A 68,069-nucleotide genomic window follows, 5' to 3' on the forward strand; every position below is an offset into this window, starting at 1 on the left:
GTCCGTGGGCTTCCATGCAGAACGGGCCTGGGCCGCGAATTTATTAGGCCCACAGATTTAGAGGCATTTCCGTAGTCTTTGGTCACGCAGTACTTTTTGGCGTCCCAGTATTCGAGGTGCGCCTTCACGAGGCTCCTTTAATCTAAGGGTTGCAGACGGCATTGGAAATCGAGCCGGAGACATTTTGTCTGTAGCGTTCCTTGGGACGCTGCGTGAATTAAATGCCATCGCCTCATCTTTTAAATAAATAGGAGAGAAAGTTGCTTTACCTTCGCACGAATTCTTCAGTCTCCTCTCTTAGTACATCATGTTTGAGGCGAGGATTGGGGCAAAGGAGTTCTCTCCGCCACGAAAGCTCTGTGTCTTCCTGAGACTCCAGATAGTGAGGTACGGGCCAAGGAGGCGTAGACCCAAGAGAAAATTTCAGTTCGAGAGAGGGGAAAGGATGTTTCTCCCTCTTTTAGTCAAAATCCGAAGCAGGTTCTGGTCATGCCAGATTTTTGGTATGCCCGAAGAAGGAATTTCCGCCATCAGCGCCGTCTGCCTTGTAGCAGGCAAATTTCTGCGGGGGCTTCCCAACTTCCGGCTCCCTACATCTTTTCTGTAGATGGTGCTAGCCTGAGGTCAGGTTCTTTGGCTGCCTGAGTTATGGGCATGTAGAAGCGTCGAGGAATAGTTTCCTTAGACGACATCTTGGAACAGTAGCCAACCTCTCCTCTGAGATATCTCCTCGGCATCATCTTCACTCTTTTGTACTTTTCTTTTGCTTACGCAGTTAACTCTAATGTAAGCTGGTTTCAGCTTTTATTGTACATTGTACTGTTCTTTTGTCTTAATAAAAGATGTGTTTATTTCTTTATACATACCTTTTTTTTACAATAACCACTTTGGGTCTGAATATTAAGTCTAAGCCTGCCTTTAACAATATGCTGGGCGGAAGAACACGAGATAGCTGCTGAGCACTGCGTGATGCACGCTAGACGAATATCCGAGAGTGCAGCCGAGCAGCGATGGACTTGGATCGTGCCCTTGGGGTAACATACTGTGCCGTATCGTATCAGCCCCTTTGGCACTGGGGATCTGAGGGTAGACCGGGGAACCCGTGCAATTAAAGGATTGACCCAACTGTTAACGAAAAGTTCTCTTCGGATGGATTTTGAGGTTTATATGCCATAGTAGTTTCTTTTTTTTTTTTTTTTAGTTGGTTTCCCCATAGGCTTGAGTCCGTGGACCATGCAAGGCCTTGGTTCTGTCCAAAACTTTTTGATCTTTTTATGTACTTGGTTTCCCCATAGGCTTGAGTCCGTGGACCATGCAAGGCCTTGGTTCTGTCCAAAACTTTTGATCTTTTTATGTACTTGGTTTCCCCATAGGCTTGAGTCCGTGGACCATGCAAGGCCTTGGTTCTGTCCAAAACTTTTGATCTTTTTATGTACTTGGTTTCCCCATAGGCTTGAGTCCGAGGACCATGCAAGGCCTTGGTTCTGTCCAAAACTTTTGATCTTTTTATGTACTTGGTTTCCCCATAGGCTTGAGTCCGAGGACCATGCAAGGCCTTGGTTCTGTCCAAAACTTTTGATCTTTTTTTTTACTTGGTTTCCCCATAGGCTTGAGTCCGAGGACCATGCAAGGCCTTGGTTCTGTCCAAAATGAGATTTTTTTTTTTTTTTTTTTTTTGTACTTGGTTTCCCCATAGGCTTGAGTCCGAGGACCATGCAAGGCCTTGGTTCTGTCCAAAACTTATGAGATTTTCTTTTTTGTACTTGGTTTCCCCATAGGCTTGAGTCCGAGGACCATGCAAGGCCTTGGTTCTGTCCAAAACTTATGATCTTTTCTTATGTACTTGGTTTCCCCATAGGCTTGAGTCCGAGGACCATGCAAGGCCTTGGTTCTGTCCAAAACTTATGATTTTCTTTTTTGTACTTGGTTTCCCCATAGGCTTGAGTCCGAGGACCATGCAAGGCCTTGGTTCTGTCCAAAACTTATGAAGATTTTCTTTTGTACTTGGTTTCCCCATAGGCTTGAGTCCGTGGACCATGCAAGGCCTTGGTTCTGTCCAAAACTTATGATCTTTTTATGTACTTGGTTTCCCCATAGGCTTGAGTCCGAGGACCATGCAAGGCCTTGGTTCTGTCCAAAACTTATGATCTTTTTTATGTACTTGGTTTCCCCATAGGCTTGAGTCCGAGGACCATGCAAGGCCTTGGTTCTGTCCAAAACTTATGATCTTTTTATGTACTTGGTTTCCCCATAGGCTTGAGTCCGTGGACCATGCAAGGCCTTGGTTCTGTCCAAAACTTATGAAGATTTCTTTTTATGTACTTGGTTTCCCCATAGGCTTGAGTCCGAGGACCATGCAAGGCCTTGGTTCTGTCCAAAACTTATGAGATTTTTTTTTTTTTTTTTTTTTTTTTTTTTTTTTTTTATGTACTTGGTTTCCCCATAGGCTTGAGTCCGAGGACCATGCAAGGCCTTGGTTCTGTCCAAAACTTATGAGATTTCTTTTTTGTACTTGGTTTCCCCATAGGCTTGAGTCCGAGGACCATGCAAGGCCTTGGTTCTGTCCAAAACTTAAGATCTTTTTATGTACTTGGTTTCCCCATAGGCTTGAGTCCGAGGACCATGCAAGGCCTTGGTTCTGTCCAAAACTTATGAGATTTTTCTTTTTTGTACTTGTTTCCCCATGGCTTGAGCCGAGGACCATGCAAGGCCTTGGTTCTGTCCAAAACTTATGATTTTCTTTTTGTACTTGGTTTCCCCATAGGCTTGAGTCCGTGGACTATGCAAGGCCTTGGTTCTGTCCAAAACTTATGATCTTTTTATGTACTTGGTTTCCCCATAGGCTTGAGTCCGAGGACCATGCAAGGCCTTGGTTCTGTCCAAAACTTATGATCTTTTTTATGTACTTGGTTTCCCCATAGGCTTGAGTCCGTGGACCATGCAAGGCCTTGGTTCTGTCCAAAACTTATGATCTTTTTATTTGTTTTATTTTTCAACCACCAGCCCCTACACCAAGGCGGGGACAGTTGGCTTGAGGCTGGAAGCCCCTAGAGACGCCCGCGCCCTTAGCACTGTGCGGCGTAGCCCCTAGCAGAAGCTTACGTCGGAGCAACAACTATATGTCGCCGGAGACGGAGGAGATCCCAGAAATTTCTGCTTGGCGCGTGAGTTGATTCCACCGCCACCTGCGCCAGCGCGCAAGCTTTCCCACAGACGGCGCCAATTGTAAGGACACGATTCTCTGGCGGCCCAATAAGGATGTTGGACTCGCGCATGAAAGATCCCTCACAATATGATTTGTAGGGAGTGGGCTTAAAAAGCTAGCCGCTGGTCACGGGGCGGTGCCCGATCCTGGTTTTAGAGGAATTCATGTAGAAAAAAGGAGTTGGGTTTGAACATTTAAGCCCTAAGACGTCGCACCCTATAGGATGGGACTCCTCGGAATTTATCCGAGGACCATTGAGGCCTTACCCCGGTTATCCAACGACGGACTTTCTTCAGTGAAGTCCGGTGTTGTTGAGATATTCTCCCCCACGTGATCTTTCTTTTTCGGAGGTGGGATGGGCTCCCCTCTTGATTTACTTTCTTCCTTCTTTTATACTCGTCTGCGTTAATTGTCCTTCGTCCACGTGTAGGGTCGATCTTTGCAAGACTGATATTTGTCCCATCAGTCTAATCCCAGAATTGTTGGGGATGGTTGATAAGGCTGTAGAGTACGGCTCTGTCATGTGCTGGGTCTTATCTGAAAGAGTAGTAAGGATAACTTCCCCAATATATTTTGGATCTCTTCACAAATTCGTTCCTATACCAGTTTTACCCCTTTATTCCGGTGGGATTCAGGATCTGCCGAGGACTGAACTGTCCTCGGCTGCCTCCCAAAATTGTTCTGCGTGCTCTGTATTGTAGAGTTTGGGCCACAGTTCTCCTCGGCTCGGGCCTTTGGACTCTCTAAGGGCAAATGGGCCTGGTCCATGAATTATTGGGCCCCACAGCTAACTTTTCATTTCTTTTTAAACAAATTGTTTGTAACTGATTAACTTCTGGTAACAGCAGTACTTTTATGCACCGTGTTGAAGGGTAAATCCTATACTAAGTGGCCTCCTCTATGTGTGAGTTTGTGTGTGTATAAATGAGAGAGAGAGAGAGAGAGAGAGTAATAAATGATCAATGGCTTTGGATAAAAGTGAATGTACAGTCTCTTTCTTATTGTACATTAAAAGTGTGTTCTTGTTTTAGGTGGTAACATTGTGCGAGAGGCTTGCAGGGCAAGATGCAAATGTTACTGTTGTCCCAGTCTGTGTTGAGATTGACTCGCCAGGTGACTCGGTTTTTTGGGTGGACAAATGATTTTGCTGACAGATTGACATTTGAAGAGGTAATAAATTATTCATTCCTGTTTATTCCCATAAAAATAATAATATGCTTCCTGTGTTATTTAAGAACCGAATAAATGAGGAAATAAATGGAAGAGAACGGCATAGCTGAAGAAGGGATGGCATATAATATGCTAAGAAGTTATATATGTTCTCAACCGCTATACAGCGCTTGATCATAGACACATTGCAAAATCTTGATTAGAAAGAGCATTTCTTTTGTTAATGGCTCAAGCATACATAATTGAGACGACTAATGTCCTTATTGGGTGCATTTGTATTTTGTAGGTGCTCACAAGTGACATTGTTTTCTCTGTTCCAATGAATGAGACATAAACTTCTTGGTGTGGATGTGAAAGATGTAGTTACCCTAGAGAAATATTTGCAAGATTATTTCACAAACATATTGAAGAAATTGAAAGATCTCAAAGCACAGTCAAAGCAAACTGACATCTACTTCTGAATGAAGTCCATTCTGAAGGTATCAACAAGTTTGATACCTGATAACAGTCATCAAATAGGAATGCTATTCATTTGGATCCCTTTACATCGCCCTTTTTTGTTTCCTGTCTTCCAATCAGTAATAATTTAAACCAATAACAACCTTACATTTAAAAGTTAAAAAGTAGGTCACTTATTCTGATATGTTTGGATACCGCTTATTTTGCTGAAAATTAAAAACTGAAAACTGAAAACACTATATCAAAATAATTTTTAAATATGTGAATAGTATTGTGAGACTCAATTTTAAAAATTTTTTTCTTGAATAAAGTATTTGTAGGTCCCATAAACAGTGCATGGAACCCACTGACCAGTGTATAATCACGTGAAACACTCTTCTCAAAAAAAAAAAAAAGAAAAAAAAGAAAAAAAAGAAGAAAGAAGGCCAAAATGCAGATGCTGGCAGCTGTATCCAAACGGGTACTCCATACTCAATGAAATAATCATTAGCTTTTCTCATAGAAAATTAGAAATAGCTCCTAGACTTTATGCATCCTCATTTTCATGATGTAACCCTGGAAAAAATTTTGCATGGGCCGGCCTTCAAAGTTTTTGTTTTCAAATGTTTGAAGTTTGCAGTAGGCTTCCAAATGAAGTTATGTGAGTGTGATGGATGTCGGACAAAGTTAAAGTCAAAGTAACGCGTGATCTAACAGGACACAGCTAGACAACCCTAACTTTATTTATTTATTTGCTGAATAGCCAACCTTAACTTAATACCTAATGAAATCTCCACTTGCTGTAAGTTGAACAACAAAAAAAAACCCTCTTTTTAACAAGTAATAATTATTAGAAACTAATGAAATATTCTTCTCAAAAAAAAAATAAATAAAAAGAAAAGAAAAGAAAGAAACTAATGAAATATAGTTGACTTGATACTTGAAAGTTCAAACTAATAAAAACAAATTATTTAGCACAAAATACGATATATCCGTAAAGTCATATGAAAAAAATATATTTTATTGCTTTCATTGGTTTGGAATAGCATAAATTTTCTATTTTTTTCTCTTATTCATGAGTTCTATATTACATAAAAAAAATGTATTTTAGTATGTATAATATTTATAAATTTTTTATCAATCCAAATCTTTAATATAATTGTGTTAATTAGTTAGAGCGCTAGCATTGACTGTGCTAAAAATAATGATAATTTGATGCACCAAGAACTTACTTTTGCTACTTTGGCATAATATTTGACAATACACTATACATTTTTAGTAGCTAGCTAGTTGCAGTGGAGAGAGACAATAGAGGAAAGAGAGAGATATAGGGCTGTAAACAAGTTGAGCTTTATCGAGTAGTACATGTTCAAGTTTGGCTCGCCAGTAAAAGTTAAAAGCTCAAGCTTGGCTAGAGCCTGTGACAAGCCTAAAATAATGTTTGAGCTTGAGCTTGTAGAAAAGCCAAAAAGTTTAAGCTTAAGCTTGGGCTTGGGCTTGGGTTGACTTGATTAGTTAGTCAAGCCAAGCTCGAGCTTAATAACAAGCACAAACTTGAGCTCAGGTCAAGTTTTTGAGCTTTAAATCTAAGGAAATTACATTATAAAATGTTTAAATTTCCAAAATCAAGTAAAAAAAAATAGTATACTCATTTTATCATGCTTTTAGTCACACTTATGATTAATCAATATTCAAATTTAAAATTTACATAATTAAATCCATTCATTCATCCTTCCTTGTCTACAATTTCAACAATATTTTAAAATACAATTTTTATATTCACGTTAAATGGTGAAGAACTAGAAAAATACTCATTTGTAACTGTAGGGCGTAAATGATTTATGGGCCAAGCCGAGGAGGATTATGGCCCAAGTTCAACAAAATAGCCTTTGGGTACCGCCGAGGGTAGTTCAGTCCTCGGCAGACCCAAAGTTCCCCCTCGTAAAGAAGGGTAAAAATGGTATAAAACTGAAACTCGGAAAAAAGATCTAAAATATCCGGGGAAAGCTGCTGTTATTATCATTTAATGTTCTGAACCCGATAGGGCCGCATTCTTTGGCTTTTACAACCACCCCCAATGACTTTGGGGGATAGACTGATGGGACAAGTATCAGCCTTGGAAAGATTGACCCTACACGTGGATGAAGGATAAATGGATACAGGCGAGTATAAAAGGAAAACTAAGTAATCTTGGGAAGGGGCTGGGAAAAATGGCCAAGAAACGAGAGCCTCCCATCCCACCTCCATGAGAAGTACTCTAGGGGTGACGATCATTTAACCTTGTATGAACCCCCTGAAAAACCCACCGCCTATCGATCAAGGCCTAGCCTTTCAAACCCACGCTCTACAAATGATATTGTTAGGGCCGTTTTACGTGCGAACCCGACACTGTTACGGTCCGCCACGAATCGTGACCCTACAATTGGCGCCGTCTGTGGGGAAGGCTTGCGTGTTGGCGCAGGTGGTAGGTTGAAACACTTCCTCTGTTATTTCTAACCGTTGGTTATAGAGTTCAAGTATAAAATCTCACTAGGGGCTACGTTTCTTGACGAGGGGCTTAGCTGAAGAGCTAACTCCCCTAAAAGCTAAAGCTCCTCGTACAGAACAAACTAGGCGCTTGGTAACGTTAACCGTATAGATAAACTCAAGGGGCTTGGCTGAAGAGCTAGCTCCCCTAGAGCTAAAGGCAAGCCAAGGCCCCATACAAAGAGAAAACTAGGTTTTGGACAGAACCAAGGCATTGCATAGTCCTCGGACTCAAGCCTGTGGGAAAACCAACTACCTGGATGTGGAAAACTAGGTTTTGGACAGAACCAAGGCATTGCATAGTCCTCGGACTCAAGCCTGTGGGAAAACCAACTACCTGGATGTGGAAAACTAGGTTTTGGACAGAACCAAGGCATTGCATAGTCCTCGGACTCAAGCCTGTGGGAAAACCAACTACCTGGATGTGGAAAACTAGGTTTTGGACAGAACCAAGGCATTGCATAGTCCTCGGACTCAAGCCTGTGGGAAAACCAACTACCTGGATGTGGAAAACTAGGTTTTGGACAGAACCAAGGCATTGCATAGTCCTCGGACTCAAGCCTGTGGGAAAACCAACTACCTGGATGTGGAAAACTAGGTTTTGGACAGAACCAAGGCATTGCATAGTCCTCGGACTCAAGCCTATGGGAAAACCAACTACCTGGATGTGGAAAACTAGGTTTTGGACAGAACCAAGGCATTGCATAGTCCTCGACTCAAGCCTGTGGGAAAACCAACTACCTGGATGTGGAAAACTAGGTTTTGGACAGAACCAAGGCATTGCATAGTCCTCGGACTCAAGCCTGTGGGAAAACCAACTACCCGGATGTGGAAAACTAGGTTTTGGACAGAACCAAGGCATTGCATAGTCCTCGGACTCAAGCCTGTGGGAAAACCAACTACCTGGATGTGGAAAACTAGGTTTTGGACAGAACCAAGGCATTGCATAGTCCTCGGACTCAAGCCTGTGGGAAAACCAACTACCCGGATGTGGAAAACTAGGTTTTGGACAGAACCAAGGCATTGCATAGTCCTCGGACTCAAGCCTGTGGGAAAACCAACTACCCGGATGTGGAAAACTAGGTTTTGGACAGAACCAAGGCATTGCATAGTCCTCGGACTCAAGCCTGTGGGAAAACCAACTACCTGGATGTGGAAAACTAGGTTTTGGACAGAACCAAGGCATTGCATAGTCCTCGGACTCAAGCCTGTGGGAAAACCAACTACCGGATGTGGAAAACTAGGATGTGGAAAACTAGGGACAGAACCAAGGCATTGCATAGTCCTCGGACTCAAGCCTATGGGAAAACCAACTACCTGGATGTGGAACCAACTATGGCACGTAAACCTCAAAATCCATCCGAGGAGGACTCCTAGTTCACAAATGGGTTAATACCTTGAATGCATAGATTCCACAATCTGCCCTCGGGTCCCTAGTGTCAAAGGGGTTGATCCGGTACGACGCAATTCATTACCCAAAAACACAATCAAAGTCCCTCGCTACTTAGCTACCCTTTCAGACGAATTATTTAGAGATTATCGTTCTCGGACATTGGTCTAGCATGCATCGCGTAGTACTCAGCGCTTATCCCGGTTAGTTCCAAGAATTTAATTTATTGAAAGTTATCATTGTTATACTTGATAATATTTGTGAGTTTGAATTAGTAGGAACCTGTATTAAAGCATTTTTTCTGCTCGGAATATCCTTAAGAGCAAGCTTGCATTTAATATTCATGCATAAAGTAGTTGTTACGGAGAAGAAAGATATGTATAGAGAAATGGACTCCTGTTCTATTAAGACAAAGGAACAGTACAGTGTACAATGAAAAGCTGAAACAAGTTTACACTAAAGCTGACTACATAAGTAAAGGGAAATACAAGCGAGTGGAGAGAAAGCCGTGGGGACAGCTCAGAGGAGAGGTTGGCTACTGCGCCAAGTTGTTGTCTAAGGAAACTATTCCTCGACACTTCTGCATGCCCATAACTCAGGCAGCCAAAGAACCTGACCTCAGGCTAACACCATCTACAGAAAAGGCGCAGGGAGCCGGAAGTTGGGAAGCCCCCGCAAGAATTTGCCGGTTACAAGGTAGACAGTGCTGATGGTGGAAATTCCTTCTTCGGACATACCAAAAATCTGGCATGACCAGAACCTGCTTCGGATTTTGACTGAAAGGGGGGGAGACACCCTCCCCCCTCCGTAGAAGTGTAAATTTCTCTTAAGTTTATGCTTTCTTGGCCCGTGCATCACTCCTTCGAGTCTCGGGAAGACACGGCGCCTCCGCGGTGGAGAAAGTTCTTTTTCCCTAACCCTCGCCTCAAACATGATTTCCTAAAGGAGGAAGCTGAAGGATTTGTGCGTAGGAAAAGTAACTTTCTCTCCTATTTTATATCAAAAGATAAAATAGTAGCATTTAATTCACGTAGCGTCCCAAGGAACGCTACAGACAAAATGTCTCTGGCTCGATTTCCAACGTCGTCTGCAACCCTGAAGTTAGAGGAGTCTCGAGAAGGTGCACCTCGAATATTGGGACGCCCAAAAAGTATCGCGTGGCCTGAGAATACGGAAATACCCCCTAATTTTGGGCCCAGTCAACTCACGGCCCAGGCCCGATTCAGCACAAGGGCCCGGGGACAGAACCTAGGTCTTGAATGGTCCTCGGACTCAAGCCTATGGGAAACCAAGTACAAAAGATGAAAATTACAAGTGTTGGACAGAACCTAGGTCTTGCATGGTCCTCGGACTCAAGCCTATGGGGAAACCAAATACTTGGGTAAGTAAAGGTTTGAATTTCGTAAGATGGGCTACTTGATAAAAACGTCAAGTCACTTCGTCTACGGCTTAAACACCATAGAAGGTTAAGGCCAATAAAGGGGTAAGGAAGGTGGTGGGACGCCTCAGCATTTAGTCGTATAAGAGGGCTATTCATTTGGCAGGGGATATGTCCTCGGACGGTTATTTCTCACACGGCATCAAGCCTTCGGTTCTCTCCTCGGCTAGTTCCGGGTAAGTACTATTTTTTACGGGTTGGCCTTATTGTGCCAAGCACTTCTATTAAAGCTATGACGACATCATTTTATTATCAAATATTTTGGTCTTAGTCGTCATTGATTTAGATGCTATATTATTGTGCCGAGCAGCGCTTGCAAATTTATGAAAACATAGAGACATAACATGCGAAATAAGGTAGACAACAATTTTTATTAATATAAAAAATCATTACAACATACAAAAAGGGGCTCAAACGAGCCTATACAAAATGTAAACTGCCTAAGCAACCATTACATCTGTAGTACAGAAAAGTAAACTGTCAAGCGTCTTTTAAACTCGTCTTCAAAGTTTCTCCAATCTCTGCCTCATTGCTGCTCATACTAAGAGAGGGACTCACTTTAAAAAAGAAAATGAATGAAGAAGAAGGAAATAGTAAGGAAGAAATCAATGACGAAGATGAAGGGGATGAATAAAGAAAATGGAGGACATGAGTAAAGAAGGAGGAGAAGAGGAGAGAGAGATGAAGAGACAAAGAGAGGAACAAAAGATAGAAAAGAAACAGCACCAGGGCGGAACTGGTGCTGGGAAGACAATAAGAAGAGGGAGGGGGAGGGCACCAAGGAGCAAAAGAGGGAGAAGCAGAAGCACTTAGCCCCTGCCTCAGCCCTGACTCCTAACACGCCGGTGCCATATTAGGTACGCTCGTGAGGAGCCGGATGGTAACGATCTTGGGTGTTCTCGACTCAGTCACATCGAAAGTTTGACGTGACGAGTCCCTGCTTCGGATTTTGACTGAAAGAAGGATGAGGTTGGTTTTGAGTCTTCGCCATCCTTATCCCGATCGAGCCATGATAAGTTTTATCGGAACGTGGCGTTTTTGGGAGGGGTGGGGCTTTTGCATCCCTTGTTGTTATGGTAAAGTATTTTACGATTAAATGTATAAACCAGCGAGTAAACCAAATCCTAAGGGAGGCTAAGTATTCCAGAGTCGCAGGGGGATGAAAAGGGATTTTTGGTAAAAACAATAACCTCCTCCTGTCCTACTTATACAGAGGGCGGAGCGAGGGGCATTTAATAGGTTCAAATCTCCAAAGGAATCAGCAAACCCAAACACGCCGGTTCCACTTCTCCACCCCATCAAAATAAACCGTCGAATTAAAGTAGTCTCGTAAATAGTGATTATTCAAAGCGCGTTTTGGATACCCCAAGCGATAAGAACGCCTCAAGCGCGAAATTAAAAACTATCTCGTAGACCGGTGAATCTCTTGGGCATATGAGGAACCGCCAGCATGTTTAATAGGCCGAATGGATTGGGCCACAGGAAGAAATTTGGCGTCACCAAAACCCCCCTGTCCAGCCCAGAGGTTGGACAGCCGGGTTTTGAGGGGCTAATGTAGGGCGTAAATGATTTATGGGCCAAGCCGAGGAGGATTATGGCCCAAGTTCAACAAAATAGCCTTTGGGTACCGCCGAGGGTAGTTCAGTCCTCGGCAGACCCAAAGTTCCCCCTCGTAAAGAAGGGTAAAAATGGTATAAAACTGAAACTCGGAAAAAAGATCTAAAATATCCGGGGAAAGCTGCTGTTATTATCATTTAATGTTCTGAACCCGACAGGGCCGCATTCTTTGGCTTTTACAACCACCCCCAATGACTTTGGGGGATAGACTGATGGGACAAGTATCAGCCTTGGAAAGATTGACCCTACACGTGGATGAAGGATAAATGGATACAGGCGAGTATAAAAGGAAAACTAAGTAATCTTGGGAAGGGGCTGGGAAAAATGGCCAAGAAACGAGAGCCTCCCATCCCACCTCCATGAGAAGTACTCTAGGGGTGACGATCATTTAACCTTGTATGAACCCCCTGAAAAACCCACCGCCTATCGATCAAGGCCTAGCCTTTCAAACCCACGCTCTACAAATGATATTGTTAGGGCCGTTTTACGTGCGAACCCGACACTGTTACGGTCCGCCACGAATCGTGACCCTACAGTAACTATTATGAATAGGAAATACTAACATGTTTTATAACTTTATATTAGATTATTGATGGGAAAAGGTCATACATGGCCCACTTAAATTTTATATATATATATATATATATATATATATAAATGTAAACTAAAGTCTAAACAGGACTTGATTAGTTTAGAGGGAAGGAAAAAATTAAGAATATGAGTAGTGCTCCCATATTGGCCATGTCATTATTGATATATATGTAATGAATTTATTTAGCAAACACATATAAACTTAAATTGTTCTATACTTGAATTGTTTTGTATTAAGCCTTATAACTCACGAGCTTGATCATAAACAATTTTTTTTTCTTGGGCTTGTCTTGTTTATTAAACAAGCCTAAAACTAATGCTCAAGCTTGGCTTATTTATAAACAAACAAATATGAACAAGCTTTTTATCAAGCCAAGTTAGAGTTGTTCATAAACGGCTTGATTCATTTGCAGCCCTAGGAGACAGAGACATGACATGCAAGAGGAGAGAGAAGAGGAAAAAAAAGTAGCATTGTTACTAATGTAGCACATGCTAAAACAATTGAACATATTAACACCGGATATATATAAAAACATGTAGTCATTTATGAGAAAGAAACTCGATGTTTTTTTTTTTAATTTTTTAATTTTAAATATTGGAAATCATTTATGATTGACTCCATGTTAAATGTTATAACTGATGAAGCCGAAAATAGTATCACCAGTGAGTCACACGTTCCTCGTACGATCAAACGGCACCTGCACAACGAAAAGGAAGAACCTAGCAGAGAGTACCTGTGTGGTACCGGCCAAACACCCTCCGAAGGTCAAGTTAGAACTATTCTCACTGCTCTAGAGTGCTAGAGAGGGTAAATTATGCGTACCTCAGTTTGTGAGGATGCTTGGGCTTTTATACTAGTAGAAGGTTGACCTCTTTACCTTGGAGTAGAAGTCCTTTCCTTATAGGAGTCCTTTTGAGCGTATTTTACGGGATCTTTTCCTTATGGGGATCCTTTAAATATTATCTAGCGTGGGAAGCAAGTAAACTCGTGCCCGGTCCGTCAGCCTCAATTTTCCTCCGTCACCTTTGCTATACCATCAGAATTTGAGCCGTCAACCACGGAGTCAGCTGATCCTATGACCTTCAGCATAAGCACTGTCTACTACGCCTAAAGAAAAAGTATTAATCCGTCGGCTTTTATGTCCGTGTGGCTTAAGCTCTCCTTTTATCCTCATCAGTTGCCCCCTACTCTACATGTTCGACGAGTAAGACCGTCAGCATGTGGAGTTAGAAGATGATTAGAGAAAAATCAAATATGAACGACTCCTCGATCTTCGAGCTATTAAATGCAAGGTCACGTGGCATTCAGTCGTTGGCCTCGTTTCTGGGCGCGGGCGTCGCCTCGTCTTCCGTGCGTTTTCTCTCCTGTATAAATACCACGCCCCTTGACTCATTTCATTATTTCAACCTCGCTGGTTTTTTAAGAGAGAATCCGTCACCCTTACCTCCAATTTGATCCGTCAGCTGTTATCAACATCGTCACTTTCAAGGTCGTTCCATCCATTCAAGATCTGCTTCACCTGTAAGTTCTTCTTTCCTTCCCTTCGCTTTTTTCTCCCTTTTTTATTTTTGTTCTGAAAAAACAAAGTCAGTCTAGGAACTTAGAGCATATCCGTCACTTGTAGGTAGTCAGATGTCGAGTGACGCGTCGAATGATCAGTCGTCAGTCCGCGATGGAGTGGGCTACGACGAATTCTTTGGCTCAGGTCAAGAGTCCGACGGCTTTTCTGAATCGTCAGGAAAGGAAACGTCAGCCCAGTCCCTTAGTATTGATGTAGACGGCCAAGTTGAGGAAGTTAGGGATAAAATGTTAAGTGAGGTTGAGGTCGAGAGGAGAGACGAGGAAATTTGTGTTGACGGGAACGGGGATGAAGGCGACGAGGAGTCGGATAGTGACGGGAGTAGGGACGAGGGTAACGAGGTTAGTAGTGACGGAAATGAGGATGAAGGTGACGACGAGTCCTGTGATGGAACTTCAGGGAGTTCTGGAGGTAACCGTCCCTTCATCCTCTCGGAGGAGTGGGCCGTCAATAAATTCCTTCCAAAGATGAGCAACAGAGTTTTTAACGAGTTGCGTACCCGTTTCCAAATCCCAGACCACATTCCTATCCGTCTCCCTCGAAAAAATGAGAAGTGTTATACAGGGAGGACTGCTGATGTGGGGATGTACGATGCCATGTTTGCTGCTGGCCTTAGATTACCACTGACGGCTTTACACCGTCAGCTAGCGGATTTCTTGGGATTGTCCGTCAGCCAAATTGCTCCGAATGCCTGGAAGGATTTTTATTGGTGCTGAGATCCTTTGGGGTCGCTTGAGTGGGGGGAACCGTCAGCTTTCGCTAGACGAGTTCTTTTATTGCTACAGACCCCAGCATAAAGTATCTGCCAAGGGGACCTACCATTTTGCTCCACGTGAGAAGAGCTTAAGATTAGTGTTTGATATGCCAGACTCCAATAGAAATTGGAAGAATAGATTTTTCTTTGTTAAAGGGACGGATTGGGTGTGCCGTCCAGGTGAGTGGGATACACTGCCTGGCGGTTATTTTGATAACACTTGGGCCTATATTAGGGAGTCAGGTTGCCCCCTTGTCCTTCTTCTTACCGTCTCTTTTCATTTATCAGGGAGTTTTCTTGAGTCCGTCTCCTTTAACACCGTCTATTCCCTTTTATTTCAGCTAGCGCTCGCCCGGAGATATCTGACGAACAAAGGGAATTTATCCGTCGGATACTTGGCATACCGCTTGAGCAACGGAAGTGTAGGGACTTAATCACCCTAGACACTCTCCATTTGTATTGTGGGGGTCCAGAGCCGACGGTTGAAGCTCGGAAGTTGGAAGAATTTTCTCGTAAACGTAAGTCGAAGCCTTACATGACCCGTCGGTTTATTTCTTTCGTCGGCTATTACTGATCCGTCAATTTATTTTGTGTAGAGATGGAAGCTGCGAAGCAAAGGGTGAGGGCCGCTGCAGCCCGTAAGAAGGAGGAGGAGAAAGCTAAGGGAAAAGAAGGAGCGTCAACCCCTCATTCCTCTTTGAAGAGTTCAGTTAAGAGGAAGGCTGACGGAAAGGACGATCCCCCTTCTAAGAAGGTAGCTGTCAGTGCTGGGGATGTGCCTTCCACGAAGTCGCCTCCCAAGTCTGGTCACGGTGCTGGGAAAGGAGTGATGACCTCTTCCGGTCCCGTCATTGAGGGACCCCGTTGCTTGCTGACCCACAAGGATTATGCTGTTGAGGGGGTAGAATCCCTCATAAAACAGACGGATCTAGACCCTTGTGCTCAGCTAGGGACGGAAGACCTGGGGGCGTCAGCTTTCTTTGACATAGCACGGGTATGCTTTTTACTTTGATTAATTCAATGTTTGCCTTGCTTTATGGCTGACGGTTTTACTTCCTTCAGGCCTTGGTTCGTGTAAAAGCACTTCAAGACCGGTGCGTGGCCAAAGAAGGCGTCGTTTCTCGGGTTAGGAGGCATAACGCCAATCTGATGGATCAGCAAGCGCAATATAAGGAGGCCGTCCGTCTCTTAAACTCAGAGCTGAAGGATGTAAAGGAGAAGTTGGGGGAGGCTGAGGGTCAGCAGAAGAAGCTTGAGGAGGAGGTTTCATCCTTACGTGCACAAGTAGAGACGGCTGGGACTGACGCGGTCCAAAAATTCAAGACAACCCAGTCATTTATTGATTCCTGCGCTGATTATTACGGCACAGGTTTCGACGATTGTCTGAAGCAGGTAGCGTCAGCTTATCCAGAGTTGGATCTATCCGGAATTACCATGGATGCCTCCGTGCCGATGACTCCTGCTCGTGAAACTGTTGCTGACAAAGATGACGGACCCCTTAGTTTGGACTCTTTGCTTAATGATGCCGGAGTTATTTTGGCTCAGCCAGCCGTCACTATCCCTGCCGAGTCTTCAGATGCGGCGCAAATTGCCAAGGATAAAGCTGACAGGGTCTCCAAGGATGTTCCTGCCACTTAACCCTGGCTTTTCTATTGTAATTTTTGAACAATGTTTTTAAATGCCCTTCCGTTTATTGGGCTTTTTACTTGTAACTCTATCTTCCCCTTTTTATGGCACTTGGAATCCGTTGCTTCGAACACGTATGTTGATTCTAATTTCTTATGGTCCCATTTATTTGACGAGATTGTTACCTTTCGATTTTTTAGCCCCCTTTTTTTGTCATTTGAACGGGCTTTGTTGGTTTGAGAACCACGTTTGTAAGTAGGGTTTTACTTTTTCGTTAGACCGTCATCTATTGGACCGTCTGTATTATAGGTTCGTTAGTTCTAGGACTTGGTCCATACGATGATATTTTCATCTATTTGATCGTCAGCTTTTTAGCCTCCGTTAGTCCCTTAGCCTTGATGTCTTTGACATCCTTTTTGGCCCGTCAGCTTTTTAAGCCTTTGGTGTATCTAATCACCTTCATTAGTCCTTTGTTTTTTAGGACCTCGTCCATATGATGATTGTTTCGTCTTTTGGATCGTCGGCTTTTTAGATTTCCCGGACCGTCGGCCTTAGCCTTGATGTCCTTGACATCCTTTTTGGTCCGTCAGCTTTTTAAGCCCTGGTGTATTTAACACCTTCACTAGTCCTTTGTTTTTTAGGACCTTGTCTATACGATGATTGTTTCATCCTTGGGACCGTCAGCTTTTTAGATTTCCCGGACCGGCTGCCTTAGCCATGATGTCCTTGACATCTTTTTGGTCCGTCAGTTTTTTAAGCCCTGGTGTATTTAACACCCTCACTAGTCCTTTGTTTTTTAGGACCTTGTTCATACGATGATTGTTTCATCCTTGGGACCGTCGACTTTTTAGATTTCCTGGACCGTCGGCCTTAGCCTTGATGTCCTTGACATCTTTTTGGTCCGTATGTTAGTAGACCGTGGAAGCAAAATACACTTTAGTAATTTCCAAAAAACTCCTCTTATTGCCATGCACTCAAATAAAAGTAATAAAAACCAAGCCCCTTGGGCTAAAAAAGAAGAATTGTTGCAAAAGATTAAAGTAAATGATAGTTCTGAGGAGTGAGACTAAAGTCTTGCTGGAATGTAAAATAAAAAATTGAACTTCGTGCTGTCGCTCCTACTGGTAGTATCTTCGTAGGTGCTCGGTGTTCCACGGGTGCGGCAGTTTCTTTCCTTCCAATGTCTCTAGATGGTATGTGCCTTTCCTTTGCCACGACGTAACTCTGTAGGGTCCTTCCCAGTTGGGGCCGAGTTTCCCTTGGGCAGGGTCCCTAGCGGCGCCCATGACCTTTCTAAGAACAAGGTCTCCAACCTGGAAGTCCCTGTGTCGAACCTGAGAGTTGTAGTGTTTAGCCATACGGTCCTGGTACCGAGCGAGCCTTTGTTCTGCTGTTGCCCTGATTTCGTCTATTAGGTCCAACTGTAGCTGCATAGCCTCGTCATTTTTGTTTTCATCGTGGTTGTGCACCCTGTAGCTTGTGAGCCCAACTTCTGCTGGAATGACCGCTTCGCCTCCATACGTTAGTCGGAATGGTGTTTCTCCTGTGGGTGTCCTTGCTGTCGTCCTGTAAGCCCATAATATGCTTGGCAATTCATCGGGCCATATACCCTTTGCCCCCTTGAGCTGAGTCTTGATAATCTTGAGCAAGGATCGGTTCGTTACTTCAACTTGGCCATTAGCTTGAGGGTGGGCGGGGGAGGAATAGTGGTTCTTTATTCCTAGTTGCGAGCAGAAATCTCGAAAGGGGTCGTTGTCGAATTGCCATCCGTTGTCTGAGACGAAGACTCTAGGAATTCCAAATCTGCATATGATGCATCTCCAAACAAAGCTTCGTACGTTTTTCTCCGTGATTGTGGCCAAAGCTTCAGCTTCTACCCATTTTGTGAAATAGTCGATGCCTACCACCAGGAACTTTAGCTGTCGTGCTGCTGTAGGGAAGGGTCCCATAATATCTAAGCCCCATTGTGCGAACGGCCATGGGGCCGTCATTGGGGTCAGCTCTTCGGTTGGTTGCCTAATAATGTTGCTGAACCTTTGGCACTTGTCGCAGGCCCTGACGTAGGCTTCGGCGTCCTTCTGCATGGTGGGCCAATAGTACCCTGCCCGCACAAGCTTGTGTATCAACGATCTGGACCCTGAGTGATTTCCGCAGATTCCTTCATGTACCTCTCTCATGACGTAGTCAGCTTCTTCCATATCCAAGCATCTTAAATATGGTCGGGAGAAACCTCTTTTGTAAAGGACGTCTTTTATCAGGACGAACCTTGCTGCCTGGACCTTGAGTCTCCTTGCGGCTTCTTTCTCGTCTGGTAAGACCCCGTTTTTCAAGTATGAAATTAACGGCGTCGCCCAGCTTCTGTCGGAGCATATTTCCTGCATGTTGCTGAGGTTTATTAGCGGAGAAAGCTGTATGAAGGAGAGTACATTACCAGGGATGACCATTTGTTCTGCTGAGGCGGCTTTCGCGAGGCGGTCGGCTCGCTCGTTTTCTTCTCTAGGAATTTGGACAACTTTAGCTTCTAGGTCATCCACTCTCGCCTTTACTTCACCAAGGTACTTCTTCATCTTTTCGCCCTTGCACTCATAGTCTCCATTTATTTGGTTAGTGATGACCTGTGAATCGCAGTAGATGACTACCCTCGCGGCTCCTGCCGCTTTGGCGAGGTCGAGCCCTGCTATCAGAGCCTCATACTCTGATTCATTGTTAGTGGCAGGGAAATCAAGACGGACCATACATTCAATGGTGTCTCCTTCGGGCGATAATAGCACAATGCCGGCCCCTGCGGCTTGTCTGTTAGATGACCCGTCCGTATATATGCTCCATTGAGGGGACTCTGCTGCCCCCTTGTCTTCATCATGAGTGAACTCAGCTATAAAGTCGGCGACGACCTGTCCTTTGATGGCAGTCCGTGGGCGGTATTGAATATCAAATTCGCTCAGTTCTATGGCCCATAATGCCAATCGTCCCGCGGCCTCGGGACTGCTCATTGCTCGCCTTAAAGGCTTGTCAGTCAGGACGTTCACCGTATGGGCCTGGAAGTACGGCTTGAGTTTGCGGGCTGCCGTAACCAATGCAAAGGCAAGTTTTTCCATGGGCGGGTATCTTTCTTCGGCCCCATGAAGCGCTCGGCTTGCGTAGTACACGGGCTTTTGCACTTTCTCTTCTTCTCTGATCAAGGCTGCGCTAACCGCCGCGGGGGAGACGGCTAGATAGAGAAAAAGCTCCTCTCCTGGCTGCGACGGGCTTAGTAATGGTGGGGAGGAAAGGTAAGCCTTCAGTTCTTCGAACGCTTGCTGGCATTCGTCAGTCCACTCGAAGGATTTCTTCAATGTTCGGAAGAAGGGTAAACACTTGTCCGTAGCCCTTGACACGAACCTGTTTAGTGCCGCTATCTTTCCGTTGAGGCTTTGTACCTCCTTCACGTTTCTTGGTGGTGCCATATCCAGGATGGCCTGGATCTTGTCCGGATTTGCTTCAATGCCCCTCTGAGACACCATGAATCCTAAGAATTTTCCTGCCGTTACTCCAAAGGCACACTTTCCTGGATTGAGCTTCATATTGTAGGAGCGAAGTGTGTCGAACGTTTCTTTGAGATCTCCTAGATGATCTTCCTCCCTTCGGCTTTTCACCAACATGTCGTCCACATAGACTTGGACATTCCTCCCAATCTGCTGCGCGAACATTTTGTTCATGAGTCTCTGGTACGTTGCGCCTGCGTTTTTTAGGCCGAAGGGCATCACCTTGTAACAGAAGAGGCCTTGGCTGGTTACGAACGACGTTTTCTCTTGGTCGGCTTCATGCATTCGGATTTGGTTGTACCCTGAGAAGGCGTCCATAAAGCTCAGCAGCTGGTGTTGAGCCGTGGAGTCTACTAGGATATCGACCCTCGGGAGGGGGTAGCTATCCTTGGGGCAGGCCTTATTGAGATCGGTGAAGTCCACGCACATCCGCCATTTCCCGCTTGCCTTCTTGACCATCACCACATTTGCTAACCAGTCGGGATAGTATACTTCTCTAATAAAACTTGCTTCCCGTAACTTTCTGACTTCTTCTGCTATGGCTCGGTCTCGCTCGGGGGCAAACACTCTCTTCTTCTGTCTGATAGGTGGAAAGGCGGGCGATACGTTCAACCTATGCACCATGACTGAAAGATCTATTCCCGACATATCTTCATGATCCCACGCGAATACGTCCTGATTGCGTCTGAGGAAGGTTATGAGCTCCTGACGGATCGTGGTGTTAGCGAGCGTTCCAATTTTGGTCGTTCGACTAGGATCGGAATTGTCAAGGGGTATCTCTTCCAACTTCTCGACCGGCTTTGTTACCGTCCGACGCTCTTCTATGCTTAAAGCCTGAACCTGATCCTCCATTTCCATCATGGTTATGTAGCATTCGCGTGCGGCCATCTGACTCCCGCGCAGCTCGCCTACTCCGTAATCAGTCGGGAACTTGATCATTAGGTGATAGGTGGAAGTTACTGCCTTCCATGAGTTGAGCGTGGGTCGCCCGAGGATAGCGTTGTAGGCTGATGAGCAATCGACCACCAAGAATGTCACGTCCCTGGCTATTTGCTGAGGGTAATCGCCTACAATGACGGATAATGTGACTGCGCCTAATGGGAATACCCGGCTCCCGCCGAAGCTAACAAGCGGGGCGTTGGTTGGGATCAACCGCTCTCTGTCGATCCTCATCTGCTGGAACGCTGTATAGTATAGAATATCCGCTGAACTGCCATTGTCGACCAGCACCCGGTGCATGTTGTAGTCCCCCACACGCAGGCTGACGACGAGCGCATCGTCATGTGGATGGTGAAGGCGTCGCGCGTCTTCCTCTGAGAATCCGATTATGGGACCTTCTCTCCGTGCTATCTTGGGCATGACTCCCGTCAGCTGAACATTTTGTACCATCCGAAGATAGGTCTTGCGGGCTTTCTTGGATGACCCGGCAGCAGCCGTTCCTCCTACGATCATCCTGATATCCCCGATCGGAGGCCTCGGTCGCTCATTGTCCCGTCGGGGGTGCTGGTCTTGTGCGGGGGGATCCGCTCTCTCCTTGCTAACGAATCTCTGCAACTTTCCTTGTCTGATGAGGGCCTCAATCTGCTGCTTGAGGTCATAGCAATCAGCCGTGTCGTGGCCGTGGTCGCGGTGGAAACGGCAATACTTATCCCTGGAACGTTTGTTGGGGTCGCTCTTTAGTTTTCCTGGGAACGTCAGAGCCTCTTCGTTCTTAATTTGCATAAGGACTTGATCCACCGGGGCTGTTAGCGGAGTGAAGCTCGTGAATCTTCCCCCCATTGGTCTAGGGCGTCTTTCTTCCCTCCGGTCTCCTGTTCTTGTCTTCTTGCGGCCTTGGTCCTGCCGATTGTCTTCCTGTCGTTCTCTTTTCCTGGGCTTCTCTTCCCGAGCTAGTAGGGCATCTTCAGCGTTCATATACTTCGTGGCGCGGTAAAGAACTTCCGACATGGTCTTAGGGTCGTTTTTGTATAGGGAAAACAAAAACTTTCCCTTCTTCAAGCCATTCGTGAATGCCGCAACAAGGATCTTATCGTCGGCTTCGTCGACTGAGAGTGCCTCTTTGTTGAAGCGGGAGATGTAAGCCCTTAAAGTTTCATCTTCTCGCTGTTTCATGCTCATCAAGCACGCTGTAGACTTCTTGTATCGATGGCCTCCAATGAAGTGTGCGGTAAACTGAGCGCTGAGCTCCTTGAAGGTGCCGATGGAGTTTGGTGCCAGTCGGCTGAACCAAATTCTCGCTGCGCCCTTCAGTGTTGTGGGGAAGGCCCTACACATGATGGCGTCCGCTACTCCTTGAAGGTGCATTAGGGTCTTGAAGGTCTCCAGGTGGTCCAGCGGGTCCTTGACCCCGTCATAACTGTCTATTTGTGGCATGCGGAATTTGCTTGGTAAAGGGTAGGAGTTGACGGTGGCGGTGAACGGCGAGTCAGTTCGGTTGACAAGGTCGTCCAGGTCGCTTGATACTCGTCCCTTGAGAGCATTCATCATAACCTCCATTTGTTCCTTCATGGCCTGCATCTCCGCGATAACAAGTGGCGGAGCAATCTCTGCAAGGGAGGGGATGCTCGTGTTCTGCCGTTCTGGTTTGCTCGGGGCGTTGCTAGCCTGGGGGCCTTCCTGATTTCTCCTGTCGGCGCTAGTTCCCTCTTGCTCTGCTCCTTGGTTGTTGGGGGCTGCATTCTTCTGTCTCAGTTGCTCTTCTAGGTCGTGATTTTGTTTGGTGAGGCGCTCTACGGCAGCGGCGAGTGTCCTCACTTGCCTTTCAAGAGCAGTCGTAGGGGCTTCTTCTTCTGGAGCGTCGTTGGTTGTCGCCATTGAGCGAGTGAGTACCATGTAACTCTTTTGTCTAGGAAGCGAGAACGTGCTACGTTTCCCACAGACGGCGCCAACTGATGAAGCCGAAAATAGTATCACCAGTGAGTCACACGTTCCTCGTACGATCAAACGGCACCTGCACAACGAAAAGGAAGAACCTAGCAGAGAGTACCGGTGTGGTACCGGCCAAACACCCTCCGAAGGTCAAGTTAGAACTATTCTCACTGCTCTAGAGCGCTAGAGAGGGTAAATTATGCGTACCTCAGTTTGTGAGGATGCTTGGGCTTTTATACTAGTAGAAGGTTGACCTCTTTACCTTGGAGTAGAAGTCCTTTCCTTATAGGAGTCCTTTTGAGCGTATTTTACGGGATCTTTTCCTTATGGGGATCCTTTAAATATTATCTAGCGTGGGAAGCAAGTAAACTCGTGCCCGGTCCGTCAGCCTCAATTTTCCTCCGTCACCTTTGCTATACCGTCAGAATTTGAGCCGTCAACCACGGAGTCAGCTGATCCTATGACTTTCAGCATAAGCACTGTCTACTACGCCTAAAGAAAAAGTATTAATCTGTCGGCTTTTATGTCCGTGTGGCTTAAGCTCTCCTTTTATCCTCATCAATAACGATGTTCCTTTTAATGAATAAAATCAAAATGTCCGTCAAAAACTCATCTTCCATTTAGTTGCAGATGCTAGTTTTAATAATATTCATAGTTGGAATTTGATGGATTGACCAAAGATTTTAGTTCATAGATTAGTTTTGATTCAAATTTTTTAAGGACTGGATTTTCATTTTTGGTAAAAATTAGTTGATTCATGATTGTGCTAAATTTTCTACAGCTTTATTATTGGTGAATTTGTTGTTAGCTGATTTTTGTGGGCTTGCTAATTTTAATAGATCCATAAATTTTTTGTATAACCTTTAACAGGGGCAAAAATATTGCTAAGGGAGGGGAACAAATGTAATTTTTGGAACCAAATTGCTAAAATCAGTACTAACTTCAACACTCACTTCAGCACATTGATTCAAAGAAGAACAGGTTTGCGTCTTTTCCGGAACCCCGCATGTTGATTTTTTCTATTAGTGTGTGTTTTTCCTTTCCTTTTTAAATCACTGCAAAAATTTGCCTCTAACGCACTATGACTGTGAGAGATAACCTACAGCTTTAGTGTCCAAGACAATGTACAATGAACGATACTCAAATAAAGGCAAGAGGAGAATTGGATTTCATATTCTAAATAAGATTTTTATGATAATTTTAACAGCTGCCATGTGTATGCAGTAACGAAGCTAGGATTTCAAGTCGGAGGGTAAAATTAAAAGACAAAATTGAAGGTAAAATTAATTTAAAAAATATTAATTAATACTAATAAAAAAAATTTTAAAAATAACTATAATATCTTTTTTTTTAAGATATAGCTACAGTAAACTGTCAAAAATAACAGCTTACTGTAGCTAAGTTATTATTTCTTTTAGCTGTAGTACCTTTGTTGTGACCTATTTATTAGTTTTTTAGTTGCAAATATAGTTTTTTTTTTTAGCGTTTATACCGTCTTTAACGTGAATGCTAAATTTTTCACAAAAAGACAATCTACTTTAGCTATTTATTGAAGTCCAATACGGTTGTGAAATACGTGTTATACTTATACAACAAAGAAGTTAAACTTCAAAAAATTTAAGTTTAGCTAAAAAGTCATTTTCAACTTTGCCTTCATGCAGGAGTTCAAAGCTTTTGGAGGGTATGTTTGGATACCGCTTATTTGTTAAAAATTGAAAACTTATTCCTAAAAACACTATAACAAAATATTTTTTAATTAGCAAAAACTCTATAGCAAAAACTATTCACGTGTTTTTAGTGCTTGGCTGTCTATGAACAGTGCCATGGAACTAGCCAAATGCAAATGCAAACGTAGAATCATTACAAAACAAATGCACACGAAATCTTCACAAAATATCGCCATTGTGACCCACCATCGAAATCCACTAAAACAGACAGGAAGTCACAAGGAGATCGAGTTCAAAGAGAGGAAAAAGAAGAAGAAGAAGAAGAAAAAAAAGGAGAAGAGAAACCGCAGGTCTGAACAGAAAAGAAGGAAAGAAAAAAAAGGAGAGAAACAAAATATGCTTTTTAAAGAGAAGAAGAGAGATAAATATGCATGAATTGCCATAATGCCACGCAGTCATAGTCTCATAGATTACAAATGCTTGTGTCCAGTCCACACCGACAAAATATGTATAGACAAGGGCCCATAACTCCCAAAATTATTTAAATGGTGTATATATAGACATATTAGATTTTAACCTTCGAACTAAAAAAATTGTACTTGACTGCTCAAAATGATATTAAACACATTTGAGACAATAAATATTATTTGTTGATTTACAAATTATAGAAAATTTCACAATTATAATATTTGATTTTACCATCATTCCATGTACAAATATATATTGTCAAAATAGACTTCTCAATAATTTAAATTTTTAAAATAACCTCAAGTTTCATTTTGTTAGTTAGAAATGCATTAAGAAATAGTTGTTTTATTTTTTTTTTTTTTTCTGTTTATATTTTGTTAATATTAAATAAATGTTAGTTTGAAATTTTCATGTAATAGTTTAAATTTATATCTTAATACATTTCTTTCTTCTTTCTTTCTTGTGCTAGATATTTTGTTTCAGAGGTAGAGAAAAAAAAGAAAAAGAAAAAAAGAAGGGAATGCGTTTCTAGAAAGAAAGTCATTAGTGGCTTAGAAAGAGTCAAAAGTGTTATTAGAACGAGGTATTAGAAAGAAAATCGAAAGTTAGACCAAACTATTCTTTCACTCACTTGCAATCTTCGCGCCAAGCAAATACAAAAATCTCTATATAAACTTTATCCTCCTTTTCTTGTTTATTTGTCCCTGCGTTTTTTTTTTCTTTTCCCTGCGCTTAATCTTTCTCGTTCAAACCACTTATGCACCAACAACAACGTAACAACTATAGCCTAACAGCAAGCTAGGCATAAAGTTGAAAGTTATGGAAAACGATCAAAACCCAGTTCGAGTTCATACAAATTCATGCACAATGGAAATCGATCAATCTCAACTCGCTGCAGATCAAGGTATCTTACATATAAATAACGAGTTCTTTCCCTTTCGAAATCACTTTTCGTTCATTTCTTCTTGTCATGGCAGGTAAGGTATTTTTTTAGGGTGGTCCTAAGAGACTTAAGTTATACATAATTGAATAAAGAGGCAACTTGAATATATTAAGTTCACAAAAAAAAAAAAAAAAAAAAAACTTAAAATATTACAATTTTTTTTTACTAGTAAAGAGAGAAAAAAAAAATTAATAAGAGATAAAGTGGAAATTGAAAATGTTAATATGAAAATAATAAAGTAACCACTACAATTTCATAATAAATCTTATGTAACAAGCTGTTATTGATGGGTAAAACATGTCAATATTAAACCTAAATTAGAATTAGTAATAACTTATCACATAAGATTTATTGTGAAAATATTGTAGATGTAACATTACTATTATTTTTGTTGAATTCAAATTTTTATGATTTTTAGATTATGTTGTTTAACATTTTTATTAGGGTGGTCAAAATAAATTAATATAATATATAATATTTTTTTTGTAAGTACATATATAATTTTTTTTTCAAGTCAGGGTAGTCATTGGATTAATTTAAACAAATTATTTATATATATTTTTTCTAAATATAAAATATATTTTTGGCAAGTGAGGGTTGTCCTGAACACTCTCACATACAAGTGGACCGCCATTTTTAACTTTCATTGATTTATTAGCATTGCACCAAGTAAGTGATATTTGTTTTTTGAAGTAAGTGATAAATTATTGAGTGTTCATTGATTTACTGTATGTTGTACTGATAGTTGATGATGACAGTAATATATACTTGAGCATTGTTCATCCATCGATATTGCGTTCACACTTCACAATCACAGACTGAAAAATGATTAGGGTTGAATACATTTCAAGTTCATGCATGTGCTCCTATTTTCCATGTTTTAATTTTTCCCAATATCACTTTTCATTTATTTAATGGTTTTTATTTTTATAATTGAACAATATAGAATCGACCCAAGTGCTTTAATTCCAGAGGCTGCGCGCGAAAGGATGCAAGTACATTATTGTTAATTAACTCTCTCTCGCTTGTGTTAGGATAAATCCCTGCGTGAATTAAATTAAATATAACTCAAACAATAGTGAAAATAAAAATTTACTAAAGTGATAAAAAAAATCAACTAACAAGAACACTAAAAATTACAAGAAAAATCCTCCAGTGTAGAGAAAAAAATCATGAGGCAAATTTAATCAATCCACTATAATAAAATAAAGATTACAATAGTCAAGTTATAACCAAAACCCAAGTTTATAATAAATTGGGAAAATACAACAATATCTCTTGGAACAAATACATCCTCAACACAAAACTTGGAAGTAAGATTTTCCACTCTGAATACTTCAACTCTATGTGGTTGTAGTACTCAAATAATTGTACTAGAGAAAATCCCCAATTTATCTTCCTTGTGTGTTTAGAGCAAAATAAAATCACATTTTCTTTTTTCTTTCAGTGTTGCACAAAGCACTAATTTTTTTCCTTCAATCGGCTTCAAAACTGTGTTTCATTCTTCAACAAGGTTGTCAAAATTGGGGTCTTATGTAGGATCGCAAGAGGTAGGTGAGATTATGGATCATAGGATCGAATTGTGAATTTTAAAATCCTACATTATTTGAGAGAGAAAAACACATTAGTATCTTAAATAATCACATAAATTATATACTCATTCATAAAAAACCAAAAAAATTTATTCATTTGATGTAATTACCATACATCAAGAGGCCAAAAAGGCCAAAAACCTTAAAATGTGACACTATTTGGATGTTATTTTTCATTTGGGTTCAACTGACACTCTATCTCTCTACATTAGAATAGCAAAATTTGGTCTATTAAGATGTTATTTTTCATTTGAGCCTAACTGAGTCTGTCAAGTTAAAGAAAATACAGGAAATCAGGATCATTTGGGATCATCAGAATTGTACGATTCTACCGATTCTAAACAATCGCAAAGATCCTTGAAAGATCTGGATCATTTTGGACAGGTGAGATCGTAAAATTGTAGGATCCTCGGTTCACACAGTTCTCTCATATCTATTAAAAGCCCGATTCTTGCATAACCGATTTCATGACCGGTTCACAGTTAACCTAGTTGGATCAATCGGACCGATCCGAGTTTAAAAACCATGCATTTCATGAGGTATTGTATATGTGTATATCTATAATGGGACTAGGTTGAACTGGCCTACAGTTCGGCCGGTTTTCTGGGTTGAACCCCGGTTCACACGATTCTCTCATATCTATTAAAAGGTCGATTCTTGCATATCAAAAATTGGTTTCATGATTGGTTCATGGTTAACCCGATTGGACTAGCCGGTTGGGTCCAGGTTTAACAACCAAGCATTTCATGAGGTATTGTATATGTGTATATCTATAATGAGACCAGTTTTTCGTTGTTTAATATGGGAGTTATATGTTGTTTAATATATTTGTATCCAAATCCCTTATTCAATTATAAGAAATTTGATGAGTTGAATTAATTGCAACACCGTTTAGGAAAAGACTTTAAGCAAGGAATCTTAATTTTTTTGCATTATTTTCGTGTTAACTACTTGTGTAAATGGTTGTTGATCATCATTGAATTAGTAATATATTTTCTGTTGTGCAGATACTTCTCACAAAGCGAAGAGCAATTGTGGAAGAGAGGAGGTACCCTTTGTTAATTTGTTCATTTCCCATACAAAAAGGAGAAAAAAAAAAAAATAGATGCCTTTTGAAACTATGATTTTTTAACCCTCTGTGCTGGCCTGTGATTTTCGTCTATAATTGCAAATGGTCTTATTTTTGTTTATTATTTCTTCTCAATGGCATGTTTATTTATTATTAAATTTCTCGATTTGTTTTTATAGGCTTAATGATGTTTTTATTTTATTTTATCAATTCTCATTTGAAGGAGAAAAAGAAACAAAAAGATTCAATTAAGGAGTTGGACCAATTGGTGCAGAGAGTTAAGGAGACTGCGAAGCACTGTACGGAGGAGCAAATCTACAATGTTCTTAGAGATTGTAACATGGACCCAAACCAAGCTGTTATGGGACTCCTGCTGCTTCAATCTCAAGGTCATTTAAGCCAAAAGAAAACTCAAAATTAATTAAAATGGTCATCTAACCTATATTTGTGATTGGTCCCTTTCAAAAAAAAATCACTTTTTATTAACTAAAAAAAAATCTCTTATTAACCAAAAAAAAAAACCTCTTAAAATTTATTTTGAGACTTTTGAAATTTGGGACCCAATATTAAAAAAACTCCTTCAATCTCTTATTAACAAAAACGTTTAGGGTTGTTTGAGACTTTTGAAATTTGGGTATTATTCAATTGCCTAGTTTCACTTAGTGGATATTTTTTATTTCACATTAGTAAATTGACTTTATGATTGAGCACTATTATCAATTAAATATTTTTTTATGCTTAAATAAGTTTTAGCAACAAGATTCATAAATCATGAAAAATTACTATTGAAAATAGACTTTCACCATTATAAGCATAATATAGTTTGATATTTGAACTTCCAAAAAATTGTCAAATATTTTTTAGTTGTGTTAATGGCTAGTAAGGACAAGAAAATTATTAGCCTACCAATTTGTTTATAGAGTGAGTGTATATATGGTTGTAATCGTACTTAATCCTCCAATTTTCACTACAACTATGAAATGAGTATTTTCAACCATTAATTTATTATCAAAACAAGGTTTCACAACAAAATGGAAGATAATATCTTAATGGATTCTTTAATTTTTTAATTGAAGATGATTTTTTTTAACACACTTCGATTTTCTTACATTGAAATGGAAATTGTTACGACAATTAGTACGAGTTAATCATCCATGATTTCCGAGATTTAAAAGAATTGCTTTGTATATTAAGAAATAGTTATTTTATTAGTGCTAATTTGGATCATAAAGAATAATAATAATAATAAAAATGGTTCATACTTCGGCCCCTCAATAGAAATCTGGACTCTATCCTACTTTGATTCCTACTAACACGATAAAGATTATTACTATCTTTTTTTTTTCATTTTAAATGTATGGGAATATTAATGAATTTAGAAATCTTGCATTTTGTTTTTGAAGGTCCGTCTCCTTTAGAGAGATATGGACATGAAGGACCATCAACAGTTTTTTTTGGTCTTTCACCTCCCAAATCTTTGAGACCTGAGTATGAAGGTTCATCATCATTTTTTGAAGGTTTGCCTGAACTAGACACTAAGAGACCTTATAGAAGAACATCATTTTGTGAGGATCTGAATAATTTTGAACCTGATGAACCGTTTCAAATTCAATCAGGTTTGTGTTTCATTCAAAATACGTGGCGATGTATTTAGAAATCTCCCATTTTTGTTGTCTATTAATCTGGAAGCTTTTCCGCTACTTGTGTACATGGTTTGTTGATCATCACTGAATAAGAAATTTTCTATTTTGAAGATACTGCTCACCAACAAGTGAATAACATCATTCCCGAAAGAAGAGAAGAGGTACCATTTTGAAAATATGATTCAATTTCATGTTACTTTATCTGTAGTATTTAGGTTACATGTGCTTGCTGAAGATGACAATAAAATTATATATGATATATTTAATTAATAAGTATATCAATAAATAAAAGGTAAAATTAAAAGATTTTGTAGAAAAGAACATGTCGGATTTAATTATAATTTGTTTAGAGATGATCAAACCTAATTTAATCATGTTTAGAATTCAATTGTTTTATGAAAAAAACTATGAATTCTCAAAAAAATAAACTAATATAGTTTAGAATTTTTGTAACTCTTAAATCATATTAAAAAAATCGATGTTTTTTTATTTATTATTTATTTATCTAAAGATGGAGTTTGATAATTTTGATTGTTAATAATAAAAATTTATTATGATTGTATTTATATATAAAAATATTTGTTATGATAAATAAGATTCTAATAGAGCTTGTAAATATAGAAAGTTTTAATTATAGAAAATTTATGTTGGATGTACATGTGTCAGTGAAGTCTCATATTGAATAAAAATTAGAAGAATGAGTAGTTAATATAATATAATTGAGCACATGCCTATTAGGCTTAGGCCTTTTGGGTTAAAGTATATCTCTATATGTTATATTAATAATTAGTTACTCAATTAATTTATCAAAAAAAAAAAATTAATTACTCAAGGAAGCTCCCAAGGTGTTTATCTCCTCAACAATTTAAACTCGATTAAAAAAATATTTATTAGCATTTTTACTCAATTCTTAGCATAATTGAATTTGGTTATTTTTACTCAATTTCTAGCATTTTTTTCTTGGCAGACAATGTGATATATATATAAGTATCCTTATCGTTCTTTTTTTAATATTTTATTATTGTTATAATTCAAGTCATATTTATATATTTAATACTGGACATGATTACCAGGCTTTCCTAGCTAGCAATGAATGAGGAGTTCTATTTTAGCGGATTCTTTCGTTTGCTTTTTTCATTTATATCTTATAAATTTTAGTTTCTTCAGAAGAAGGAGACCAAGAAATCGAAGAAGAAGACAAAGAAATTGAAGAAACTGAAAGAGTTGTATGAGCAAAGTGAGCAATGGATGCTGGATGAGGAGGTGGTGAATCAAATTAGTAGGGATACATAAACGCTGGAGAATGAAAACAAAACCAAGAAAATTCAACATATATAGACAATAATAGGGGTGGCAAAATTGGACACAACCCGCAAACTCGACACGAAATTAGTAGGTTATAGGTTGAGGTTTAAAAAAAAGGGGTTGGGTTAGTGTTCAACTTGAGACATGCTTTAGTTTTGAATAATTATTTGTGATGTAGTTACTCATTATTCTAAATTTTATATTAAAAATAATTATTTGCTTTTTTTTTCATAATTTTTTTCATTTTTTGATAAAATCTGATAAACAGGTCGACATGATTGACCTGTTTAATAAATGAGTTGTGTTAGGGTTGAGGAATCTTGATTTGTTTAATAAATATGTCGAGTTTGTGTTGGACTATATAGTCTGATACTCATAAGTTGACACAACACGAACTCGACATGCAAACATGAATTGCCACCCCTAAACAATAATGAAGCCAAAAAACCAATGTGAATTCATGTGGAGAGAGAGAGAGAGAGAGAGAGAGAGAGAGAGGTGTCTGTGTTAATTTCCATACAAGCTCAATGAAATAATCATTAACATTTGCTCATAGAATAAACTCCTAGTCATTAATGCATCACCATTTTCAGGGATTGGGTTGATGTTGCCCAAGAAAAGGGTTGGCATGGGCCGGCCTTCAAAGCTTTGTGTTTCAAAAAGGTTGAACTAGGGTGGAACTATATAACGAATCACAATTCATTTGAAATCTGATCCACCCAGCCAATTCCATTTCCACCTCTGTTTATTTATTTATTTAGTGAGAGTCCATGTCCACCTTGTTTCCAAGGAATTTGTGTGTGTGTGATGGATACTGGACTAAAGTTAAAGTCAAATCAACAAATCCTTTAACAGGCCTCAGGCCCTCAGCTACCCAACCTTTGCCAATTAGCCTAATGTACCAACACACACCCACATGCCTATTTGCTTTAAGGTAACCTCTCTCTCTCCTTTTTTTTTTTTTTTAATTAATCTTACCCCTGCTATAATTAATAGGACAAAAAACACATACAAAATATTGTGTAGCTATTAATATTAATTATCAAAAGATAGAGAGCAATATCAAAATGAAAAGAGAAATTTGCATAGTATTTAGGTCTAAGTAATTGGTAGGTTCTAGTTAACTCAACTAGTAAAGTATTTGATGGTTGTATAAAAGATCTGGGGTTCAATCCCCGCCTACACCAAAAACTAATTGATGTCTTGGTCTAATGATAAAAAAGTATTATCAGAAGTGGACGCTATAGGTTGAAACTTTCTCTCAAAAAAAAAAGTCTAAGTAATTAAAACATAACAATCTTAAACGACATGATAACAATAAATCCAAAAGCTACATATTTGGATATAGTTTTGCCACATGGCTAATGCTATAAAATCCCGTATAATATCTCTTTGCTTAGCATCCTCGTCATCTTCTCTAGGAGTAGGGCCGCCAGTTCACTATGAGAATGTTATTTTGGAAGAGAGGAAATGATAACATCATATAATATATTCTGGTTTTCTTTGCACCTGACTAAGTTCGTTGGCTCAACTATTGCCTGGCATAGTTTTCAGAACCAGACCGGACCAGGAGGTCGGACCGTGAAAACCAAGAATCGGGATGAATACCGGTTTTTTAAGCCTAAAGAACCGGATTTTTTTAATTCCGTGAACCGTTAAAATTGGGGTAATTGGACCGCACGAACCGGTGAGAACTGTGCGGTCCAACCCCTTAGCAAATTTTTTTTTTTTTTTTTTACAATTTTATTCTACTTAATTAAATTATCCATCTCTTACAAGGAATAAAAAAAAATTATAATTAAAATCCTTCAAAAATATTCAACTTTACTTCAAAAATTAATCATAAATTTTAATGTTTTCTTGGTTATTATTTTATTTTATTAACTTTCTTATTTAATTATTAAATATATGCTTGAAAATCATTAAATTTCCCTCATATATATAGATATATTGTCAATTTTTCTAGTTTTATAAATTTAATATCTATATTTAGGCTTTAATTAATTATTAAATTAATTATAACGTCATCACGGTTCGACCCCGGTTCGACCTCGGTTTGACCTCAAAAACCTTAAACCTCTCCCTTTTACAGTTCAATGAACGGTTTGGATCTGAAAACCTTGTTGCCCGGTAGTAATCTGTGTCTAATATAAACCATAAAGCCTTTTAAAAAATGTTTCACCCAAGCCCAGCTTACAAATTAATTGGCTAGTTTCACCTAGTGGATATTTTTATTTCACATTAGTAAATTGACTTTACAATTGAGCACTATTATCAATTAAATATTTATTATGCTTAAACAAGTTTTAGCAACAAAATTCATAAATCATGAAAAATTACTATTGAAAATCGACTTTCACCATTACAAGCATAATATAGCTCGATATTTGAACTTCCAAAAAATTGTCAAATTTTTTTTTAGTTGTGTTTATGGCTAGTAAGTACAAGAAAATTAGTAGCCTACCAATTTGTTTATAGAGTGATTGTATAGTTGTAATCATACTAAATCCTCCAATTTTCACTACAACTATAAAATGAGTATTTTTAACCATTAATATATTATCAAAACTAGGTTTCCCAACAAAATAGAAGATATATAATATCTTAATGGATTCTTTAATTTTGTAATTGAAGATGATTTTTTAACACACTTCGATTTTCTTACATTGAAATGGAAATTGTTATCACAATTAATACAAGATTAATCATCCATGATTTCCGAGATTTAAAAGAATAATTGCTTTGTGTATTAAGAAAGAGTTATTTTATGGGTGCTAATTTGGATCATAAAGAATAATAATAATAATAAATGGTTCATACTTCGGTCCCTCGACAGAAATCTGGACTTTATCCTACTTTGATTCCTACTAATATGATAAAGACTATTTTTTTTTTCATCTAAATGCATGGGAATGAAATAAGAAATCTTGCATTTTGTTTTTGAAGGTCCGTCTTCTTTAGAGTTTGAGAGATATGGACATGAAGGGCCATCAACAGTTTTTGAGGGTCTGTTACCTCTCGAATCTGAGAGATCTGAGCATGAAGGATCATCATCACTTTTTGAAGGTTTGTCTGCTATAGAATTGGTGAGATATGAGCATTATAGACCGTCATCATTTTTTGAGGGTCTGTCTACTTTTGAAGGTGATGATCTGTTTCAAATTCAATCAAGCTTGTGTTTCATTCTAAATACGAGGCAATGTAATTAGAAATCTCCCATTTATTGTTTTCTATTAATGTTGAAGCTTTTCTGCTACTTGTGTACATGGTTTGTTGTTTATCACTGAAAATAGAAAATTTTCAATTGTATAGATACTGCTAACCAAGTGAAGAGCATTCCATTTAAAATAGTGCACAAGAAAATATGACCAAAAAAATATTTATATATGATATATTTAATTAATAAGTATTAATAAATAAAAAGTAAAATTAAAGATTTTGTAGAATATTTTTTTTTAACTTTATTTTTCGTAATATAGTGTATTAAACTAGTTGAAATGGGTCGTGTCATTTCAACGAGCTAATTAGGGTTGAGAGTGTTTGGTACAATTATTAAATGAGTTAAATTAGAATTGAGCTTTTTTTTTTTTTTTTTTGATGTGAAATACGACTAAACTTTATTAATCAGAAGAATTGACAAATACATCCTGGTTGAGAGCTTGTTCAAGAAAACAAGGGGTCTCTTCAACCCAAACAGATAAATCTGCAATGCCTAAAGCATGTCTAGCAAGTAAATGAGCTGGCTTATTTCCATTTCGACCAACATGAGCGAAATCTACATGACGGAAGCTATGAGCAACAGTAATGGAACTAAAAACCAGAGCAGCAACAGATAATGGAGGAGGAGATAACTCCCTCAAAGCATTCACTAGAGACAACGAATCACCCTCAAGCGTGAAGTCCTGTATAGACATATCTTTGGCGAATTGAAGGCCCAGCTCAACAGCCTTAGCTTCAACCTCCATGGCACCTAGAGGAGCATCAAGTTTTTTACTGCTGGCACCAATCATCTGACTCGCTGCATCTCTAATTAAAATCCCCACCCCCGCCATTTTCTGCTCTTTGAACACAGCACCGTCTACATTAATTTTGTAGCGATTAGGAGAGGGAGGCGTCCATACCACTGCTGCAGCAGGCTGCTTCGAATCTGTATCCTCCAAACACGCCTGATACTTAACTAAATATTCCAACGCACCCTGTACTATAGCTTGTGCTGACTTCTTCGCACCGCCATGTCTGTGTTCGTTCTGGTTTGACCACAACGCCCAAGCTATCACAATCAAATGTTCCACCCCACTGTGATCCCATTGAGCAATCATCACTACGTGCCACAGCAAGTCCATGAATGAACCGAAATGGTGTTCCACTGAACCCAGAAACAGAGAGGACGTGCGCCAAACTTCTCTAGCACGTTGACAGCGCCAAAATAAATGGCCTGAAGATTCGTCCTCCATCTGGCATTCCTCACAAACACTGTCCAGCAGCACCTTGCGCCTAACCAAATTCTCCTTTGTGGGTAAAACATCCTTGCAAGCCCTCCAAGCGAAGTGGCGGATCTTGTGCGGGATATTACAGCTCCATAAGTACTTCCAAAATCTTCTTAACTGATTGCCATTTGATACACTACCCGCCGGCACAGTTGAACTCATCTCCACGGCTAGCTTATATGCACTACGGACACTAAATATTCCATTGTGCGTTAAAGCCCAGGCCTGCTTATCCTCAGGCAGATTCGCACTCAGAGCTATACTACAAATTAAATCAGCTTCATGAGGTAGGAAAGTTTGCCGCACCACCTCCTTCTTCCATGCACCCTTCTCCTCGTCAATAAGGGCTGCAACTCGAGAGTCCTCAGGAAGATTTGAGATTGGAGATACTACCTTATAAGTTGAGGGAGAAGGTATCCATTTATCCTTCCAAATCATGATACTATGCCCATTCCCTACCTGCCACCTTTTACCATTCCGGATAATCGCTTGAGCTGCCAAAATACTCCTCCAAGCAAAAGAAGGATTTTTTCCAAGATTAGCATCAACAAACTCACACCTCGGAAAATATTTGGCCTTAAATACCTTATACAATAAGGAATCATTCCCAGTCTGGAGCCGCCAACCTTGTTTTGCCAGCATGGCCAAATTAAATTGCTTCAGTTGCTTAAATCCCATACCCCCACAAGCCTTTGGGGCACAAAGTTTCTCCCAACTGATCCATGCCATTTTCCGTTCCTCCTTGCATTGCCCCCACCAAAAATTCCTAATGATACTCGTCATCTCATCACAAAAGGAATCAGGAATTTTAAAGCAACTCATAGTGTACGTCGGAATAGCTTGGGCCACCGCTTTTATCAGAACTTCCTTTCCAGCTTTAGACAATAGCTTTTCCTTCCAACCAGCCAATTTCTTAGCCAGTTTTGTCTTGACTTCCTTGAAAGTATTCTTTTTATTTCTTCCCACCAAAGATGGGAGGCCCAGGTACCTTTCATGCTGCTTAATCACTTGAGCCCCAAACCTCACCTTTATCTCCTCCTGGATCTCCTTTGCGGTGTTAGGACTGAAAAATAGAGAGGTTTTGGCACGGTTCAACTGTTGGCCAGAGGCTTGCTCATACGTACTCAGTACTTTTTGGAGGGCTACACATTCATCAATAGTGGCTTTGCAAAAGATTAGACTGTCATCTGCAAAAAATAAATGAGATAGACAAGGGCCACCCCTACACACAGATACACCTTCCAACAAGCCATCAGCTGTAGCTTTTTTAATTAAAGCAGAAAGACCTTCAGCATAAATCAAAAATAAATATGGGGAAAGTGGGTCACCTTGGCGAAGACCTCTGGAGGGAATAATATGGCCACTAGGTTTACCATTGACACGTACCGCATAAGTGACAGAAGAGATGCATTGCATCATCAAGCTTCTCCATCTTGAGTGAAACCCCAATTTCTCCATTATCTTCTCTAAACATGCCCATTCCACCCTGTCATAGGCCTTACTCATGTCTAGCTTGAGAGCCATCTCACCTTTTGCCCCTGATTTCTTCAAGTTAATCTGGTGCATTGCCTCAAAAGCTACTAGAACATTATCAGTAATCAGTCTACCATTCACAAAAGCACTTTGGGTGTCACTGATAATAGATGGGAGGATTTTTTTGAGTCTGTTGGCAAGGGTTTTAGATGCCAGTTTGTAAATAACATTACAGAGACTGATTGGTCTATACTCCATTACTCTTTTAGGAGAAGTAGTTTTAGGGACCAGAACAATATGGGTTTCGTTAAATTTTGGCGGGGTAATGCCCAAATTTAGGAAATCCAATACTGTCTTAGTCATTACTCCACCTACAGTAGCCCAAAATTTTTGGAAAAAAAGAGGGAGCATACCATCCGGACCCGGGGCTTTTAAAGGATACATCTGCTTCAAGGCTTTGTGCACTTCACCTGCTTGGAATTCCTTCACCAGCATGGAATTCATTAATTGGGTGACTCTAGGTTGAACGGCCTTCATAATTTCAGTGAACTCTGATGGTGCTGAAGAAGTGAACAAATCAGAGTAGTAGTCAATAAATACCTTCTCAATCTCCCCTTGATCAACCTGCCACACATCTTCGGCATCAAACACCCCTTCAATTAAGTTCTTTTGAAACCGTGCTGAAGCCTTTGCATGAAAGAAACGGGTATTTCGGTCTCCCTCCCGAAACCAGTTTAGCCTTGCTCTTTGTTTCCACATTGCATCCTCCTTATCGAGCCAACAATTCAATTCCACTCTAGTATCTCGTAAGTCTTTAATAGCTGTAGGTGATGACTCTTGCAGCTCCAGCCATTCTAGACGTTTTTGTAAGCAAGCAATCTTCTTTCCCACATGCCCATACTCATGCCCATTCCAAGCCTCCAATTTGTTTCTGCATGACTCCATGCAAGATAAGATAGGAAAATCAGAGGCCATGCACAACCCTTCCTCCCATGCCTCTGACACCACATTCTCACATCTCTCATCCTTCAACCACATCGACTCAAATCGAAAAATTTTCTTGTGTTTCAGATGTTTTTTCTTGGAGAATAGATGCAGCAGAAGAGGATTATGATCCGAAGCAGATGAGGACTTATGATGAAGCTTAGCATTAGGGAAATGAGAATGCCAATCTACAGAAGCTAAGGCCCTATCCAACCTCTCCCTAATTTGAGTGCCATCCCGTTTCTGGTACAGCCATGTAAATTTAGGACCTACAAAACCAACCTCCTTCAACCCACAATAGTTAATAGAAGCATTAAACCTGGCCATTTGCTGAACCGGCCTAGATGCCCCTCCCTCCTTTTCTGCTTGACATCTAATTTCATTAAAATCTCCAATAACTAGCCACGGCAACTGTGAACTATCCCTTAGAGAATTAAGCAATCTCCATGATTCCAACCTTAGAGCAGTCTTAGGGTGTCCGTAGAAGCCTGATAAATGCCAACACCCAATTCGTTCACCCCCCTCAATTAACGCATCCATAAAAGAAAGCGAAGAATCCAGCACATCCACTTTGATATCAGATTTCCAAAATAAAGCTAACCCCCCTTTTAACCCATCACTAGGAACAATAAAACTGTCTTTAAAGCCACACTAATCACGTACAATTTTTACCCACTCTTCATTCGACTTAGTTTCCATTAAGAACACCAAAATGGGATCTTCTACCCTAATAACCTTTCTCAAGGCATTAACTGTCTGAGGGTTCCCAAGCCCTCGACTGTTCCAGCTTAATAGACTCATTGGACCCGGCGGGGTTGCCCAGCAACCTCCGCCGATCCCAAATGTGTAGCAAATAGGACACTGAGCCTTTTTGTCTCCTCATCCACTTTTTGCTTCTTTTCAATTACAATCCCATCCTCCTCTGCATTCCTTCCCTTCTCAGCTTTTCTTTTTGGGCCTGAATTCTCTACTTTCTCGATCTGCATCTGCTCAATATTGGGCTTACAAGGAAGCCTAGTCCACGTACCTTTTTTATTTCCTTTGGAAAGGACAGCTCCACCCTCCTCAGCTGAAACATTTGACCCTTTAGAGACTTGTTTACTAGGACCTGATTTCATTTTTGTCTTCTTCTCTGAAACTTTAGACCACCCCATCGAAAACTCCACCTTATCCACACTAGGCTGCATTACGTTTGACTCCTTTAACTTTTCCATCGACCCATGCAACTCCTCAGGACCCTCCTCCATCCCTTCCTTGCTTCTAATGTCACGGATCACCTCAGCCACTAAAGCATTCGAAGGAAACTCACTATCAGCAAGTTCTTTATCCAAATCCTCAATCACTGCTTCAAAGTCTGCTGGCTTCTGTGAAATTTTTGAAATCCCTGGTATCTCAGATAGTACACCAGCTGACTCCCCAGCCACTCTATCATTCCTGGACTGATCGGCTAACACATGCATTCTACTACTGCCCAAACGGTTCACCTGAGATTCCTGGATTAGTGCAGCTTCAGGTTGAAAATCCCCCCTACGTGGAACCTCCATATCACCCCCCACGGCTTTATCACTCATGCCTCTGGCCGGTTCAGCATCATACCCCTTTACTTCAACAACAAGCCTCTTGGCCGGACTGAATACCGAAGCTTTAATCCAGTGTCCATATTGTTGGCGATCCAGCTGCAATGTTCCATTGCTTTTCAACCATAATTCACATTCCTTATCATCATGTGACAGCATCCCACACCAAAAACATAGATTGGGCAATCTCTCATACTGAAAGGAGACCCAACCCTCCAAGTTATCATCAAAACTTACCTTCCTTCCTCTGCATAAAGGCCGGGAGACATCAACCCAAACTCTAACCCGCATAAAAGTTCCGCCCCTTATCTCGGAATCGTCTCGCGGCCTAACCACTTCTCCAACTGATTCACCGATTTCAATGGCTGTCTCCGGATTCATAAACTTGTATGGCAAATCATGAATTTGGATCCAAAATTTCACCCTTCTGAAACTAACCTCCTTTATCGGATTATGACCATCAAACCGTTGCAATACCACTAGATGCCTATCATAAGACCATGGCTCTCCAAGTAAAACTTTTACAGCATCCACCTCCTGATCAAACGTAAATAGCAGTATATTGTCTCCCACATTGGTAATATGGAAGCTCGCCTTTGTGCGCCAGAGAGGACGGAACGTACGTGCTACTGCCTCAATATTTAGTGCTCTCCTCGTAAAGAATTTTGCTGCTAACACACATCCTGGCATCTGGTTTTTCTTCGACAGCACTACTTTCTTTCCTTCCCATTCAGAGAGTGACAGGTTATCACACTTACTCGTAAGGTCTTCCATTCTTAGTCACCACACAACACCTCTAATCAAGCGTAGAAAGCAAACAAACACTCCCTACTAGTAACAGAGTACTATAGGGAAACTCCCAGCCCTACTAGTAACAGAGTACTATAGGGAAGCACCACTTCTTTCTCGGAGAGAAAGGGAACGGCAATACTACAGCCTAGGTTTGGGGAGGCGGCAGGAACCCTAACCCTAACCCTAGACCGAGAACATTATTATTATAACTGAGAAGTATGTTTAGAATTGAGCTATTGATTTGAATATTTATACCTTGACACAATACGAACATGACTAGCTAATACGAATTGCCACCCCTAAATGAACTATAAGGTTATGTTTGGTAACAGTTTTTATTTTCTATTTTCAAAAACGTGTTTTTGGGAATATAAAGAAAAAACAGTTTTCTTGTATTTTTGAAATCAAAAACATGTTTGGTTAGTTGAAATTAAAAAGGATAGTTTTTTAAAGAAAAAAATAGAAAATACTAAAATATGTTGTTACTAGGATTTAAACTCTAATGCTAACTTATTAAATGAGACAGATTCATTAAATTAAATGCGTTTTTTCATTGATTTTTAAAAATTAAAAACTGAAAACAGTCTTTTACATATTTTTAGTTTCCTTTACAAATTGAGTTTTAAGAACAGTTTTTGTTTTCTATCTATTTTGAGTTGACAAACAAGTTTTTTAATATAAAAAATAAAAAATTATTTTTGAAAATAGAAAATAAGAAGAAAAAATAGTTACCAAACACATCCTAAGACTCTTAACGAAAAAAATCATATTAGATCCTATTAATTAATTTGTTGTGTGATATATAAGCATCCTCATCATTCTTTTTTATTTTGTATTTTTATTATTGTTATAATTCTATTCATATTTGCTCGTGTAGAGGACATGTATATATATTTATATATATTTAATGCTAGACATGATTTCCAGGCTCTCCTCGGTAGCAACAAATGTCTAATATTTTAGCGGATTCTTTCGTTTGCTTTTTTCTTCTTTTATAGTATTTTATATCCTTATAAATATTTTTAATTTCTTCAGAAGAAGGAGACAAAGCAATCACAAGAATGGGAACGGTTGTATGTGCAAAGTCAGAAATGGATGTTGGATGAGGAGGTGGTGAAGCAAATTAGCAAGCATGTTATAAACTTGCCTGGGTTTGAGCCTAAAACACCTAATGCAGAGAATAATGGTGGAGGAGAATAAAAACGAAGCCAAGAAGATTCAACATAGATAATAATGAAGCCAAAAACCAATGTGAATTCATGTGCAGAAAGAGAGGGAGAGAGCACTGTTTTCCAATCAGTAATGGTTTAGCCCATTATATTGCACCATTTTCAGGGATTGGGCTGATGTTGCCCAAGAAAAAAGGTTGGCATGGGCCGGCCTTCAAAGTTTGTGTTTCAAAAAGGCTGAACTAGGCTGGAACTATATAACAAATCACAATTCATTTGAAATCTGATCCACCCAGCCCATTCCATGTCCACCTATTTTTTTTACTTAGTTAGAGAGTCCAGGTCCACCTCTGTTTCCAAGGACTTTATGTGAGTGTGATGGATATTGGACTAAAGTTAAAGTCAAAGCAACAAGTCCTTTAACAGGCCTAAGCTAACCTTTTCCAATTAGCCTAATGTACCAACACACACCCACATGCCTACTTGCTTTAAGGTAACATCTTCTTCTTCTTCTTCTTCTTCTTCTCTCCTTTTTCTTTCTGTTTTTAACCTTACCTTTAAGCAAATAAATTAGCCAAACAAGCACTAATGAAAAGGACAATGAAACTTGGAAGTGAGAGAATATGAGAACTTGGGTTTGAATCCCCCAATTATTGTAAGCCAAAAAACACTTCCTCTTGCAAGCTCTTCTTTGAAGATTTAAGATGCCTCTAACTCTATATAGCTTTGTTTTTTTCCTCAAAATGTAGGTTTTTTTTTTTGTCGTACCTCTCAATATAATCATATGATTGGAAGACTTATATTAGAACAAAAGTTAGCAATTCAGGTGGTGGCCCTAAGTAATGGATAATGGATTAAAGGTGAAGGGACAATTACTGGGTGGGTCATCTCAAACAACCATATCTACCAATAAGACTCCAGCATTGGGTTGGGCCCTTTGGTCGATTACCTTATCAATTTTGAAATAATTACACTTCACATGTCTTTGCTCCTACCAATGTACTAACTCTCAAGATCCTCATGAAATGATGGTAAATCCAAAATATTAAAAATGCAATAGAGGAACTAAAATGAGGGCTACTTGAATGATTAACAATATTAATGATTCAATATACGACCACACAAAAAAAAAAAAAAAAAAAAAAAAAAAAAAAAATCAAGATATGACAAAATAATAATTGGATGTTTTTTATGATTCATGAACCAAAAATAGTGCCAAGTGGCTTAATACAGTCCAAAAAATATAAGAGCATCTCCGATAGATGCGGTGTACTTGTTTTTTGGGCTAAAATTTGGAGAATTTGTGCATTGTTCATGCTCCAACAAATGCGGTATACGTGGATTTTTTTGGCTCATGAACAGTAACTCATCAAGTCTGATGGGCTACTGTTCAAATGCATTTTTTTTATTATAATAATTAAGTATCAAATAAAAAAATGTTGAAAGATATGTAATTGTTAAAAAAAAAAAAATAATGAATAAAGAAATAATATTTAAATAAAATAAAGAATAAGATAAAAAAACTATTTAAAGTGTATTTAAAAAAATAAATAGTAAATTATTATTTATTTTTCAAATAATATAAAAATTTAAAAATTTTGCTAGAGATGCTCTATGAGAGCCAACAATCAGCCCACTCACCCGTCACCAGCAAGTAATCATGGCAACGTTATAAAGTTTTGATTGGAAACCAGCTTTCTTTACCGATTGCTTCAAATCATAGCCAAACAAATGTTTAGATTTTTGTAACAAAAACAAAGTGTGGTCCAAAAAAAAAAAAAAAAAAGAAGAAAGAAACAAATGAAATCTGATTGACGGAGTGTCATATGTGACGTGCTAGGGCCAATCTTAGACATACCACCATACCTGTGCACATTCCTTCTGAAAGTTTTGGAAGCATTCCTTGAAAAGCGTAGCAATGTATTGAACAATGTGCAAATACATGGTATTCCGATTCCAATTCACTGTCTCTCTCAAACGGGAGAACATACACCCCACTTCTCTAACAGCTGGTGGGTCTAACGAGCGGTGAGTTTCGTTAGCTTATGAGTGTATTTTTTTCTTAAATAGAAAATTTACTGGCATTCATATCACATGTAATCCGGTCATTTTGTGATGAGCTTATTTAGTTGTGTTAAATATTAGTATTGATACACCATGTTGAATATGCTAGTATAGATACGGAAGTGAAAGCATAAAGTATAAAACACAATAACACACGAGGGTTACGTGGTTCAGCCTAACGGCCTACATCCACGGAGGAAACCCTAAAGGGTTACATTAATAATATATTAGAGTGTAGTACAAATCCTGTGTTACAATGAATCATAACATGTGTATATATAGTAGACTAAACTCTAGACTAATAGACTTCTAGTACAAGTAGGAGACTTGGCTTGCACACAAAGTAGAATTAGGCTTGGGCCTATACTAATGGGTTAATATATCTCTAACACCCCCTCTCAAACTCAAGATGGAAACTTGATGAAATCTTGAGATTTGATAAGGTTGAGAAGATCCCTTGAATGAAGTTTGGCTCTGTGACGGTAGTTTGAGGAAGGCAATGGTCTTGCAGTGTTGATGCGACTTCTAACGGTGGCTTGACTATACCGGAGAGTTTTGACGGCAGTAGTAGGAAGCCAAAGAAGATGAACGCAACGAAGAAAAACACCGAGAAAGACAAAGATTGCTCTTAAATGTACCGTAAGGACAGAAAACCATGGCTTCAAGAAGGTGGCTCTGATACCATGTTAAATATTAGCATTGATACACCATGTTGAATATGCTAGTATAGATGCGGAAGCGAAAGTATAAAGTATAGAACACAGTAACACACGGGAGTTACGTGGTTCAGCCTAACGGCCTACATCCACGGAGGAAATCCTAAAGGGCTATATCAATAATATATTAGAGTGTAATACAAATCCTGTGTTACAATGAATCATAACATGTGTATATATAGTAGACTAAACCCTAGACTAATAGACTTCTAGTACAAGTAGGAGACTTGGCTTGCACACAAAGTAGAATTAGGCTTGGGCCTATACTAATGGGCTAATATATCTCTAACAAGTTGAAATTGAAAATTTTCTTTTATTGAAATTGTAAAAAAAAAAGTTAAAAAATAAGTTAAATAGTATAATTGAACCTATGAATAGTATCAAAAAATATAGTAAGATTTATAAATAATAATAAAAATAAATTAAAATTAAAAATAAGTTGAAAATTTCATCCCATATCTCTTCATATGCTCTATTTTCTAAAAAAGTTTACAGTCAATTTTTAGGAACTCCATACAGCTTATTTGTTATTCTGGTTCTAAAATTACAACTTTTTTTTGGTACATCTCTAACGTAGCAAACAATAAATAGTTGTCTATGACCTATACATAGATCATCATATTTTCTCTACCAGCCATGCTCTACCATATCATAATAGTGACAAAAAAAATTGTGAGATAGATTGTGATCTTAGATTTTTTTTTTTTTTTTCATTTTTTGTAATAAAAGTCTATCATTCATAAAAATAAAGGAAAAGAGAATACTGCAGAACTCGTAACTTATTAAAGTCATAACATTAACATATAGTGCTTAGCAAGAAAAGAGTGGGGGGGGGGTGATGGTTTTGTTTAAAACTCAAAAATGATAACACATAGTGATTGCATCGTCGTGACTATACTGGCTCTTGTACTTTGTGTTAACTTGTGCTTGTTCTTTTTATACTTTGGCTAGCACTTGAACCCATCTACCAGTCAAAGAAGTAAAAGTTAAAGAGCCAAACACCTTTTTCCATTGATTCGACAAATGATCTAATTTGTGTGAGTGTGATGTCAATTTTATAAATGCCAATTCCAGTTTGTTTGTACTTTATAATTTTTTTTAACTTATATCTTCACAGGAATAATAGTTCCCGATAAAAATTAGAAATAAAGAAAGAAATCAAAAACCCATAATTGCAATGGTTCAGAGTTCAGACATTTCATATTCATATTTTTCCATAAGAGGTGGCCCCACATGTTTTACTCGACCCCATACTAGAAATCAACTTTTTAATTATATATTTATTTATAAATTGTAATTGAATTGTAGGTTTTTAGTGTTTAGAATAGTAGTTGAAGAAAGCATAATGTGATGGTTTTAATGACCATCTACATATATTAGTCTAAATGATTCATTAATTTATATGAACAAATTACATTATTTTTAAATAAATAATGTGATTATTAGTACACTTAAATGATATTTAAATATTTAAGTAATAGCCAAGAGTTTTATAATTTAGCTTGTACTTTCTATTATTTTTAATGGAAATGCTATTTAAATCTCCCTCACTCAACTATTGAATTAATTATGTGAGTTCTAGACTTCTAGTTAGTTTAACTGATAAATTTGTTTTATTATTGAATAAAAAATCTGATTTTTTATCTTTAAAACAAATTAAAAATTAAAAAACTCTCACTTAATAAGGTGAACGGATCTTTATCTGAAATTTATTTATTGAACTAAGCCACAAACATTCTTAAATAAAAACAAACAACTTTTTTGAATTTCTAATTAATAATTTGGTTACTAATAAGTAATAACAGTTGATTTTCAAATAATTTTGGCCAGGTGGGTTCCAATTTCAAGATGAAAAATTATTCGGTAGTCACCAACAGTAATTTTCTTTCACTATTTCAGTCTCAAATAATTTCATCATCAGAAGAGCTATAATGCAAAGGACAAACCAGGATAAAGTTGGGTCCTTTTCTTTTGGCTGTTTTGTTACTATTTCCCCCTTTTCTTTTTGGAATTTTGGAGTGAATAATGATGGCATGAAATTCATCTCCTGTTCCTATTATTGTTTGTATTCGTTCATTGACATGCTCAGAAATCTCAGGAACGATTCATTTAAATCAGAAGTAGCTAGAAAACAACATTGTGGAACAAGTTCAAATAATTTTTAGTTTTCAATTCTCTCACTAAGGGCAAAAACAAAGCTCATGATACTGGTTATTGATTTATTATTATTAATTAGCACAAAAAAAAAAAAAAAAATTTCTTGCATGCTTTATTTTATCTCTAATCTTGGTCCATGGAGTTTAGTAAAATAGCTATTTGAGTAGAATTCCTCTTCTCAGTCTTCATTAATTGATAAAAGAAAGTTTTTGTCTTTTGAGAAATAGTTTTAACGTATGGTGTTTGTTCTTGACGATAACTCTTTATCATCAGATTAAGATATCAATTAGTTTTTTGGTGTAAGCAATGATCGAACTCCAGATATCTTGTTCAACGACCAGAAACTTTATCGGTTAAACTAACTAAAACCCATAAATAGAGGAAATTAAATTACATTAGATTTCTTAATTTTTTATATATTTAGGATCAACTCTTAAACGGACAAGCAAGATCTTTTGGATAGCTTATATTAATTAGCTTGGAGTTCAAAACTTCTTTTTTACTAGTACTTAATATACCATTGGAGATGATGCCCATCCTTTCAATGTTACGAATAAGAGATTGAAATAGACACTAGTTGCGCCTGCTAAAGAGATTTTTAAGCCAAAGTACTTACAAATGCCTTAAAAGTGTAAAAGAAAGACAATTTTTTTTTTGGGGGGCTAAAGAAAGACACGTTTTTGAAAGCTATGTCAAACACAAGAAAAAGTGTAAAGACACCAGTCACACCACTAGCTTCATAACTTGCTAAATGATTACAAATAATAGTGATTACATGCAGAAGTGAATTAATGTGGAATGTGATTACTCACCACTTACAACCTATTTCATTGATTAATTAAGTTTTGTACGAAGTCCGAGCAGATACCTAACAAAGCGCCTACAACCACATCTAATTTTACAATTTGTTTGAGTATTATTTTGTGATTAAATTTTGGTACTTACATACAGAATCACAGCAAGAACTTAATAAATAAAAAAGTTAGGTACACCAATCATAATGTAACACTTTAACATATTGTGGAATTGGGGGTGTTTCTAGCATTTTTTTCTAGAAAGAACAAGACTGAAAGGGCCAACTAATCCGTGGTCAATCTAAGTAGAACTTGTGTACTTGAATGGATTTTGTATTTATCACTCACATGTGATGTACCAAACTCAGCAAACATGCAAGGAAACCATCCTAGAAATACGTATTAGACCCAAAGAAAAAACAACACACTTTAAAGTTTATGTCTACGTGATTCAAGTGGTCCTTACATAGAGGAACCCATATGGGGCACATGTTCAAAGTGCACTAGCAGCTTTGAAATTAGCATATCATGTCCCTTTTCACATTCACATTCCACTATTTGAATCTGTAAACATTTGGATTCTACTGTGTGTTCAAAACTTTCTCACATTCCTATAAAGAGCATTATGATTTCATCTAAAAAATAATAATAAATTAATGAATATAAAAGCATTTTCATCAAAATACTAATAATAAATCATTGAATATAAAAGCATTATGATTAAAATTCTTCACCATATATTTGAAGTACAAGAAAAAGAAGATCCCTATTCAGGGATTCTGCTTCTGCATGAACAAAGGCTCCCTTACTTTACACTTTTTATAAAGATCTGTAGGGAAATCTGGATATTCTCAATTTGATACTTTATTTGACTTCAAATTTTTACTTTTTTCTTTTGATTTTTTACTAATTTAACCAGGCATTGTACCAAAATAGCAATATGCATGGTTTTGTCTCTGTATTCTGCCTGGTTTTTTGCCAGAGAGCTCAGGTGCCTAGATTCCATTCTTGGGGTTGCAAATAGAGCCTTTATAATGTCAACTCCAATTTTACTGCATTGCTCTTAGAAGTTGATGTGTAAAAATTTAAGAACAAAATAAAAGTGTAGTTTAAAAATGTAACACCAATTATAAATAATTATTATGTCAGTTATAAGTAGTTTATAAAAAAAATTGGTAATAATTTTAATATTTTCTATTTTCTTTCATTTGGTTTGCTATAAAATGTTTTCAAATGTAAAATATTTTTAGTGAAAAATGTTTACATTTGAAAACATTTCCGGAAAAAAAAAATTTAAGTATTAGGTATAACATATAATTTTTAAAGTGCAAAATTGGTGCCTATTAGTGACAACTCGGCTCATCATGCCAACATCTCAAATTATTAATTTTTTTGAAATTTTGGAGCTTAATTTGTTACTTTAGAAACTATGGGATCTATTTTATTATAGGATTTACTTTACAAAGTTTATGTTAAGGTGGAATCCAAGGATTCTTGTGTCTAGTTGTATTCGAGGTCAGTTGGGCCTCCAAGAATTGAGGGAAGGGAAAAACAGAGAGAAAAGAAGAACTGAATTGAGATTATACTTGCTTGATTGCATATTCCTTTACAACAGCCTATTCCCCTTTATACATCTTCTCCAGCTGTCAATTAACAACCAACTAACAATTGTCTAACTAACTCTAATTGACTCCAACTGTCCTACCACCACACTACTACCACTAACTAACCCATGGATGCCCATGACACCTCAATCCCACTTTAACACTACAACATACAAGTACAATACCTGTACATATAAGCAATGATACTACCAATACCTGTACTATTCAATACAATCATACACTACCAAATCATACTACAATACAAGCATACACTACAATGCAGAATCATGCCTAACAATACCCCCCCCCCCCAATTAAAGCACCTTGCCCACAAGGTGAGGGAATTATTGTTGCAGCAGATACAAGTTCTCCCATGTAGCATTTTCAGGACTTTCTCCTTGCCATTGGACTAAGACCTGAGTAACAGTTCTGCTCCTCAAGTGATGAACCCTTTCCTGCAAGACAACGATGGGTTCTGGATAAGAATGCCCTCTGAATCCATAGATGGAAGGGTAGCAACTAAAGCCACATGCTGACCATGTTTGGCTTCAAGATAGGAAACATGAAATGTAGGATGCAACTTGGAATCTGACAGCAAGTCCAACTTGTAAGACACCTTACCAACCCTCTTTAAAATCTGGAAGAGCCCATAGTATCCAAGTGACAATTTACCCAAATTTTTCTACCTCAAGGACTTCTGTTTGTAAGGCAACAACCTTAAATACACCCAATCACCCTCAGCAAACTCTCTCTCAATTCTATGCCTATCAACATTGAATTTCATCCTTTCCTGAGCTACCAATAGGTTCTGCTTCAATAAGGACAAAAGTTGTTGTCTAGTTCTCAAATGCACATCAACATTATCAACCTTAGTTGTACCTGGAATATAATCCAATAAACTAGGAGAAGGGTAACCAAATAAAGTCTCAAAAGGTGTCAACTTGGTTGAGGTGTGGAAGTTAGTGTTGAACCAAAATTCTGCCAAGGGTAACCAATCAACCCAAGAATGAGGTTTGTTAGTTGCAAATGCTCTCAAGTAGTGTTCTAAGCTCTTGTTAACCACCTTAGTCTGATCATCTGATTAAGGGTGGTAGGCTGAGGACATGGCTAGTTGAACTCCCTGCAATCTCTTCAACTCCTGCCAAAAATGAGAAGTAAACACAGGGTCCCTGTCACTCACAATTGAGGTTGGCATCCCATGCAGTTTGAACACATAATGCAAGTAGAGATGAGCTACTTTGGCAACAGTATAAGACAATGGGACAAAATGAACAAATTTGGTCAACCTATCCCTACCACCAAAACCACATCCTTGGACTGTGACTTGGGAAGGCCCTCAACAAAATCCATGCTCACATCAAGCCAAGTTTTATCAGTTATAGGTAAAGGTTGCAACAGTCTAGCTACATTACAAGTCTCAGCTTTGAGTCTTTGGCAAGTATCACATTTCTTGACATGCTTCTTTACATCCTCCCTTAAACCAGGGCAAAAAAATCCCTCTTAACCCTATGCAAAGTCTTAAGGAACCTTGAATGCCCTCCCAAAGCACTATTGTGGACCTGCTGAAGAACAGCAACCTTCAAAGCATCATAAGAACCTAGATAAATCCTTCCCTTATACAAGAGTAGTCCATTCTGTATTGAAAACCCTTTAGGAACTTCCTTCCCCAATTGAGAAGCTTGGAAAATACCCTACACCTTCTACTCAGAGGCATAACTAGCCTTAAAATTAGCCAACCAAGATGGAGTTAGGAAAGAAACCATGCATAAAACACTATCAGAAACATCATCATTAGGATTAAATTCTTCAATCTCAACTTTACTGGACAGTGCATTAGTCGTTAGATTGTCCTTACCTTTCTTGTACTCAACCACAAAGTTATACCCCAACAACTTAGCAAACCACTTCTGCTGAGCTGGAGTTCCAATTTTCTGCTCCAACAAGTACTTTAAGCTCTCCTGATCAATCTTGACAGTGAAGGGTCTTTCTACCATATAAGCAATCCACCTCTTGGCAGCAATGACTAAAGCCAAAAGTTCCTTCTCATATGTGGACAAGGCCAAATTCTTACCTTTAAGGGCCTAGCTGTGATAAGCAATAGGCTTGCCTTGTTGCATTAAAACAATACCTATTTCCCTCCCTCAAGCTTCACACTCCACCATAAATGGCTTGTCAAAATTTGGCAAGGCCAACACAGGTGGATGGACCATAGCTTCCTTAAGCTATTGAAAAGCAAGTTCAGCTTCCTTAGACCAACAAAATGAGTCTTTCTCTAATAAAGCAATCAAGGGAGCTACAATATTACCATACCCCTTAACAAAATTTTTATAATACCTTGTAAGATCCAAAAACCCCCCTAAGGACATGATATCCTTAGGAAGAGGCCATGGCAGCAACTTTCTTTAGATTAGTATGTACTCCTTCAGTAGTGATCACATGCCCTAAATACTCTACTTTTGTACAAGCAAACATACACTTAGATATTTTGGCATATAAATGGTTAGTGGCTAAAATCTCCAAGACATTTCTAAGGTGGATGACATGATCAGACATAGATTTGCTATAGACCAATATGTCATCAAAGAAAACTAGAACAAACTTTCTAAGAAAAGGGTTGAATACCTCGTTCATCAAGGATTGGAAGATGGAAAGGGCATTGGTTAAGCCAAAAGGCATCACCAAGAACTCATAATGGCCCTCATGTGTCCTAAAGGTTGTCTTGGGTATATCTTCTTCCTTCATTCTGATTTGATGATACCTAGACCTCAAGTCAAGCTTGGAGAAAATAATAGCCATATTCAATTCATCCAACAACTTATCAATAATTGGAATTGGAAACTTGTCCTTAACAATGATGTTGTTTAATGCTCTATAATTAATACACATCCTCCATGATCCATCAGCCTTTTTGACCAACAAAACAAGAGAGACAAATGGACTGCTACTGTTCCTGATTGATCCCACTGACAGTAACTCCTTCACAATCTTTTTCTATCTCATTCTTTTGGTAAAAAGGATACCTATAAGGTCTTTGGCAGACAAGTTGAGCACCATCCTTAAGAACAATGGAATGCTCATAACCCCTAAGTGGAGGCAGCTCAATAGGAGTCTCAAAGACTTGGCCAAACTCTTGCAACAAGGAATCCACTTCAGCAAGAATTCTAGCTTCTAATGCATTTGCTTCCACACCAGCAATCTGTAACAAAAAACCCCTTTTCATTGGAGCTCTAAAAAATATTTTACAATCCACAAAAGAAGACCCTAAAGCTGGATTTAAACCCTGCAACAAGACTTGCTGATTTCTATACCAAAAGCACATAGTTAAAAGCTTAAAATTCCATTGAATATCACCCAAAGTACTTAGCCACTGAGTGCCTAAGACTGCAACACAACCCCCTAATGCTAAAACATGAAAATGGATGCAAAACTCCACTCCTTGAACAATCACTTACACATCACTACAGAGTCCTTGAGTCTTCACAATAGAACCATTAGCTACTTTGACTTTCAAAACTTTTAAAACATCTACTCTTAACTATAAACTATTGACCAATGATGCATCAACAAAATTATGAGTGCTGCCTGTATCTATCAAGATTACTAACCTACTTCCATTAATTCTTCCCTTAGTCCTCATTGTACCAGGTGTAGGGGTTCTTGTGAGAGCATACAAAGTAATCTCAACCTCCTCATTTTCATCCATCTGTGCAGGGGTTATTCTCTTAATAGGTATCCTAGGCTTAGCTTCTACCACACCATTACTTTTAGGCAAACCCAAGATAGAATTCTTACCTGAATCTTGCTAGTACTTGGCACTTCTTTTGTAACTCATTACATATTCTTCTTGAATCTTGGCCAATCCAAAGGTTGCATTCAAAGATTGAGGATTAAGCATCCTCACAGATAGTCGTATTTCATCTTTTAGGCCACTCAGAAAACAACTTAGCTTGTGTAATGGAGAAAGACCCTTGATTTGTTTAATACTACTTCAAACTCTGCCTTATACAAAGCCACTGTGGTAGTCTACCTCAACCTTTTTAATACCTCCATAGGATCATCACAAGCAGTTGATCCAAACCTTGTGTGTAAAGCTTGCACTAAAGACTCCTAATCAGAAAATACCCCAACCTTCTCTGCTTCTTGAAACCATATTAGGGCCTCTAACTCCATGTGGAAGGAAGCTATCAATAGCTTTTCTGCAATTGGGGTTTGGTAATACCCAAAATACTGATTAGCCTTGTAAACCCAGCTAGCAGGTTCATCACTTGAGAAAAGTGGGAAATCCAATTTCACAGGTTTTGCAAGTGATAAGGTTGAAGAACTTGGACTTGGATTTGGTTGTACATTTCTCTGAGGTGAGTGCTGATTTCCATCTTGAGAATTTAGCTTCTATCAAATGGCATTGATGTTCTGATTCATTTCATTCAAAGTTCTAATGTGAATTCCTTGAATCTTTTGTATTTCTTCAATGTCTTTGTTGTGATGATTAGAGGCGATACAAAGGGAGGCAATGGCCTCATTAACCATATTCATGGCAGCAGCTCAGTTTTAGTCATGGCAGCACAGGAACAAGGCTTTAATACCAATTGTTAAGCTGGAAATCAAGGATTTTTGTGTCTAGCTGTATTTGAGGTCAGCTAGGCCTCCAAGAATTGAGGGAAGGGAAAAACAGAGAGAAAAGAAGAATTGAATTGAGATTATACTTGTTTGATTGCATATTCCTTTACAATAGCCTATTCTCCTTTATACATCTTCTCCAGCTGTCAATTAACAACTAACTAACAATTCCCCTAACTAACTCCAACTGACTCCAACTGTCTTGTCACTACACTATTGCCACTAACTAACTCGTGTATGCCCATGACACCTCAATCACATTCTAACACTACAATATACAAGTCTGATATAAGCACCGATACTACCAATACCTGTACTATTCAATATAATCATACACTACCAGATCATACTACAATACAAGCATACACTACAATACAGAATCATGCCTAACAATTTAATTTGTTGCACCTATTAAATTATAAGGTTTAAAATATAATTTTTTAAATTATTTATTACTTATTATTATAAACGTGAAAAGTAATATTTTCATATTTATTTTTCGTTCTTCCATAGTTCTATCCAGGAACGGTAACGGAATTTTGGAAGGAAGGGAAGAAAAATATGAATTAAATAATTTTAGAATTTAAGAATGATGAATATGCTAGTATTGAAGACCTGATATACTATTAAAATTAAAACTAATATTTATTTAATGTTAACAAAATATAAATAAAAGAAAAGATATAAAATAATTATAAAAATAAAATAAAATAAAACAAATGTTACAATTGAGAAGAAAAAAAGGCATTGCCGCCAGGGGGCCCTTGGCTCCATGCTTCTAGACTAGTCCACAAATTACACCGCCACCCTATTGATACCTTAATTGTGAAGATGACCATTTTTTCAAACCGTAATCCAATGGGCATTGTATTGATTAGATTCTTGGCTGCTAATTTTATTGGCTTCTTGAGTTCTTGTCCATTTGAAATACGTACCTGAATCTTCTAACATGTTAGTTTACTTTTGGGTCACACCCCCTGATTGGTTAGCTGCTATTTCTACCATTTTTTTTAAACCCTAAAAAAGGTGTCAAAGACCTAAGATTCTTTCCAACAGATTTTATGGCAGTTTGCACCCCCAATTTGAATGTGAGGGGGTGCTCAGAGAGAGTTCAGAGGTACAGAGAGAAAGTGAAAGTGATTGTTACACTCTCATTTGACCTGCTTTTTGTCAAACAGATATAGCTTTTACTTAAAAGAAGATATATCAGTGTATGTATATATATATATATATATATGTGCGTTTAGTTGTACTTTGTCACATGCTCACTACCCAGCAGCATGGAAGACCCCTTAGCTGCAGTGTACTATTTATGTCAATCCCAATCTCTCTCCCATCCATGTATCATTCTTTTCACAACATATAGTTTATATACAATTGTAGAATTCATTCACGCACGATAAAAAAGAAGCTACATGTATCTGATGCATAAAATAATTATGAATTTGCGAGAGAGAAAGAGAAAGCTAGAAGCGACATGCTTGCTAACTAAGATAGAGCAACCTTTGCTTGGTAATTAAGATAGAGCATCCTTTTCAATTGAAAGCGCGATATGTCACTTCTGGGTTCAATATCTATATTTCTAGTTTGCAATTTGCTGGCTGTTTGTGGTTTTCCAATCACAAAGTAGCACACAGGACACATTCTTTGTTGAAATTAAAGTCGAGATGTTGACTGTAGTAGTCTCTTGAAAATGACACAATCCCCTTTAGCATTTTGAGGCTAAATTTAACACCACAAAAGGCTAAATTTAGCATAAGCATGATGTCAACCAACAGAAACATCCATTAGCAAGACCAAGACCAATAAATGAAGTGTACCGTGTACAGATAGGGTTATAACAAGTCTTTAAAATAAAAAAAAATTATTTGAGAAAAAGCTAAGTAAAGGTTTATTACTCAATAGTCTTTCAGCAATAATACATTTGTTCAGTCAAATGGAACTTTCCTCCGTCCATACAATGCCAATGACTTAGCCAAAAGTTGGGGTGACCACAGGGGCAATGACTTAGCCAAAAGTTGAGGTGACCACAGGGGGTGGCGCCACCTTAAGGCTAGGATGGTTCCAGGACCATTCAGACCTAGATTTTTTTTTTATATAATAATTCAAAAAAATTTATTTGTCTACCATTTAAAAAAAAAAATTTGAGAATACCCTTAGTTTTTTTTTTTTTTTTTTTTTTTTTTTTATACCAATAAAATTAAATTTTATTCCATAATTTGTTTTATATTTAGTGGATGAATGATTGTTTGGTTGTGTATATTGAAAGAGATGTTGCTTGTAGCATTGATAATGAGACTATCATACAACGATTTCAAAATATGAAAACTCATAGAAAACAATTGTAAACTTTATGTATTTACGTGTTTTTTTATTGCTGTTGTTGTCAACATATGAATTTCTCTTTTTATTAGATTGTATAATTTATGCTTCTTAAGGAACACCTTAAAAAAAATTCCTAAAGCCGTCACTAGGTGACCATGCATGAATGAAAAAGATGGCATGGGGACAAGTCAAAATTTGATTGTTCATGAACAACTCGTTTAATTTACAAGTAAAGAAAAAAAATTTTAAAAAGAAACTATTTATATAAGTGGAAACAAATTGTAGATAATTCATATGAAATATATGTTAATAGTTATGACCAAAGTTATCAATTCGGTTTTAATAATATTTAATAAAAATCTTGACCATTTTTATATAATTGTTAGCACCCACTACGTCAGAATTATGGACCTAATTAATCAGATTAATTTGAGTAATAATTTCGTGAGGCTTATTGAGCCTATAAATAGACTCATTCAGACTTATTCTAATGGACACCAAAAAATTTAGCAATTGCAAGCATTCTTATACACTAAAAAAATAGAAAGGTTCTTAGTAAGGAAGGGTGTTCTTTCTAGTAGAACTTTGGATTTGAACACTTTGTGCAGAGGTTGTTCTAACCATACGATATTTGTTAGGCTATTGTATCTTGGGGGAGACAAGTCAAACAAGGTCTATACCAGTTACAAAGTTTAGCCAACCAAGAACTTGAATCTCCTTAAAGAAAGCGAGTACTGCGCCCCAATCCAAATAATGTTATGTAATTTTTCTCTTCAAATTAATAATATTCAAAAAATATTATTTAGTTTCTCTTTATGTTATTTCCATTATTATTGTCTTTGCACCAAAAAAAAAAATATATATATATATATATATATATATTAATAAACACAAAAAATTAATATAATTTCTAATTACATAATTTTTTTTCTAGGCAAATGAGTGAGGATGAGTGGATAAAACTTAGGTGTGTTAGTGGCACATCTCATCTCATTTCCAAAATTAAGTAATAGACATTTTTCATTTTTCAACACCAATATCAATATTTAGAAATAAACTACACCTCCTATCAAAAAAAAAAAAAAACTACACCATCATCATTAACAGAAATGTCTATAAAATCTCATTATAAAAATACTTAATACGCAATACTAAAATGCAAAAACCAAACATATATAATGACAAGAACAAGCCGCAATAGATCAGAATTTTAAGCAAAATATAAAACAAGAAGGAATGGTTAATGGTACGAAATATCTTGACCGAAATGGAAGGAAATTGGTAATTTTGGTCACAATAAGTTGCTTGATTTTATTAGCAAAAATTTTCTGTAACCAAAGAAGAAAGTGGAAGCCAGGGGTTGCTTATCTATTTCAAGTTTTCAACAGTGTGCAACCTGCAAACTTTGATTGTTTGTTTTTGCATTTCAAGCCATTCATTTTCATGTACTTTTAGATGGATTTGAAATCTGCTTCACTTTAATAATGTACCACAAACTTTTTTCAAGTTCATAACACGTGGTTTGTGTTGGTACAACTAGTACTCCACACAATTATATAAATAGTGGGGTTTTTAATTATGATACAGAAATTGAACACCAAGCCCTAGCTAGATTGTATAATTTTAAAAATCTTTATAATATGCACATGATAGTAGCATTATTTTTCTGCATCTAATGTGACAACTTTTTATATATCCTTGTTTGACCATTGCATGACTACCAAGATATTCAAAGAAAATTGTACGTGGTTTAATAATTTCACCGTCCTTGTTACGGGCTAGCTACTCTTCAATGTAGGACCTATGTGATTTAATTACATGATCCTGGCCGTTCATAATTATAGGACAAAGGTCATCTTATTAATTAATATTATTATTAATATTGTTAGTACCAATCTTTTAATTAAATGCTTGTCACGTGCGAGTGTGTGATGAGCCAATAATACATATGGGGTAGTACCAAGTAGCAACAAATTGGATTGTCTATAAAGTGATGGTCCACTATAGACTCATGGAGAGAGAGAGAGAGGTAGGTACAATTTACATGTGAAATATTATGACTTGGACCAAATTAAATTGATTCGGGGAATAAAATTAATATTGGGAAAGCAGTTCTTGGTAGAAAGGGTCATTGGGGAGAGCCCACCTTAACAACATATGGTTGTGTTTGTAACCCAGCACTCAGCTAAATTGAGGCAATATAGAAAGACTTTAAAAAGGAAATATGTGAAATAGATTAGTGTAAATTACACTCTTAAATTTTGGGATGTTTAAATTTTATACTTTAAAATTTTAGAATTTCAATTTTATCTCTTGAAATTCTATTCTGTTTGCATCAACAGCATCTCTATTTATATTTTCCATTAAGTGTCATATAAGTTTGTCACACGTGTTTAGTTTATCTAATAAAATGATGTTACGTTATTTTTATTTTGCCATCTATTTTTTATTTTATTTTTTAGGCTAGAAAAATAATGTGGTATCATTTTATTATCATGCATGTTTAGTTCATCTAATAAAATGATGTTTTGTCATTTTTATTTTTATTTTTTACTTTTTTAGGCTACAAAAATGATGTGGTATCATTTTATTGAACAAACTAAACATGTGTGACAAGTTTATGTGGCACTTAATTGAAAATATGAATGGAATGGCTGTTGATGCAAATGGAATAAAACTTCAAAAGATAAAAATCCAAATTCTAAAATTTTAAGGTATAAAATCTAAACAATTTAAATTTTAAGGGTGTAGTTTGTAATTTAGCCATTGAATAAACTAAGTAACCAATGCTTAAGGAATTTAAACTAGGGATATTCATCAATTAGCAGTGGCCAATTGGTGAACAAACTTACTCTTTGACAATGAGGAATTGTAAATGTTCACTTTTTCTATTCTTTTTTTGAGAACAAAGACAATGCATTTTAATTAACGAAGACTATTAAAATCAGCCTGAAGTACATTTGTGATATCTGGTGATACATTTTCCATTCAGATTTGTAAAGAAAAAAAAGAAATTACTCGTCTCGCAAGTGAGTGAGATATAGTATTACAGTACATCCGTACATAAGAATAAGTTAACTTTGAAAAATAAGATGCCAAATAGCGTTTGTCTTTTACAATGTGGCCAAAATGAGATAAACAATATGAATCGGTTTTGTAAATGCTCACTTAAGTGAATACAATAATAAGTTAACCTTAGCTGAATCGGAATCCCATAAGCATTTATAATTAACAATATTGAGTGGACCGACATTGTGTCTTTGAAGGTTAAAATATTGGCCCAACCAAACCATATAGATGTAATCTTTTATTAATGAACCACTCACCCTTAGTGATGATGTAAAATTAGATTTTGGGACCTTTAGGATAACTCAATTTATAATGATAGACATCATCATCAACATAACAAGCTTATTTCATACTCAGGTGGCTATAATTTGAGCCGAAGTAAGGTAAAAAATAAAATAAAGTAAAAATGATGGATGATGTGTGTCTTACTAATTTCATTTTAACGAACAGCATTATTTATGAATGCATTGCAGCATGAGAATAAAATTCAATTTAAAACTAGCTGGTGAGTCAAGCAATGTGCAACACGATAACCTTTTGGAAACTTTGATTTGCACATTAATTTTCCTAGAAAAATAAAATGTGCACGTCAAAGAAAATGATGTTTGGTTAATTTTTAAGGAAAAAGTTAATAGATGCCCTAAGGTATATTGGTTTAAAAATATATATATATATATATATATTAATTTTTTTGTTGAAAATGAAAAAAAAAACTAATTAATTTTTTTTTTATAGTTTTTATTTTTTTTTTCTAATCAAAACTTTTATAAAATTGCCAATTAACAAATGTCTTAAGGGTACTCTTTAACTTAACCAAATTTTAAATTATATACATTTTTCACAAATATTTAACAAAATGTGCATCCGAAGGCTAGGGTTTTTATTTCCATATATGACTGAATTAACACTTTTATTCCCACAAATCTCCTCCCACTTGCTGCTAGTTGTGCAACATATCTTTCTTTTCTTCAAGTAAGTTACTATTAGAAGCCAACGAAATATAGTTGACACTGTACTTCATACTTCAAGTTCAAACTTCAAACTTATAAAAATAAACTATCTAATACAAAAATATATGATACAAACACAAATTTTTATAATAAATGGTAAAATTTTATTAGTTTGGAGTATCATGCATGTGAGTATGGTAATCTGGAAATACCAATAATTATCTAATTTTCTTCATCTTATTCATGAGTTGATAAGAATTTTTTTTTTTTTTTTTTTTTTTGAGAAATCTCACGAATCATTTAATTAACGAGATATATATATATATATATATATATATATTTATATATTTTTTGGGTAACAAGGAAACTTCATTAAACACTAAACAGTCTGGTTACAAGGCATGCATTCAAATATAATAATAATAAGCATCATAAGGTGGTTCATAATATAACACAAAGTCTTGAGCTTGCCTAACATTCCTTCTAGCAAGTGCATTAGCACACTTAGTAAGATTTCTTTTATATATAAAAGAAATATTACTAAAGTGTGCTAATAATTAAGTTTATCCAATATAACACTCTTAATGTAATACCAAATTCACGTTCAAGCCACATGAAATACTTGCTAGCTTAGCACAAAAATAAAAATTAAAGAGAGAACATTTTTATGTATACCACTATTTCGAAATTTTTATCATGATTATTCTGCTTCAAGTGAGCCTTAGGATTCTTTATTTGACATGAAAAGCAATATCATTTAAGAAATTACGGGCTCATTTGATAATGTTGTTCTAGTAATGTTGTTTATATTTTTTGAATATATGTGTGAGTGAAAAAGTGTCTGAAAATACATGTAATATTGTTTAAACACTGAAAACTGTTGTTTAAAATACATTACCAAACAACCCCTACAGTTCTATGAAGCACAAGTGCAGATCTGCACAAGAATTACCTTGAATCCACTTGCTGACTTGCATACAAAGTTACAAACACCAAAGTACACAATTTCTTTTTTAGTAAAATGATATCAGTATATATATAATTTGGTTGGCTTCTATTCTTCTTGTAATGTTTTTTTTTTTTTAGAAAGTTTCAATCTATGACGTCTGCTTCTGATGATAGTTATTTATCATCAGACCAAGACATCAATCAGTTTTTGGTAAGGGAGTCAATCCCATATCGGAGACTGTCCCAGTTTGATAAGTGGAACAATATATTTCGGTATTAATCAATACCGATTTACCATATTTCGGATTTACCGCTATTTTTTATATTTATAAATATACATGTATATTATAATAAAAATAAAAATTTACCATAAAACATTACCTCAATTCAGAACAAATTATTCATAGTTTTAGACTGTAGACTTTAGCATACTAAGAAAAACAAATAATACTAATAAGTTAATGCAAATAAGTTACCATTTTGCCCTTACAAAAATTCAAAAAAATTTCAAAAAAAAAAAAAAAATTTGTATTGCCTGATACGTTCGGGCTGGTACACGGCTAGTATGCCCAGTATTTAAACTAGTATGAAACATTGACGTTTTGGTACCATGCACATACTGGTACGATACATATCGGTGGTACTGATTGGTACAGTACGGTATCGACCACTTTGATTTTTGGTGTAGATGGAGATTGAACTTCAAATTTTGTATTTAACCATCAAATACTTTACCAGTTGTTTTGTTTTGTTGTTGTTGTTGTGGTTTTTTTTTTTTTTTTTTTTTTTTTTTTTTTGAGAAAGAACATTTTACTAGTTAAGTTAACTAGATCCCACTATTTTTCTTGTAATGTTGTTTAGGGAAAATGTCACTTATGCTTGTATATGATGTCTGAGCATTGTCAAATAATATTTCATACATTCTACAATCTATAATGATTGCTTTCTCTACCCACTTGTACCTTAGATGGGGCCAATCATGTTCTCTTTAAATTAATTTAAAGCTCAACCCTGATTCCACTTTGAATGTGTTTGTACAGTAAGGTGAAAATATTTTTGTACTGCTGATAAGTAATACTTTCACCATTACTACCATATTTACGAAAAACTGTGCTTCTTCTGTTCGTCCTTCTGTACTGTACGTATGTTTACGTTTATTGTAACATTTAAATTGTGAATATGTATTGAATAGCAAGAAGAGATAGGTTAATTTTAATAGCATATGGGGTGGAGAAAATTGAAAAGAAAAACACTCTATATGTATCATGGCTGAGAAATACGAAGTCCAAATTAATTTAGACTCCAAAATTTTAATTACGGCCAGGACAAATTTTAGGCTAATCTATTAATTTAAGACGCAATTGTATACATGATTAACCAATTAAATTTGCAAGCATGGATAACCAATAAAATAAGCACAATATCACAAATATTACACCCAATGTGTTATATCAAGATCAAGATCAGACTTCCTTTGACATAGGGAAATGCCTTTATCAGTCCTGGCTACTTCCAAACCAAGAAAAAATCTTAAAGCACCCAAATCCTTTAGCTGGAATTTCTGATTCAACATCACCTTAAATTGATCAACTTGCTCCTTGTCATTGCTTGCTATGAGAATGTCATCAACATATACTAACAAAGCAATGAATGAATCTCCTTGTTGCCTAGTGAAGAGTGAGTAGTCAGCTTTAGATTGAGTGAAACCAAGTTGAATCAATGTGTTGGAGAACTTGGAAAACCACTGTCTGGAGGCCTGTTTAAGTCCATAAAGTGACTTATTTAATCTGCATACAAGCTGGTTTCCATGCTCCCCCTTGCTGTGAAAACCAGGTGGAAGAGCCATGTAGACTTCTTCATGCAAGTCACCATGAAGAAAGGCATTATTTACATCAAGTTGGCTAAGGAACCAGCCCTTCACAGCAGCCACTGCAAGGATACACTTCACAGAAACCATCTTGGCAACAGGGCTGAAAGTCTCAAGGTAATCTAAGCCCTCCTTTTGAGTAAACCCCTTTGCAACCAACCTTGCTTTGTACCTTTCAATAGCCCCATCAGCCTTGTACTTAATCCTATAAACCCATTTGCAGCCTATAGGATGTTTACCATGAGGCAAAGGAGTGATAGTCCAAGTATTATTGGCTTCCAAGGCAGCAATCTCAGCATCCATGACATCTTGCCACTTAGGATCAGTTGCAGCTTGTGAAAAGAACTTAGGTTCTGTGTTGGTACAAATTGAGCAACAAAAGGATTTGTAGGTGGGAGATAAAGATGCATAAGAAAGATAAGAAGCAAGAGGATGGGAAGTGCCTGACTTGAATTGATTGGAGATAGTGGTTGATGAAATTTGGTTGCAATGATAAGCCTTAAGGTAGGATGGAGGTTTAGGTACCCTAGTAGACCTTCTAGGAGCATCAAGAAGCACAGCTGGAGGAACAGAAACAGCATGATCAAGAACATCAGTAGCAACATGATCAAAAACATCAGGAAATGCTTGATCATCTGAGTCAAGATCATGATGAATCTGAACAAAGGAATCAACATTAACAGGTGAGATAGGATCAAGTAAGGCATGAGGAATGGAAGGAATGCTAGGTAAAGGAATTAAGGCAGATGGAGGAAGAGGAGTGTGTGAAGTAAAAGGAAACACCTTTTCATGAAAGATGACATCCCTAGAGATGAAAATAGAGTGAGATTGAAGATCAAGCAGCTTGTAACCCTTGATATTGAACGGGTATCCTAAGAAAACAGACTTCCTAGCTCTAGGAGTGAACTTGTGTTTATGTGGATTGACATTAGTGGCAAAACAAAGGCAGCCAAAGGTTCTGAGGTGAGAGTAAGAAGGGATTTGATTGAAAAGGACCTCATAAGGAGACTTATTTTGCAGGAAAGGAGTAGGAAGTCTATTGATCAAATAGACAGCTGTGAGGATGCAATCTCCCCATAAAACAAGAGGAATGTTGGACTGAATTTGCAAGGCCCTAGCAGTTGCAAGAATGTGCTGATGTTTCATCTCCACAACCGAATTCTGTTGTGGAGTGTAGACACAGCTTTGTTGATGAATAATGCCATTAGAATTGTAAAAATCAATCATGTTAAACTCTAAAGCATTATCAGTTCTAATGGATTTAATAGGGGTTTGAAACTGAGTATGGATCATTTTGTAGAATGAAGCAATCAAAGGCCTAACTTCAGATTTGTTTTTCATAAGGAAAACCCAAGTTGCTCTTGATGCATCATCTACAATTGTAAGAAAGTATTTATGTCCAGCAGTAGTAGGAATAGAAAAGGGTCCCCAAACATCCATGTGAACAAGATCAAATGAATGAGAAGCTCTTTTATTTTCAAAGGGAAAAGGTAATCTCTTTTGCTTTGCCAAAGGGCATACAATGCAGTCTTTAGTACAACAATTTTGCAAGAAAGGGAAAAGATGACTCAAAGCATGAACTTTCATGTCAGATGGATGTCCTAGCCTAGAATGCCATAGAGAATACAAGCTGGCATGAGAAACAGAAGAAGAAAAAGCAGTGAAAGAACTAGACTTATTCTTGAGAAGAAAATCATCAAGAGACTTGGAAGCTTGGGAAAGACTAGAAGCTTGTAACAAATAGAGTCCATCATGCATTATGCCTATTCCAATCGTGTTCCAACAGGTAAGGGCCTGTATAAAACAATAGTTGGACAGAAATACAAGACAAAAGGGTTGAGATTGAGTCAAAGCACTAACAGATATCAAGTTGAAAGAAAATGAAGGCACACAAAGGACATTTGTTAGGGTAATGTGAGAGGAAAGCTTAATTGTACCAACATGAGTCACAAGTGCAGCCTCCCCATTGGGTAATTCAACCACATAATATGAAATTGCAGTAACAGAAGTCAATAAATGCATTGAACAAACTATGTGATCTGTAGCACTAGTATCTATAACCCAAGTTTCAACACCAAAGGCCTTTCTATTCACAACCTTAGCAGAAAATACTGAATGTGGTGAACAAGGAATGGTACCTGCAACTGTATTGGATGGCAATGACACAGCATTAACTTTGTGAGGCTCTTGAACTGTTGAAGTTTGGTGAGCTCCAATCAGTGACAGAAGTTGATGATACTGATCAGGGGTGAATGTAGGTGCTTGAGCAGTGACAAAATGATTATACTCAATAGTTGGAGCCAAGCCATGCCCTTGAAACTGATTTGTAATAGGATTATGATCAGTATTGGAGGCTAAGTGATGGCCCTGGAACTGATTTGCAATAGCTGAAACTTGATGAGCCATCATGTTTCTGTTCTTGAATTTGTAGCCAGGTGGAAAACCATGGAGTTTATAACACTTTTCCACAGTGTGTCCCAACTTTCCACAGTGAGTGCACAATGGCCTTTCTTTTCCTTTTGGATTTGCACTTGAGCTTTTGGCAGCCAAAACCGTAGATTCAACTCTAACAGAATTAGTAACAGATCTTTGCATTTCCTCTTGGATAAACAAGGAATGAGCCTTATTAGCAGAAGGCAATGGATCCATGAGTAAAATTTGTGTTCTGACTTGAGAAAACACATCATTGACTCCCATGAGGAACTTCATTGTTGCTTCTTTGATTTGAAGATCCTTCAATCTCTGATTAATATTGCACACGCATTTACCACAGGTGCATTGAGGGAATGGACTAAGATTCTGAAGCTGATCCCACAAGACCTTAAGCTGAGTGAAGTAATCAGTGAGCGATTGTTCTCCCTGATGAAACTCAGCAATTTGCTTCTGGATGTTGAAAACCTTGGTTCCATTTCCTTAACTGAATGTGTCTCGAAGCTCAGTCCAAATCTCAAAAGCAGTATCTCTGTAAATGATACTACCCTGAAGTTTTGGTGATACTGAATTGATGATCCAAGTACCAACTATATTATCAGCACGAATCCATGCTTGAACAGCAGTTGGTGAATTCACGAGTGGAGAAGAAATGGTTATAGAACCATCTATAAAACCAAGCTTGTTTTTACCAATCAAAGACTTTCTCACTGATCTTGCCCAAGCAGAATAGTTTTCTTCTCCAATCAGAGGCTGAGAAGTGAGAACAGCCCCTGGATTTTCTCCTGGATGCAAAAACAGAGGATCATTGGGATTATATGAGTCTTGTGAAGAAGATGAAGACTCAGTGGTAGAAGTGTTAGCTGTTGTGGCAGCCATTAAGGCAGGAAAGAAAAAGCTTGAGAAGAAAAAGCTTGAGAAGATTTTGAGAAAGCTTCGAGAAAGCTTGAGAAGAGCAACAATGGTGGACGACGAAAAAGAAATTCCCAAAATTATAAAACCCTAGAATTTCAGACTTTCTAGGAGCTCTGATACCATATGAGAAAAGAATGAATTGGGAAAAACTAATTGAATTGATTAACTTACTAACTGTCCTTATATACATCACCAAGATCAGCTAGAAACGGAAACAGAGCATAAGCTCTGATCTAAGCTAACAGAAACAGAATAACAGATCCTAACAAACTCTCTCACGTGTAAGTAACTGACTTACTCACGTGTGATTACAAATGAATGAAAATAAACACTAAGCTACAAGTCGTATATTGCTAATGGAAACTAATACAGCTACTAAACGACAAGTGCTTCAGATATGGCTTCTTGCACTTCTGCTACACAGGTTGATCCGTGTTTCTTCTGCTCCAATTGCTTGCTCTGATCTTGATCTTGATATGTTATTAAAGAGGGAAATCTGAGAATCGAGGGGAAAAAACCTCTTTGTAGGCCTATGGTAGAAAAACAATTCATTAGAGCAAATAATTGCAGTACGTAATAAATACAAAACCCTTCAAGCCTAGTAGTATATATATTCTCAAGCCCTCCAAACTCCTACTAGCAACTGACTTAGTGAATCTTTTCTCCACTCTAACTCCAATTGCAAACTGCGAGTCTCCTTGGATGTATTGTGGTGACTCCAATGATTTCCAAAACTTCAATCAACCCTCATAACACATAGATCATGATGGATCTGAAGGATTTAATCTTCTCTCAAGTATTTGGCTATGGTGAGAGAGAAAAAGTAGAAAGAATGGGTAGGTGTTTGACTCTCAATATTTGCTGAGTTTCATTCAACTTTCAAATGGGAATTAAGATTGAATTTTTTGGGAAATGAGGTACATAAAGGATGGGCAAAGGGTTGGAACAACAAGAGAAATCGTAACTAAATTCTCTCAAGTTTAAGAAATTTTAGTTGACCCAACATTCACCAAGTGTCTATTGAGAGTTTTGCCCCAATTGGATTTCAAATGTTGTCATGTGCAATTTCACTTGACACTCCAATTTTACTTGAAGAAGTTGCTTCCTAGTACACTTCAACTTTCAACACATGAAACCTCAATCCAATTACAAAATAACCCACAAAAATACATATTGCAAAGTAATTAAGAGTGTATATACAAAAGAACTTTGGTACAGAATATGCCAAACACACAAGGATCCTAACAATAGCAAAGTATATTGTGTTAATTAAATTTCAATTATATCTATATTTGAATTCGTTTTCAATCAGTGCTGGATACTCTCCTTTTTTTCCATTTTGAATGAAAAATGGAGACTTCCACTACAAAATGCCCAACCTTCTTCTTCTCTTTATTTTCCTTTTCACTTTCCAAATAATTAAAGATAGTTAAGCAAAAAATAAATAATAATAAAAGATAGGAATTCATTTTCCACTTTTCTTTTATTATGAAAACACTAAATTCAATTAATAAAATTCATTATCGTCAAATAAATAGTTTATAATAAAAAATACATAATTAAGTGAATATTATATGTTCAAATTCTATTGTTTCTACTTTTTCTTATAAAAAAAAAAAAAAAAAAATTCATTATAACTCATTGCCAAAATATGGAGACTTCAGACTAGTCATTGAATAAAATGCAATCCCTACAGAAACAAATTAATGATAGATTTTGA

The 68,069-nt window shown here is 37.6% G+C and overlaps 3 protein-coding genes across 3 annotated transcripts; 1 reads left to right on the forward strand and 2 right to left on the reverse strand.

Annotated features, from left to right (window-relative positions):
• Nucleotides 1-15,307: 15,307 nt before the first annotated feature.
• LOC115967178 lies at nucleotides 15,308-16,574 on the forward strand. Its single transcript, XM_031086242.1, has 2 exons — nucleotides 15,308-15,703; nucleotides 15,772-16,574. The coding sequence occupies exons 1-2, from the start codon at nucleotides 15,308-15,310 to the stop codon at nucleotides 16,345-16,347; spliced, it is 972 nt and encodes a 323-aa protein (XP_030942102.1). The 3' UTR covers nucleotides 16,348-16,574.
• Nucleotides 16,575-35,031: 18,457 nt separating this feature from the next.
• LOC115967179 lies at nucleotides 35,032-38,895 on the reverse strand. The gene has a single exon (XM_031086243.1). The coding sequence runs from the start codon at nucleotides 38,893-38,895 to the stop codon at nucleotides 35,032-35,034; it is 3,864 nt and encodes a 1,287-aa protein (XP_030942103.1).
• Nucleotides 38,896-39,152: 257 nt separating this feature from the next.
• LOC115967180 lies at nucleotides 39,153-40,706 on the reverse strand. Its single transcript, XM_031086244.1, has one exon. It carries the CDS (start codon nucleotides 40,704-40,706, stop codon nucleotides 39,153-39,155), a length of 1,554 nt encoding a protein of 517 aa, XP_030942104.1.
• Nucleotides 40,707-68,069: the final 27,363 nt, after the last annotated feature.

The sequence above is a fragment of the Quercus lobata genome, chromosome 11 (genome assembly GCF_001633185.2).
Source record: "Quercus lobata isolate SW786 chromosome 11, ValleyOak3.0 Primary Assembly, whole genome shotgun sequence".
Lineage (NCBI taxonomy): Eukaryota > Viridiplantae > Streptophyta > Magnoliopsida > Fagales > Fagaceae > Quercus > Quercus lobata.

Bases quoted from the DNA above. Each gene is read 5' to 3' on its own strand.
- LOC115967178 (XM_031086242.1), top strand. From the start codon at position 15,308: ATGGAAGCTGCGAAGCAAAGGGTGAGGGCCGCTGCAGCCCGTAAGAAG. The intron at 15,704-15,771 runs GTATGCTTTTTA...TACTTCCTTCAG, and splicing joins CTTTCTTTGACATAGCACGG to GCCTTGGTTCGTGTAAAAGC.
- LOC115967179 (XM_031086243.1), bottom strand. From the start codon at position 38,895: ATGGATGCGTTAATTGAGGGGGGTGAACGAATTGGGTGTTGGCATTTA.
- LOC115967180 (XM_031086244.1), bottom strand. From the start codon at position 40,706: ATGGAAGACCTTACGAGTAAGTGTGATAACCTGTCACTCTCTGAATGG.